The sequence below is a fragment of the Hyalella azteca genome, unplaced genomic scaffold (assembly GCF_000764305.2).
Source record: "Hyalella azteca isolate HAZT.00-mixed unplaced genomic scaffold, Hazt_2.0.2 contig9978, whole genome shotgun sequence".
NCBI lineage: Eukaryota > Metazoa > Arthropoda > Malacostraca > Amphipoda > Hyalellidae > Hyalella > Hyalella azteca.
In genome coordinates this window covers 39,796-111,884 of record NW_025940034.1, presented here as the reverse complement: position 1 = coordinate 111,884, position 72,089 = coordinate 39,796, and the positions used below count along the sequence as shown (strand labels likewise).

Here is a 72,089-nt window from a genome sequence, read left to right as displayed (position 1 = left end):
TAAGCTGGTAACTCAAACAACACGACTGTTTTTAACTTCAAATGTTTGAACAATGCTAGAGGAAAGATGTTGATTGATATCAATACTATGCGAGCTGGAATTTAAAATAAGTTTCAAAGATCCCTTTTGTGTGAGCGAATAATACTCGCGCAGAATTCTGCGAGTGAAGAGAATAAAGAATGAGAAGAGAGTAAAGAATGAGAGTTTCGGAGAAGGTGAGTGATGTATGTAACTCTGGTAATAAGGAAACTGGGGAGACTTAAGGTTGATTTTAACATTTAATATGTCAGTTAATGAAAATTAGTGTTCTCTCTTCAATGAAAATTATTGCGCTGTCAGCCAAATAACAGAATAAGTTTTAGAGCGGTTATGAACAAAACCCAACCATTGGAATTGAACTGTTTTCAATTTTGGCCATAAAGAACCTACTCGAGAGACATTATTCTCCATAGTTTGGACCAAGTAATCATGTAATGTCCGTGGTTCAAAACCGAGCCACTGATTCGTTTTAAATTCTGATGTAGAATAATTTTCCATCTATTTATATGATGGATTCAATTTCTTTAACCAGCTATTTAAGACCGAGAACAACATGTAGTTGGCTCTATCGATTTGTCGAATGTTACGAAAAATTTTTCCTATTTTTTCATTGAATGAATTAAGTCACTTAAAAAAATTTCACGACACGGACAGAGGTCACATGCTAAATAAAGTGGCAGTCGAAAGAAGTGCAGTCGAAAAGGATGATTACGTATTTCCGAATGTTTTTCTAATATGATATACATAAAAACTTGCATATTCATGCTTATATATCAAGGTATAATCTTAAATTTACTTCAATTCATTTCCAATCTACATCAATTCCTTCTTACTGCAATGATGTAACCGCACAGATTATTTTGACACAGGATAAAATAAATCTACTGACCTGATCAAGAAAGATGGCCAAGCGAAATCATGAATTCAGGAGCGGGCATGAAGAGGAACGCGTAAAATGAAAATAAATTAAGACTTTCAGAATGAATCAGCAGGAGAGGGAGGCTCGGTGCGCCGAGCTATAGAGTATCGGCGACTGGAATTTATGTTCCGTAAGATTGCTTTCACCGTCGCCTTTGCCATGTAAACCTGCAACCTCTCGGATAACTTTGTTGCTCGAGAGCAAATAATGTGCAAGGTGAAAAAAATGTACCTGCATCTTGATCGAGAAGGTCTGGCATGGAAATCGTTGATGAATTTTCGTGGATAGAAAGCTCTGCTCAGAAATCTTTAATTTATATAATATTATTTAAAAGAATATTAGAAATTTAAGATATGATGTACAATATCAAAATCCGAAAAAATATGTACTCGATGTAATGAAGGGCTACATAGAATTGAGTTTCACGGGCAAATTACAGTGTATAGTTTGAGTTATTCAATTTCATGTAATTTGATTATAGGCATATAATATTAGCAGGTTTCTAAATTACCTATGGCGACTAGGCGACTGATATAACTCGACAAATCCGAATAAATTATATTATTAATAATTAACTTATAAAGTTTCCTTTTCAGCATTTAATTAGGGAAGTTGATGTCATTAATGTCAGCCGCACGAGGTCGTTACATTAGATTTGTAATTAAGTAGTAAAAGCCAATTTTAATGATCAAAATAATTCTACTTAATGAATCATTCGAAGTAAAGTGCACGCTATCTGATTAACTAGATTTTCAGAAACATGTATTTATTTCGTAAGTGACATTTGTATGTGGAATAATTTGTGTAATATCACGTGTAAAATGGCCCAAAAATGTGAAAATATTTCGTTGAACCACAACACGAAAAATCAGTTTGAAATTTTTTTATTAAGAAGGAGGGTGTTCATATAGTTAGTGTTGAGGTGTTAGTTTTCCTATTCCTTTCCTGTAGTTGCCATAAGCATGGTTCGAGTAAAGGGTTGCTAAAACAACGATATTTGGCCATGAAAAAATGTTACATATTCAAAAAAATATATCTAGAACAAACACATGTTATCCGATTTCGATTTTCCGTGTAGAAAAAAAAACACATTTTTCAGATGAAAACTTCTAGAGCATTATTTTCTAACATTAGCAAAAAAAGGAGAGTATATAGTTGTGGATAACTTTGCTTTATTGTACAATTATTTTTTGAAATTTTTCCTAATTTCAAAATTGTTTTTCTTCTTCATTAACGGCGGTTAAATTTTTAAATGAAATTTTGAAAGACCTGCTACGTTGAAAAGTTACTGTAGGGTACAAAGACGGAGCATAGGTGAAATCATCTTCAGACTTTAAAGTTAAGTAGAAAAGATGAATTTTTTACCATATATTATTATTATTTTTTAATTTGATTGATCCTCTCAATTCTCTTGTGAAAATAAAATAAGGCTGGCATCACTCCGCACAAAAAAGCGTTTTATATTCGCAATTGTAATTTGGACAGCATATTGACTTTTTTTGCTCGCATAGAGTTTTGATTAGATCGTCGAAAATTATTTAATTAGAAGTTATGACTCCTCTGCATTAAAATAGTAACCTCTAAGGCTATGGAATATCATTAACAGATTCAGAAACCTTGGGATTATATTTTAATAAGCAGGAATGTCAGTGACAGTTTGGTCAAGCTTTGAAAATACTCGGGCCTTTTTTCTTCAAGCTATATCAGCTGATTTCCCCCCTAACGCTTGAAGTTTCAAGCATTATTTCCCCCTAAGTTTCTAATATGTTCGTGCAACATATAATAAAACGCTCACATGAGACAATATAACTCAAGGATCTCGTTTTAGTAACAAGGCAACGTTTGAAGTAGCACTCACTGCTGCTGCTTGTTCTAGTAACCGGACAACGCCTGATGCAGCACTTGCTGTTAGAATACCTGTTTGCGAATGCTGCAAGCAGCAGCAGCAGCAGCAGTAACAGCAGCAGCAGCAGCAGCAGCAACAGCAGCAACAACAACAGCAGCAGCAGCAGCAGCAGCAGCAGCAACAACAACAGCAGCAGCAGCAGCAGCAGCAGCAGCAACAGCAGCAGCAGCAGCAACAACAGCAGCAGCAGCAGCAACAGCAGCAACAACAACAGCAGCAGCAGCAGCAGCAGCAGCAGCAACAGCAGCAACAGCAGCAGCAGCAGCAGCAACAGCAGCAACAACAACAGCAGCAGCAGCAGCAGCAACAACAGCAGCATCAGCAGCAGCAGCAGCAGCATCAGAACTTCGACATGAGATGAAAGCCGTTGCAGGTGCACCTTGAATTGCTCCGTTAAGCGATCCAATCACTGGCTGCCATTAAGAGCGCCCTTGCAATTGTTCTGAATCAATTTACTGAAAGGTCTTGTATGATTGGAACATCTTCACGCCCGATTCTTGGATTACGAATGCCTGGATGATCAGCAACACTGATTGAATCACCTTCAATGGACTAACTGGTATGTTCTTGATTATTCTAATCCCGTATAACGGGTAGCAGCTAGTAACGAGCTCCAGAAGTTCTAGCACGAAAAAAATTGACCATCTGGGGCTGAAATAAATGAATGCATGATTAGTAGAGAAGATTATTTTCTGTCATTTTTTGATGCGGTGAAAACGAACGAGAAGGCTTAGGAAATGATTTGCAAACTCTTCTCTCAAAAATGTATGTATTGTGGTGATGATAAGGAAATAATTTTATAGTTAACATAGGAAAATTAGTACTTTAACTTTAGTTGGAGTGGTAAACAAAGTCTTCAATGACAGAAGGAAAATAAGTGTCAGTGTTTTAGTGAACAAGTCGATATTCTTTTTCTTCAAACACTGGAAATTTAAAAATGATTTCCCGAGAGTAAATTGAACATAAGTTAGGCTGGAATGTAGATATCGTTTAAGACCGGGAACTATGAATTTAATTCATGGATGTAGTATTCCAAAGCATTTGATGAGTAAAATTAATACAGAGGACGTTTATACGTAGAGTAAAAGACGATTAATTGCAAATTAATTAAAAGAAAGTTAATAAGTAAATCATATACATACTTACCATGCGCTTCGTTTCATTGTGCAGTTGTAGTAAAAACGTCTTGCAGAGTAAGTATTACGCCTCAGTCAATCACTAATTATCTGATCATCGTTTCATGCATAGCATCACCACCTACCATACCAAAATTTAAAATATAAGCATTTGAATTAAAGTTTTGAGTCGGACGATGAAATTTACTCTCTTAATATCAATATATATTTAATTATTTAATGCAACTTGATTGAATTAAACTAAATTAAATTTTTATGTTATTAGTTTTTCATCTGCATAAACTAAATTTTAATTATAAAGAAAATATTTCAGGTAGTGACCGCATTTGATAAATTCTTCAATGGCGATTTAAACCTCCACTATGCTAAATTTTTTAAAATACATACGAATAAATATTTCGTATAATACTTACTTTCTTAAACTGGTTTCTGAAATTTTAATTTTTGTTTATTTCAATGCTTGCTCACGAAAGGGATAGAGAACGCCAATCTTATATTTTATTTACTAATTAAAAAACTTTATTTCGTCTACATTCCACGCTAATTAATAATAAGTGATAGATGTGATATCGTTTAATGGGTTTACGCTCACAAAGACTATAATACGTTAATAAGTGGAGTCTTTTCTGTTGGTCCACAGCCCAGGAGCACTGGAACTTTTCATTATATGTATAACGTCTCTAAATATTTTTCAATCGTCACTTGAATACAGACTTTTGTGGAGCAATTAAATTTGACAGACGATCTCTATTGTGACATTGGAAATTAAATGTTCCGTATCATGTTACACTCGTAAAATTTGTTATATCCTGCAGATATGTAGAAATAAAAATTATTGTAACCTACGCTGTGGTTGAATAAACTGCTTTGGTTTTTAATACTTGAAAATTTCGTTAAAAAACAGTTCTACGCTCATTAGGAATGCATGAAGAAGTTTGACAATATTGACGGTAGGAGATATAAAAAAATGCGGCAACATCCCATCAATACGATTTCAATCATGCATCATATTTATTATGTCTTTGGCAGTTGAATGTCGGATTTTTTCAAGAAAGGTCAAACATTCACGTAAGTCGTGACCGATCCTCGTCGGGGTCTCCATAAACATGCCATCTGCCGCAAACATCTTGTAGACACTCGAGTCCTTCTAATCCCGCAATATTGCGCTGGGAATTAAACTGGAGATCTTCAAAAGAAATACTAGCTCATTTTCTGGGCATGAATAACATGTTTGAGCTGCCGCATGAGGGTAAGCGGTGTTGACATGGCTTCTGTGACTACGCAGAGACGACTTCAATTGCGGCCAACTGGTGGAGCTTGTGATAAACATACATCATAACTGGTGTTTGTGATGCCCAACATATTTTTTAACCTATCTAAAAAACTAAAATTACAAAGAGCAATGAATTAAAAAAAATTTCTCTTCTATACTTCACTGAAAGAAAATTTAAATTTCAAGTTGAAATTGGAAATACGTGCAGATCGTGTGTTAAAAAATCTTAAAGTTTTTTACAGGTTCCATAAAAGAGCGCTAATAGATTGATGAATCTCTGTATGTTTGCTACAACTGCTTCAGATAATATAAGATACAATTTAAAAATTTTATCTCAAGAAAAAAATTCACGATACAATTTATTAAATGGAACTGCGGCAGCTTGAAATCTACTATGAAAAATTTCCACTCCTCTACTACTATGAAAAAATTTTCAAAGGCTGTGCTGATGAATGATAAAAAGATTATAGCGATTGCATTTTTAGTCGGCCTCAAAAGGAATTTTCCATTGGGCTTTCCTGCCATTTGACAGTTTAATAATTGAGTACTTTTTAATATTTATAGAGCACTGAATCGATGGGAACATTATAGTCGATGATGACTGTTGTGGCGGGTTCCATAATCCCGATATACTGTCTCTGCCATAGAGAGACCCAGAACGCGCATAGAACAGTTTTCTTGAGACGCGTGAACGAATTACTTTGTTGTGTCAGCATAAACTTCGTCGTCTTCCACGCCATCGACCGCAATTAGAACCATGTATGTCATGATATAGGAAGCTAAGATGTCTTCCATTGTAAACCTAAAATAATCTTGACGTGAAATTTATACTTGGACGTGTTAGACGTGTAATTTTGTATTTGTATTTTTGAACAACGTCTTTAATGTTCTTTCAGTTTACAATTTGCAAGTATAGAGATGAATTCCTTGGTTTCCTTTGCCCAAACTTCGTCGCCTGCCCGAAGTCGCCTGTTGGAATATGAAGAAAAATCTCCCTTTCATGATGAAAATTAACTCTTAATTACAAAATAAATTTGATTTAGACACTTCTCTTTCTCAGCTGCAGTCAGGTATAATGAATAATTCATATTAGTTCTTTTAACTTATTGATTTTCGCTCGGCTTAGAATCTGTGTAACCACCTAATCATAAACAATCATGAGAAGCACAGTCATGAAATAGTGATGTCAGTTAAAAATGTTAGTGATGGCCGTTCAGAAGCTGTGGATGACTACGGATAATAATAGACTAAGAGCGTGAAAACTGTAAAATTTAATCGGAGATCTTAATAAAGGCCCGGCTTGTATGCGTTGACAACACTTGATATTGATGGACTGAATGAAATATTAAGCCACAAATTTAAAACCTCTTTTCCTTAGGACTTGTATCGTCAAAAACTCTTCTCAGTCTGTTATACATATGTCAAGGTTAGACATACGTATGATTGCAAATGAACGGAAATATAATCTTAGGCAAGATAAAAAAATTCGCTAAATCAAGATTAAGATAATTATATCACAGCATATATTTCTGGCTAGTCATTCAATACTCATGAAATTCAATTATAATTCTTGAGGATTAAATTACAAATTTAATGCGTACCATGATTCATCGCGATGAAGTATTTTTCTTCTTTTTCGTTAGCTTTTCGCCTGCACTAATTTGCGCTATTTTTAAGATGATATTCTTTCTTCATCCCAGTTATATCTTCAATAAACTCCTTTATTCCCCTTTCACTGGAATGCGATTTTACTGAACGCTGAATGCCCACTCGATAAAATAGATCATAAATGAAACATGATAAACTTTGAAGCCAAATGGTAGAGAAGCCCGCGTAATTTGATTAGTGGGCGAGGTCAGTATTTTTGCATCGTCGTGTACCATTTTAACGTTTGCAAAACGTGTTTTCAAAAGGTAGAATTTCAATAAACTCCATAAATAATAATTAATAGCTCACAAAATATTGTTTTTATCTTCGACAGTCTGTCATGAGAGCCGTTGGAAAGAACGAAAACCAATACCATTGGTATACCGCATTTATATGCAAGTTTAAAGTATCATCCTGTGCGCTAAATTCAAATACTGACTTCGGTCTTTTCGTAAAAATAGATCAATTAAAGTTTTGATGAATTTTGAAAGCTTCATGACAATAATAGGAAAATGTATTGCATGACTACTCGATATTTAACAAATTTTAAACATTTTCACTATTGGGATGAAGCGTTCATTTCATTTTTCCCTTAATTATCCTGTCCAAAAATGCATCAATGTTAAATATTTTATAACAAACCCGCTACACAGCACGCCGGTTTACAGTTAGGAAGAGCTCTGCAGAAACTCGTTTTTTCATCAGCAATTTATAAGATAATTTTCCATCAATAACTGCTGAAACGACAGTCATAACTAGATCTTCGTGCAAACTGCAATTGAATGCCGTATTTATCATGCAACCGGTTGACCACTCATCATGGATTACTGAAATTCATAAATGAAAAATTATTATATTATAAAAATTCTCTTTTTATTATTAAAATAGCATCACCCATTATTAATTGAATAATTCGCATGTTCATCCAAGTAACCATTGCATCTGTTTCTCATCTCTAATTAATTTGATTATAGTACGAGAATCATAGTTCCAATATCCATCATTTAAATTATTATTCTAAGACGTTTCCTTCAGCCCCCAAAAATGGTCTCAACTTTGAAAAATCACTAGAGCTTCAATATTTATCCGTTAAAATTTGTCCAGGTTCACACAAAGTGTTACTTTTTCTACCAAGTAAAAACACAGTGAAACTTTGTTTTGCTGAAGCAGCGTTTCCTTTTTTTCACCTCAAGCGTTGGCCTGCGCCGAGAGTTAGTCCCGGGTCCTGGTGAAGAACCTCTATTGGCTTCGTTGCGGCTCTTGCTGCTTCAGAAGAAATCGCACGTGTAGAAGTTTTCGAAAAAATTCAATAATTTAGAGTTCTACTCACTAACATTTGTTCAATAAGTTTGGCTTACTTTTTTATGATTTACACACTAATTTAAGAAAAGTGAATACTATTTAGGTTTTCAATCAGGATATGAGATTGTCAGTGTTTGTTTGAGCGGTAGGATGCTAACTAGGATACAAAGCATCCGACAATATTTTAAAAAATCATCTCGACATTTTAATAGTAACCTTGCTTATCCAAATAAACGCGCAAAGACTCAGTAAAGTTTTTAAGGCTTAAAGTAAAGTAATACCCATTACTGCTCTCGAAGTTGCATGTTCGGGAAGTAAAATTTAGTGATACTTGTCTTTAAGTATAGTGAAGTTAAAGCCTGTCTACAGAATTCATTTTACGCAAAGTCTATAAAAAGTTATCACTCGAAACTCTGCGCAGTTTCTTCATTCTGTCCTTTAAAATGCTTCATGAGTGTCTGCTTATATGACTAAATAGCGTGTACAGCGGACCCCTACAGCCTGTATTTTGGTTTTTGTTGTCAGTAGTTCGGGTGCACTCCTAAACTTTCTACTGTAAAGAGGCATTCAGAGGAAAAAGTGCAAGAGGAACAACGTGGGAGTTTCTGAAGATGTTGACAAGTTCCCTTCTGAGGTTTTTCTACGTTGATTGCTCTTGGTTGGTTGAAAAGGTTTTGCTGTAATTAAGTTCATGTTTTCAACAAACTTGAAGCAAATGAAGCCTGAAGCATATAAATGCAGTGAAGGCAAACAATTATTCAAAGCTAACTGTACAAGGCTCATTGCAGATAGATCTATGTAAACAGGTTTAGGTGAAAAAAGAAAATGTATGTAACCTATATTCTACATGGTTATCATGAATTTTAAAGTTTACAGCTCCATCTCTAACAGGCATTTGAATAATTTCCAACAATGGCCCTGCACCCATTGATTTGACAAGTAGAATAGAATCGTCAATCGTGTGCTGAAATGCCTTTCAGTTTCTAGTCAACAAGCGCTTTGACTGAGTTCCGGTGAATAATATAAAATTATTGGGGATTATTGATTGATTGATTATATTTTTATTGAGTGATTAAATGATTATTTAACGCGATTTATGAACTTACGGTTTTGCTAATTTTCAAATTTTCCGCAATTATTGAATAAGCAAATTAACTCTTCGCAAGGTACGTAAAAATACTTGATCATGCAATTAACTTGAATCGTCCTAAGCGCAGCCAGGACATCTTTTTCTAAAATTATAAACGATAATTTGAAAGCTCAGTGTTTTGAACCCGCTGCTCTGGTACACGCGCTTGAGCGATGGTCTTGGTATCTATTGGAAATGGCTTTACCGGTCGCGTGATAAACGACCTGCAACATAACTCGCCTGGATCCTACAGACCATATCGCGGCCCAGAAAAAAACGTTAAATTATTTTATAAAAGCTTTAGCTCAGTTTCTATTGCGCTTAAAGAACATAAAAGCATATCTTAATTCCGGATGATATTAGAATGCATGTCTTTCTGCTTGAACAGTTTCAATAGGACACCGTTTTTTAATTTATATTTATTTGTTCGTAGTCGTTCCACTCTGAATCCAATTTTTAGGACTTTGCTTTTTATAACAGACTTGACTCTATCCTAAATATGGGGATTGATATATGCTTCCAGCAGATATGGATGTTGGTAGTTAGGACTCGTAATGGCAGACGGAATCTGGGGCAGGAGAATTGGATACCGGATGTTTAGCTCCTAAAACTGCCGAAAGTCTTGGAAAACTGAAATGAACGAACGCACATCAAAGTCATGTTCTTTTACAGTGCCATAATGACCTCTGTAGCTTTAACCTAGTTTACAGCAATGAACCCACGCTATCGCCTATGAAACTTCTGCTCACTGCTGGACGATGCGTGCGGGACAATTTAGACTTCGTTTATGGCTTTGACGATTCCCGTCTCTAACAGTTTTTGGGATCTTGACCTGAATGAGAAACTGAATAATTTTTGCAACACGTATTATTTTTCCATTTCTAACTGAAGCCAGTCGATATTGAATATCTATTCAAAGAGGAAATGGTTCTCAAACCAGTACATTTTTTTGCTCGCGTTATAGTTCGAGTCCAATTTTTAGTTGAAGCGCAAAAATTTTCAGGAATTTAAGAAAAGCTCTGATGAATATTTGAAGAGCGGAATTTGTTAGCATCCAATTCAAACAAGAAAATGATGACCTAAATTTCAACTACTGAAGAAGCATCTCTTTTTCTAGTATATTTTTCTGTCTTTACCTTTGGCAAACACTACGAGGAATAAAGCGCTAAGTTTCCACAAGGTCGTGTTTATTCAGGAAACACATCTTATAGACAAACGAAAAACTTCTGGCCTGGCTGATAGAGCAGTCAGAGAATACATATAAAGCACTTGACACAGCTGGCTAATTTGGAACATCGAAATGCAACACGAAATATAATGATGGGATGAACGTAATTATGGTTGAATTAATACAGGTATTAATTCAACCATGAACGTGATAGCGGAACTGAATTACTTTACAAAGTAAAAAATTTCCTTTTATTTCATGCATTATTATTTTTAAAAATGTTTTTAACAACTAGGAATAAATGTAATGATATATTAGTTGACGATAAATTTGTAAAGAAGTTATACCTATTTTTATTCCGTTGAAATACAGATGTAATAGATCTCTTCGTCCCGCACTGGGGTATATTTTTTTATCTAAGCTGCTGTTTTTTTTCTAAAAATTGTTTTCAAACTTCCCAAAAAACTACAAATTCTTATAATATGATAATACTATGATTTAGTAGTGTCGGTGCCTAAAATCAGGAGGTATTTACCTACTGTCGATTCTAAAAATCACAGAATATTAACAAATAGCTGAAGGTCTCGAACACGCAAAGCATTGATTGCAACGCCAGCTCGCGAATGGCTTAATAATACAGAAATAAATATTTAATAATAATTCATAGCTTGAACGAACAGATTATGAACGCGTTTACGAGAGCAGATTATACTTCTAGGTAACAAAAAATGTACCTCAGTACTCACTGCAGTGAGTGACAGAGAGCGCATTTTCTCGTCCGTCTGTCTGTGAAGCCACGGACAGACAGACGGACGGATGGGCATGACGAGCACAAAGCGATTTTTTCCATAAATGAGAATATGCGCTAAAAAGGGGGAAAGCAGAAGCCTGATTCCTACTTAATTTTAAGCTTTGCGCTTATATTCAATTTCTGGAAGGTATTTCTTCATAAATTCAGAGTTTGTAATCAAAGTAACAATAATATTCGATGAGTTTATATTTTATATCTGCCGCTCCCAAAAATTGTTCAAGATATGTTATCGATTGTTTAAAACATTGGAAAATATTGCCGGTTTATAGATTTCCAAAAACTAGGAGAAAAAGTTGTTACATCATTCAAATTTTTTCAACTGGAACGGTCAGCGTTCCAGAATTGGAGAAAATTTCATAATCTATAAATTTAAAGATTTAAATGCAACGTAATGTCGTAGACCAGAATCCGTAATCACTTTAGACCATACAATTACAAGGCTTAAATTATTTCCTTCTTGTAAGACCTGAAGCCTTCTTTTACGATCATCACAGGAATTACGATCTCGGCCAGGATTTTAGTGCCCGCCAGTCGCAGACTAAAGACGACTAAGCAGATCATTTCCAGTCATCGTGCACAAGAGCGGCCGCAGTGAGCAGTGAAGTGAGCAGAGGAGCCGAGGCAGTGGGCAGTGAAGTGAGCACAGGAGCTGAGGCAGTGAGCACAGGAGCCGAGGCAGTGAGCAGTGAAGTGAGCACAGGAGCTGAAGCAGTGAGCAGTGAAGTGAGCAGAGGAGCCGAGGCAGTGAACAGAGGAGCCGAGGCAGTGAGCAGTGAAGTGAGCAGAGGAGCCGAGGCAGTGAACATTGAAGTGAGCACAGGAGCCGAGGCAGTGAGCATTGAAGTGAGCACAGGAGCCGAGGCAGTGAGCAGAGGAGCCGTCGTGGTGAGCAGTGTGGTGGCGCAGAGCCAAGCCTCCGCGTCGCGGTAACGAGCGCAGTATTGACATCTGCAGCGCGGCGCATACATGCACACAAATGAATGTGTTAAACTGACCAAACTCAGACACACTTTCTACACGTAGACTTGATTCTATTGTCGAGTCAAAGTGGGTCAGAAAGACCCACACAAAGGCAAAAGTGCATCGCTATCTGAACAAGGTTTTATTTATTACCAAGGTTTGGATTAATTGAATATTTAATGGATATAATTATCTGAATATAAAAAAAATTATTCTGATTTGCCTAAGTACCGTGCACTGATTAAAGAATATTGCTGGTAACCTTTCTCCCCGATGCAATAACAACAACAAAAGTTATTGCATTTTCCTGGATTATAATAACGGATTATTCTTTTCATGAGAACGCAAAATTCTTATTGGTTCTCACATTTTTTAATCCCCTACAATCACAAAGTAGAAATTTTATCTAACAATCTCAATCGTTTGCTAAGACTTGTTGACAGTGAATGACTGGCTGATATTCCAGCCGCAGCATCAGTGCTGAGCGAGCGGGTGTAGTGAGCGGTCGTCGGGTGTCTGCTGTCCGTTTGTCGACCTGCCCGAACTGAAGACTTGACCACAGTATTCCTTAAAAGATAGCATATAAAATTATAACTCACTCATCAATTTATTGAATATAGATATCAACGGAATTAAATGATGGATTATGCGATAACATAAATTATATAAGTTAATAATTTTTTCGAAATCCGAATTGAACTACAGGTGAACCTGCAGTTTGTGTTTGCTGCCGGAAAAATAATAGTTTGATATGAAGAATGCGATGTTTAAATAGAAACGATTATTGCATAAAATGTTATATTATAGAGTGAATTTACTGTACTTCTGTTAAAATTGATGAAAACGAATTTCTGAAAGCCGCATTAGTGTCTTAGCAATGATAATTAGTTCATAGAGGATAATTTGTTGATCGTTTCTTTCATAAAAAATGAAGCAAACTAATAATAAACTTATTCCTAATTGTCAATCTAAAAGAATTACTTTCGCCATTTTAAAGTTGTATGATTCCAGAGACATTTTATTATCTGTCTAACCCTGTTGAGTCCACGTTGTATCCACGAGCTGGAATCTCAATTACCTTATGCAATGAATTAAAATCCTCAGGAAAAGGCCATTATTTTTCTATTATGTACTTGAGTGTTCAGATGATTGAGACTGAAGCTTCATATCTGCCAGCCCATCCATCGCACGGAGACAGCATATTTATCTGAAAATTAACGAGCAGGGCTTAAGCCAGGCAGATTTGTGATGACAATGAATGATACGCAGAATTATAAATAATTTGTACCTATAAATATAGAAACCTAATTAAAGGGTAATTAATGTTAATATTTATGAGAAGGACGCCATGGGCCTACTTGTAAACGGTTAAAATTCGTTTGAACGATCACATTGAAGAGGACTGATCTTTATACCTAATAGGAATTAAATTTATGAGTAACGTTCCATATTTTAAAACTTTAAATTTGTGCCACGATTCGACTTAGCGTAGAAGCTTTATCTTTTCTAATATCATTTTTTTTTCTTCTACAGTTTTTTTTTTAAATTTTGATCACTCGCCATTTGTTATCGTCATTTGCGATCCAGGGTAGTGTTGTATGTAGCGGTTGTGGGTGACTTTTTAACACGTTTTTCTTAGCTTAGCTTCGCGTTTGTTTGTTTGTTTGTTTGTTTGTTTGTTTGTTTGTTTGTTTGTTGTTAACATTGACAACGAAAATTAGCCCACTTCTGATTGCTTTAGAGATCTGAAATTCGGCATGCAGGCTATTTTCGCCTAACAATTTCAGATACAATCATAAAAACTAGCAATTAGAGACCTAAATTAGCTTAATTGAGTAAAGTATATATAAATAGTATATATATAGTATGACGTGCTGGCGCTGCCGTTATAGACGAGCAGGCGCTGACGCTGCGTATCATCGATACGTACGTCAAGGCAAGTAAATTGGCTCGCAACAACGTTTTTCATGTGTAGCAACGGACTAAAAAGGAGAAAATAAAATACTTAAAAAAAACTTTTTAAAAAACCACGTTTTTCTTGTGGACTAAAAAGTAGAAAATAAATTATGGCTCGCCCCAAAAAACGTGGGTCGGGCTGTACGTTCACCATCAAATTTCCAAAATTCGTGTGTTGTGTGCTTTTCGCTTTAATCATAAATCTGCCCGACACACGTTTTTTTGGGCGAGCCATAATTTATTTTCTACTTTTTAGTTCACAAGAAAAACGTGGTTTGTTAAAAAGTTTTTTTTAAGTATTTTATTTTCTAATGTCCTTTTTCCTTTTCATTATTTTTTTTACAAATTTTGATCACTCGCATTTTGTTATCGTCATTTGCGATCATTTTCATCAGACCGAAAATTTGCAGCCGATGTCATGGTCACGCCATCCCAGTTGCCGCGATCGGCAATTCTCTGGCTTATAGCGCCATCCGTCGCTGGCTTCCCGACTCAGATTTTTCTCGGTTTTAAAATGTCGCAAGGATCGACTAAATTTACTGGCCTCGTTATTCATATTTTCGGACGATTGCAATTGAATACATGATCAGAGATTGCTGCTCGGGCTTCGCTCCGTGAAACATTGAGACAATTTTAACGAAGAATTTTTAAAGCCGATACTGATGTATGGTGGCTTATATAGTTAATTTAATGAAGATAATTGAAAGCGAATGTGAGTATAAACAATTAAATTGTTATGGAATCTTTTCGAAAAAAAACAGCTCGCTTTTTGCCAAAATATAATAAATACTAGTTCTGCAAAAATTCGCCATTTTAAATACTATCTGTACTCTATGAATTTACTATTATACGGGGAAATTGGAATTTATTGGAATTCTTTGTTTTTGCACCCATAAAGGTTGATGTTATCGAAGATTTCACTGTTAATGTTTTTTTTAATGTGTCCTAATTTTGAAGGAAGCATAGGCTTCAAGGGAAATATTGACATTGTACTGTCATTCTAGCGTTTCTTTCATTAAATTAGTGAGTTTACGATGCTATATTTATTATGGTATCATTTAATATTCTCGTTAAGCAAATGATTCATTGCTCCGATCTGGATTGTTTATACCTGCAGTTGGTCATGTTCAAGCAACAGTGTTTCACGTTCACACAAGGTCACATTCACTATTCGTAAATGCAATGTCATTCTTTTTAAATATTATGTCATTTCACAAAATTAAATTAATCTATGCCTCCTTCAAGTAGCTCACTTGGGAATTGGTTTCTCAATTTGATCTCTGACGGAAACCTCATGAAAGACATTGAGTACTTGAGCCTCATGACAGAAATGACACTTTTTTCCAAGGAGAGTTAATAAAGACTAACTCAAGTAATCTCCCGACCATTGCGAGCTACTGACAGGAAAAATTAAAAAAAAGTGATAACACTTATAAAGTAATTTTATGGACTTGAAGAAAATCCATGCGCAGTTAATTTGAGACACTCAAGTTACGTTCGCGCCAAGAAATACAAGAAAGATATTATATTAAAGGTCAAATTGCAGTTGGTGGCTAGGAAGAAGATAGATACGTTCTTATTGTAAAGTATTAATATGTATATGACATCATCATCAACATAAAATGTCTACATTTTTTCCATGAACAAATTAGTATCGGAAAAGACTTGGACAATAATTTGGACGATACAAAAATATATATTGGAAAGTTCATTCTGAAGTTCTGGCAAACCAATTATGGGATAGAATTTCGAAAATAAGTTTTAATATGAGTTTTATTACGATGCAGGAGCGATACGAAAATAATTTATTTTGGCCTTGAGACATCGGATTATATCTTAAATTATTAAAAAAAACTAACTTTTTTCTTGCTGTCAAATACATGAAGACGTTGTCAAATGCCTCACTGTGGATTTCATTGTCGATAAATTGAAGGAGCATTTGTCATCGTGGCTTTGTCGTTGTGCACTGAAAACTTCAACTTCAATCTAATAAGTTTGACAGACTTGAGATGAGCAACTTGTCTTAAGTTAACTGGTAAATCTTAGTTTTCTTCCCAAGAACATTGAAGACTTGCGATCAGTATGGAAAAATGGACTATGATAGAAGTCATATATGCATTTGATAGAATATTGAGTGATCACACGGAATGTTTTCCTACATATTGCATCATGCGGCCGAGCGTAACTTCACATTTAAAGTGAAACTGTTAATATATTTTTTAAAAAAATTATCTGTTTCAATTGTAACTACAATTGAGGGCCTATTCTTGACCAAATATCTAGTGAAACTAGTTAGTTGGTCAAAAATGTCGTGCACATGTTTCCAAATAACTAGTTTCATGTTATTAACATGTTATTTAACATGTTACTTGCCGTGCACATGTTTCGATATTATTGTGAACTCGAATAATAATTTATCATCAGTGATACAAGGGAGGTTTTGGGGCAATTCAAAAGATTGACTTAAACAGAAGAAATATAACAAAACAAAAATTTTCTTGAACGACAGAAGAAAAATGTATGACCTACTGACAGCAACCTATTGGCAGCACTCGGGCACGTGTAAAAATGCTGAAAATCTTATTAGAAATAAATTTTATTACAAATTTAAGAATATTTGCCGCCAAGACTCACTCTAAAGTCTTGATCGAAATTTTCTTTTAAAATATTTATTAATTTGGGAATGAAAGGAATAAATATTTGTGATATGATTTCAATTACACATGTGAAGATGAAACGAATTAATTTGAAATTAATTTCTTTCGAATTGTATTTCTCTTGAGTCAGCCTCAGGCAGTAGATTGAGAACAATTAAACAAATTTAAGTCTTTAATAATATCAATGAGTCGATGCAGCTTCTACTCTGCCCACCATCAACGTTATTGCTGCAAACGATACGCTACACTGTAAAGAGATACTTTGAATGCAGGGAAATAAATTAAACGAATTAAAAAAATTAAATGTCAAATGAATTAAAAAATTTTCGAGTATATAATGGACGATAACATTGAATAAAAACTATATATTAGCACTTTTTTCGGTAAATCCCCTCATCTGTGTAAGGATTCATGAATCGTTGTCATTGCCTTTCGTCTGTAAACATCTCAAACGGAGAGTTTTCTTCAGTAGTTAAAGGCTTGATATTGGCAATTGAACAGTTTATCTCATTGAGATAAATGCTCAGCATTTTGCTAAAAGGAGTAAAATGTTTTTTATTTAATTTTATGAATATTGAATCATGCTTGGTAGATCACTGAAAAGTTTTTTCGCCCATATATTTAATCAGCTTACCCATGTCATACATTAATAAATAGATCCAGTATAAATTCGATATTTCGAATTCTAAGAAATGCCATGACTTATACGAGAAAAGTTATAATCGTAATTAACATGATATTTTGAAGGTTACTTTGGCATTGATGGCGATAATAATAATGAATAAATTACGGTACAGGCAATCTCAACGCTGCTGCAAAAACCATATAATATCATTTACTTCAATCAAATCGAAAAAAGTTTGGAAGGTTTCAAGGATGTCACTTTCAGCTTACTGCAGGCTTATATTCACATCATTAAATGACATAAATGACATCCTGCGAGTCGTATAGATTTCCTTAAACCCCAAACTTATATTCTTCAATGCGCAGGCTTCGAAATTAAACCCAGAAAACTTGTTTGAAAGCTTCTCAAAACTTTAATTGACTGTATGAATTCCTAACAGACCTTATGAAACATTCGCAACATTACTTATCTTGACTACTTAAATGTCCTATGTTTTTGTAAGAGAAATATCTCTGCTGATTCCGTCATTGTTATTTAAACAGAATAGGATAATTAAAAACAAGATTATCACATGATAGAATTTTGGAGGATAATTGAAGATAAGATTATAGGATAATAGAGTTTTTATAGAATAATTGAAGACGATCATTAGTGCGTAGAATAGTTATTTCTAGCACATTGTAGGTAGCGTCTAAGTTAGGAACAGCTTTGCCGATTCAATTAAGATTTGTTTCGACTGTTAATAAAGTTTTACGTCGAATTCATCAGTCTGAAAAGGAAGACTCGGGAATCCAGTTAAGTGAGTTACGTAGTGGTAATTCGACTCAACAAATAAATTCCATTTAAATGTTTTAGAACGTTCCGTCTCGCCCAGTGCATTAGTTTGCTCGGGACCGAGATAATTTTTGAGACTCGCTTTGCCAGAGACATTCGACGACGGTCTGTTCGTCACGTCCCATGGGGTCGTTATAGCGGGATTATTCGATCATTAAATAGGTTTAATGATATGTTTAGTGCTGTCTCAGTTTATACATTCATTGGTAGCTTATAATGATAGAACTGCAATTTGATGCTGCAATGAAGTTATTATGTCACCGATAGATATTTATTGAGAATGTAGAAATTATATCATGTCTCGCTGAATAGTTTCATCTTGAAAACATAAACATATTTATTGGTGCATATTCTTTTGTTGATGTATGTAAATTTTCTACTTGACAGAAGAATATTAGAACGACTTTACTTATTGTGAATGATAAAAAGTCAACTTTATGAACGATGGCGACCTTGAGCATAGCAAACGACGAGATTTCTTAGCAATTATCAAACAGGAAGTTCGTTAACTCCGAACCAGGATGGGCAAATCAAGTGGAATTCTTGGAGAAAAAACCAAAACTTTTTCTTTGCTGTCTCCCCGTGTTTTTTCTAAAATAACAAACATTGTAAAAAGCAGAAAAATTTGCCCCACACTGGCATCATTCAATTTTTCCTCGAGACTAAAACAAACAAATGAGAAGCAATCGCACATGTCAGCAGCGTCTTTCATTTCTTATAAATTTTCAAAAGCCGATCTACGTAATGGAGTTCCACCAACGCGTGTCCTTGCTACTAAAACAACAATAAATAAAAGAAACAACAGCTTATCAGGATCTACATTCTCATATCACAGGATTTCTTGTACCAGTCTGCACCGACTGCTGCTCGTCGTCTTCTGCGCCACTTTGCTTCTAACAGGTGGGATCTAAACTCCATTAACATTTTTCTCCTCATCAGTCTCTGTAATTACTACTCAAACATTACTTAAATTACTACTCAAACAAAATACTACTAAAAAAATTACTACTCAAATAACTATTCAAGCAGCTTAAGCATTCCATTATTGCACTGTCAGCGCAAGTAGGAAAAATTTTCAGCTTAATGATGCAATCTTAGAAGTTTCCGAGCAAAATTAACTTGTAATTTCATGAAAAGGTTCATGTGATGTGGGCTTATATAAGTAATAAGTGCATTCTGAGGTTCATTGTCATTATTTCTGTGTTTGTATAAAAACGATTGAGCTTCAAACATATGACAGGGTAGTGAGTTGCCCTGTGTTTACTCACGAACAATTTGCTCAAAACATGATTTTTGTTTGCATTAATTGGGTTCAGTTTTTTCTTTGACTGAAATTCAGCACTGACTGTAGCTTTTGAAGGACACAATAAGTCATATTTCAGAGTTTCATTCAGGAAAATGAGGGAAAACTGAATTAATTTTCATTTGCAAATATTGTTAATTGTAATTCCAAATCCTACTTATAATACACGATCATAATCGTAAATCAGTATTTCGCCTATGCAAAATTAATTAAAAGTCTTGATGTCAAACTTTATAAAATCCTTTAATTTTCGCTCGGGAGTGCCTTGGTCTCAGTTATGCATTGAACCTCACTTAAATACTTTTAACTGCTTTTTATAGTTCACTCTCCAAGCGATTGAAGATTTGCCAGATTCAGATTATTGAAGCTTTTTTTTAAGATGAACTACCATATATGAAACAAATAAAAAATTAGAATAAAAAAAACGATAATTCGCCAATTGTCGCTTCAGAGAAATCTTGCCTTATTGCCCACGTTCGTTAATATTGGGCATGCACCATGATTAATATATTATTAATAATGGCACGGAGCCGTTATGGAACTACTTGTCTTGTGGCATTGATGTAGGCTGTTGAAGTATGGATTTTCATCTCTAAATAATAGTTCAAATCTTAACAAAGCCTTACGTTGTTTAATTATGCTTATTATGTACTCGTATATTTATGCATATTTGTGTATCTTAAAGAAGAACGCAATTAACTCTTGAATTATGTTAGCATTCTTCTGAATAGTTGATCGTTGTAACAACAGGAAAGCTCATGAGCTGAAAACTATAAAGTCTAGACCCTGGAGATTGGTTTTAGAGTCGGAAAGTTTGACCGGTAAATTGTAACTTCAGTCGAATTTACTTCCTCCCCGGAATATAATGGTGTTCAGACGACCATGAATACTCATGATAATGCTTGCATCTTCTTGTATCGATGTTAGCCCACAGCAGCGTTCATAAATGCTAATCATCATAAGCAAACCAAAATTATTGAACAAAATTTCAACCCGACATATACATATACCCTGAATAACTCAGTTGATGCAGCAAAAATACGGTGTACTCAGTTTAAGATCCCCAATGACATAGCAATAAGATAAAAATTATCCACTCACTGAGTGGACCATGCAAGTGTTAATGGAAGTACCGAAGCAGCAATCATAACAATACAAGGAAACTCGTATGCGCACTAACATCATCATCAGGACGGCCAAATGTGCGGGTCATTGCTGCGAACTGCGGGACACATTCAGCAAGAATGGCACCTTATCTCCTGATTTGCTGGTTTAAACAATAATGTTGAGCTTCTGTTCTCCATCATAGCTGCTCTCGGAGCGAGTGCTATTCATATACGTTCATTTAAGTAACGGCTGCGCTTCTCTTTAAAACTGCTGTATGCTATCCTAGCGGAAAAGTGATGATTTAATAGGTTTTAGAGTTGAAGTGTGGAATTGTTGCGTTCACTGTTGGTATGAAGATATTCCCGCAAGTTGGTATGAATTTGAACCGATTATTAGCACGTTTTGCTCCCAGAGTGTTTATGCCATAGAAGATCGACCTTCCTCTGTTAAAAACTTACTTTTTAGTTGTATAGTTGCGTTGCATGGCATCAACATTGTTTGCAATATAACTGAAATCAGGTTTGCAGCATCAGAATCGTCAGGTTCAAATGAGAAGAACAGCATGGTATCAAAACCTTAATGTTAAAGTGTGAAGAACCGTCAAGTTTATCAAGGCTCATGAGAAAATCCATTAATATTTTTCTAAATACTACTCTGGGTTAGAAATAACCAACTATATGAACTCCTTCTCTGCCTCTGTTGAAACCGCACGAACAAACGGTTTAAAGTGATCGCTAGTAAACGATTGTAATCTGAAATACAAGTAAGAGCTTTAATGCTTAAGCTTTGTTTCTTCACGGGTAATCATGCCCCACAATTAATTACTGATAATTTTCAATTATTGTTCCAGCTATTTTTATTTTTATCTTGAGTGAAGTTCGAAAACCCTCGGACTGTTTTCAGCAGCGTTCGAGCAAGTTTCTTGACTGAAGAGGACAAGGTTAAAATTTTGAACTTAAGTTCTATTATTTAATTTGCGAACATTCGTGGTTTCAATATTTGTACAAAACATATAGAAATAATTTAGGTTTACTATTCGTTGGCATTACAAATACGACTACTTAATCGTTTCGCTTTTACTGGCGTGAACTCTGACTTTCTTTGATCAAGTACCATTGCATTTGAATGCAGCGCACTCTAAAGTTTTTGTTGGTCGGTAAAAAGGCATCAACCACTGCTAAGAAAGTAAGCCGTTCCATTCATTTTACGCAGAAGCCGAGCAGGATTATTTTTTAGATTTTTCAACTTTCAGTGTTTTCAAGTTAACACGCTGGCCCTACCTGTAAAATCATAATTTATTTAATTTTTAAACAGAGATTTCCAAATCGCTTCCTTCGCATTCAACACTAGTTCGTATACTTCAGATTATTATCATTCAAAATTGAATCCAAAATTTCATTTCGAATAAGAAATCGTAGTCGGGTTAGTTTGGTGTTCCGTTTTAATGGGTAAGAACTCCTCTACTGAGAGGCAGAATTTTACTACTTCTACCTGAGGCCAAATGCTTCTAAATTCCGACTTATTTTAATAGTAAGAATGCCTTATTCTTGTTGGTCTCAGGTAATGAGTGTATTCTATTTTGCTGGAATGGCTACTTTGAAAATGTCCCGTGATATTTTGAGTCTGCGGAATCTTATTTGCCCTCAATTTCGAAAACAATTGAAATAACTCTAGTAAGTTGGTTAGGACAGAGGATTTCATGACTGAAGGCAGAAATCAATACCTACTGCCTTCACAGGAAGCTGCACTGAAGACTGACTGAAGACTTGACTGAAGTTTGTAGCAATGCTTTAAACGCGAGAATAAAGATGTGAGAGAATTTGAAATATCTTCGCATGTTTTGAAAATGTTTCATTCGCAAAGTTTTTAAGTTTATCATTCCTAAGTAGCTACATTTTTTCAGTTGGCCAGTAAAAAGCGAAAGTTAAGTGTATGTAAAGTCTTCAAACAGATAATTTGAAAAATTGAATCCTCATTGAATTCTTCGCCAAACTTATTTCGTGTGAATGGTCGCACCTGGGGGGAGTCAAGTTTCTACAATACATAATAAAACTTACATTTTAATAATGAGCCAATGATGAAACCAACCTAGAAGAAAAATCACGTACTTCACTCTACTGACAGCATATGAACACGGATTGAACTCGGGTTCGCCTGTGTTGCCCATTTTTAGCGCATTTTCTCATTTATGGAAAAAATGGACTATTGTGCTCGCCATGTCCGTCTGTCCATCTGTCTGTCCGTCCGTCCGTGACCTCAAGTTTTCGTCGACGAGAAAATTCGCTCTCTGTCACTCACTGCAGTGAGTACTGAGTTATATTTTTTAAATTCTGTCACTGAACTGACTGTAAAGCACTGGTGAACTGAATGTTAGGAGCGTGGATCCGAGCTGTTAGTGCCGATATCAACGCGCAGAATCCCTCAAAACAGAATCGATCTGAATTGTTGATGCCGAATTCAACGCATAGGAGCCCTCGCAGCAGCGTCGACATGAGCAATTTGTGCTGAATTCAACGAGCTGAAACACTCAAAACAACGTCACTTTTCGTACTGAATTCAGGTCTTTTTAATGCACAAGCAAAGATTGATTTCCTGTGAGCTGTGTTGCTCAAGCCTCAATAGACTGATATAGTGCCAGGCTCTGCAGTAGCGAAGAAGCGTTCGTCGATGTCAATTACGCCGTCCGTAATTCATTTTTGAGCGCGGTAACAAACTGGTTAGCTGAGAAAGGATACTCAAGAAAGTTAAAATGCCAAATGAGCCTCTAAGTAAAAATTGTAAAAAATTATTTTTAGACAGATTAGATTTCATTAGTAACATTTCATTCACTGTCCGATGTTATTCACGAATTAAGACTATGCATTTGTTTTCTATTGTAAATATGCTTATATTCTGAATGGATATTTTCAACGATATATTTTTTGAGACTTTTGTAATTGCGCTTACACTCATATTTTCACTGCAATTATTTCAATGAGATTTGCTGGGAATAGAGAAGGAAACCTCCCTCTCGTCTCTATATTTTATGACTTGCATAAATTTTCGCTGCAACTCTCCGTTCATTTTCAACTTATTTCGGTTTCAAGAACTGAGATCAAATAATTGACTAATTGCCTTCGCAATTGTCAGCTCGAATTTATGGCATAGAAATATTTCTGTGCTCTTTTTTTTTGTATTTAGTTGCGGCGATTAGATTTCAAACTTTTAATTATAACTCTAGCGCATTTTTTTCAAAAACTATCGGTGATACAATCAGTTTTGATGTTATAAAAACATTTTGAGCAAAAGCTGTAATTATAATTTCAACAAATAACGTGTTGTTTCCTTTTCCACTTCAGTAAGTGGGTTAATGTAACTACAGAATAAATTACCTATCAATTGTTCCTCTATATCAAATTTTAATGCCTTATCTTCAAAGTAATCTATTCATTCTCTTCGTTCGTCGTACAACATGGCCTTACACTCCCATGTTGAAAGTGAAGAAGAAAAACCGATGCTGCGAATTTAAAGCTTACCAACATTTATTGATGTCCATGTTAAGCTATGTGATCTTCCTATTATAAGTGGAAAGCAAATGTTTTGCTCTATTTTAATTTACTGATTACTTTTAATAAGAAAATCTTTATATATCAAGCACACCATAAAAATTACGTATTTAGTTTTTATGGATTTTTATTTCTTTTATTTCCTAATAGAGAGAAAGTAAAATTTATGTAAAAATTTTGTAATGTATAAATGTCGTATGAATTTTATTTTTTAGTTTTTACTTGTCCTAAAACTTCCAAAAATATTTTTCAAGAATAATTCCAGCTTGGCCAGCGAGAATATTTCGCAGCATTCTTGCAACCACGGCTACAGCAGTGCACGCAAGCCGAGTCTCTCGCAGAGCTTGCCGGCCTTATCGCCTGCACCAGCGCCGCTACATGGCAGGTGCCGGCGGTACGCATATGTACACATTGAGCTTGCGACATTTTTCTGCACAAGTCTGTCAGAATTACCGATGTTGTAGGCATGACTAACGGAGGCCTAGGTTAACGTCGTTTGGATATTGATTGGGAAGCGTTTTTCAAGAAAAGTAATATAATTTTTTCCAAACGAATCACGCAAATTTTAATAAGGTCTAGAAAAATGTTTTGCGCAGATCGGTTTCAAACGGTGTTGGCACCATCCTCCACAAGAAAGAGATCAATGTGACTCCCCTTTCTTCTCTCAAACATTAGTATAATGGTTTTCCTGCATCAATACGCCAAAAGTTTCCAGAGTTCCGCACCAGAAGTTTCTCGGGAATCAATCTGCGTGGAATGCTGGATGCTGTGGTCGTATTGTTATGCCCTTAGAGTTTTCCATCTCCAGGCTACGAGAAGAACCGCCTCCCTGAGTGCTGGTCAAGCCTTTTGAAAAGACCTGAGGACCGTGGAAGCCATCGATCTAAATGGTTATTCTGTGTCTTTTTAAGGAAAGACCGATCTGATATTGCAATATCAATATAAGAAAGCCTTCAGGAATATTTGGCTGGTGCCATATAAGAACGGTCGGTCTATCGGAAGCAACTTTGTATCCAATACAATAAACAATACAAGCAGCGACTGAGGCACGATCGCCACGACCTCTTCAAACGAATGCTATCATCTGCCATAATGGCCGCGTCACGTTTCCTTGTTTCACATAATACTGATAGATTAATTGCGTACTCTTTTCGCCAACATTATGCCTCGGCTGTGGCAATCGTATATATTGTACACTGCAAAACGAAATCTCTAATATCAGTGTAGGGTTAATTGATAATGTGCACAGAAATGTGCTGGAAATTAAGGAGATATAACTTAAGTGCTTTAAAAAAACTGCATAAAGGTTTCCGGCGGGCTCCATCGATATTTTTGAATAAGATTCTTCGGAGAATTTATATCAATTCTGGATTAGTAAAATTGGGTAACTTGGCGTTGATTACTAAAATTTATTTGTCACTGATAAAACATGCTTAAGTATAAGGTAATATTTATTGGAAAAGAGGTAAAATAGTAAAAGATAATATTTATTTAATATAGCGTTTTGATCCTTGTGCGGTTTTATCTTATTTACTGGATAATAAGAGGACCTATTCGAAAATAGCAGGTTTTCATCAACGGATGCTGTTATGCCTAACGCCTCGTATTTTATTAATACCATCTTTCGTTATTCATCTTTTTGTTGACTAATTTGTTACTGTTGTTTATTTGGGCAGTTTAAGACAGCGAATACTAAATATAATACCCAAACCGATTCACTGACTAAAAGGTCTTGCTCAATAATTTGTTGCTATTGTTTGTAGATAAAATCTTTGAAATAACAAAGCTCAAGAATTTATATTATCATCAGAAAGTATTACAAAATTTTCCACTAATTTGTGATAAAGTCCGAGAACATTTTAATATGGTTACATACACATATATGGTTACGTGTTGCAGCCATATGCACTTAGCTACATCAATTCTGATCAATTACTGGGCCTTGTGACTCGAGTTCCACACGACTCAATTTGTTTTGATTGCCAGTTCCACTTTTCAACTCAATTTGTTTGGGTGACGAAATTGATCGATGTTACACTGTGACTTAGCGAAGTGAAATTGTATCATGTTTTGGCAACTAAAAGTAAGGCCTGGCGTAAAAAGTACCGCACCAGCCTACGATCGAAATCGGTAATCGCTTAAAACATTTTCCATTACGAGATTTTCCTTCATTTGAAGTAAATTATTCCTTTGCGTTTCAACTCTGCTAATATATAGCGAGCTTACATTAGCAGAATGAATTTATTTAAGGTAGGTTCCTAAAAAATTATTTCTAAAACTATTAATGCCAGGTGACGTCATCATTGAAGTCGTAGGAGTCACAAGGCATTCGAACAACCACGTTGTTATCGACCAACTCCACTCAAAACGAATCTACTTTGAGGTGCCGAAAGGGATCCCGTCAATCACTTTATAAGGAAGATCGCGCCAATTTTTTCGCCTCAGCTACAATGCCTGAACATTTCATACTCGGGTGGCTTGATTCCAGTCAATTACCTTGGACAGATTCCTCAAGAGCCACGGATGGTTTAGCCTGGCATATAAAGTTACGACATCAGGCGCTGGTAAGCGGCCTGAAACTCCGTTCTGAGAGTTCCGTTTTCCATTCCACGACTTTCGAATTGCCAATAGGCCAAATTCGCACAAACGCGATTAACAATTCTCTATTTTCCTTAGAATGAAATTGTCTCTAAATTTTGATTTCATTAATGTTAAATTAAAAAATCTACGTCTATTTACTTCAAATCAAATTTTCTACGCACATTTTTGTGGCGTCTTTTTTTTTTGTTTCATTCAAACATGCGATCAAATTCCTCGGCAGCTGCATTTTCTAAATCCAGTTTAATTTGAAATTTGTAGTTTGGTTACGAATGTGTTGTTCATATAAAAATTATGTTTGAATGATTTAAACATTAACCTATTGACAACGTTAGCATGAAAACTGGAAAATTCATATAGAAAGACGGAATCAGATGACTACTTAACGTAATAATTAGTCTGATTAGATTTCCAAACAATTGATCTAAGGCCAAAAGCACGCGTGAACATAGAAGATTCAATTTTATCTCCATGCACGTATATCATGAAGTGTCAAAATATCCGAGCTGAATCAGCACACAACACGGTACACAAGAGTGAGTGAAATAGGATTTGTATCAGAGCACAACACGGTACACAAGAGTGAGTGAAATAGGATTTGTATCAGAGCACAACACGGTACACAAGAGTGAGTGAAGCAGGATTTGTATCAGAGCACAACACGGTACACAAGAGTGAGTGAAGCAGGATTTGTATCAGACCACAACACGGTACACAAGAGTGAGTGATGCAGGATTTGTATAAGAGCACAACACGGTACACAAGAGTGAGTGAAGCAGGATTTGTATCAGACCACAACACGGTACACAAGAGTGAGTGAAGCAGGATTTGTATCAGACCACAACACGGTACACAAGAGTGAGTGATGCAGGATTTGTATCAGACCACAACACGGTACACAAGAGTGAGTGAAGCAGGATTTGTATCAGACCACAACACGGTACACAAGAGTGAGTAAAATTGGATTTGTAATAAAGTCCGTAATAAAGTCAACACGGGTCGCAAGAGTCATATTTTATTTCAAACTATGTAAACATGTACGTAATCTAAACACCGTTAATGGACTGATCACTTAACTGAAGTTAAATTTTGTTAAAAATCCCATACAAGGCGTCAGATTAAATGGTTTTCGTTTTGAATAGTTTCTTTGCCTGAAAGCTTCTTCTAAGCAAAGGTTTAGGTTCCATGTCCAAAAAGTTTTACCTCGTATATTTGCTTCTGCAATTAGGTAGACATTTTCCCAACTGAGAACTACAGAAGTAAAACTAAGTTTTCTCACATGTCTTGTTACTAATACAGGAATATTTCACACTTGCTATTCGACGGAACGGTTACTGATTTAAAATGATCGTAAAAGCTCTTCGTAAAACAATATCAAACTTTATTTTCGACGCTGTTTGTGATTTTTATGCACGGTAGAAATGGTTTCCTGTAAATGGGTAAAGAACTGAAACCTTGAAAAGAGATTTCAGCGCAACATGAATTAATAACATTTTGAGGTTATTAAAGATATTAAGCCTTTGTTTTAAATTTTTCGAAAACAATATAGCTTAGAGTATCACCTTAATTTACGACATTTGATTGGTATTGGTGCTCTTCTAGCAAGGCAATAGGGGAGTTACTCATCAAAGATTTAGCTTCTTAGAACGTATTGATTGCTAGCATGACGAATGTTATAAAAATTAATATAATTGTCAATTGAAACTGTTTATCTCTTTTATTTTAAATCCATCAAATTGAGCCTAAATTTGATAAACATTTTGGGAATTTTCGTAGTTCGGAGCAATGTTTTGACGTTATTTTCCAAGTTGAACGACTACATATTGCGTATTACATACAGGCACCGCACGCGATTCAATTGAATCAAATGCTTGAGGTAATTCGATGATCGGACTTTCATTCAGACCGCGCCTCTCTTAAAGCTCTTTATTTCATCTTCTAGGAAAAGCTTTTCCAATGTGACATTTTAAATTTTTTAACCAACTGATCCCTGCATAATTTTATCCCCTTATGCAGAGGGGATCGCGCAAACAAAATATGCTACTGCAGTCGTAAGCTTAGGCAATTATAGCAAATTCAAGAGGTATGTCTGGGATTGGGGGGAATTGAATTGCGAGCTACTTTTCATCCTCGGGAGTTGCGGGGGCATCGTTTACTTTAAAAAATTCTGCTTGTCTTTGCATAGAATAATTATTTCTGAGGCACGTGATGCTGGAGCGCAGATGTCGAAAAATTGTGTTGCTTCTTAATTGAAAGCTTTAAGATTGTTCGGATGTGAAAAGAATTGTGACAGATTTCAAATATAATATCATGCAAATAATATTTGTTAACATGAAATTTCGTTGATGTAAGCAGTTGTTGTCACTTTATTTAAAATTTATCGTGAAGGAACTGAAATCATACTGCCCTTTTGCCTGTCAGTGTTCTAAATTGCTATTAAATGAATACTGTTGAGTAATTTTTGTTCCTTAGATAAATGAACTTACTGTTTATTCATTTATTAATTTACACATAGTTATGGAAATTGCGAAATTCCTGAGAATGAGAAATTTCCGAAACTATATAATATAAAACTATATAATTTTTTCACCTAATGAGAGAAAAATTGGAGTTGTTTTTCAAATACCAGGCATGCGTTGAATTTGCATTGTTCTACTAAAATATGAACAGATTAATTGCCTAACTCAAGTTATTTCATATTTTGGAAGTACTGAATATTCATTCTTCTTTTGAAATTTAATCCGAGTGTAAGTCAACGCCGAAAAATAGGAAAATATTGTCGACGTGTTATTTTCAGCAGCGTGACACGAGTTGTTTTCATAAATTGCGGTCAACAGCTCCGGGCTTCGTCCTCGTGATTGATGGAAGTTTTTGTCGATCAGGAACTGGAGTTAATGAAGAGCTGTCATTTATTTTCTGTCACTGCGGTTCCGGGAGATAGTGGGATCCCAAAAGATTAATGGCGGCCCAATTTCATAAATTTTAATTGAGTTAAAGATGAATTTTGTGTGGATTTTCTTCCCAGTAAAGTAGCTACAAAATTGACAAGCTTTCATTAAATAACTGAAGTGATTCAACGGACCAAATAATAACATAAATACACGTAAAAAATATAGTAGTTTTCGCTGTTCACAAAGAAAAATATTTTTTCTTAACTTGAAGATGACACTCGTAGCAAATATTATTGATCTGCTCAAACTTTGTTATCAAACATTATTTATATGTATTATCTAATTCTGACGACGGAATTGATAAAGAAACCCCCGCTAATGAAAATATATGATGAAAATTTTCTTTTTTAATTTTCACGATGCAGTTTTGTCATGGAAACGATCCATCGTCTGTAAAATTCCACCTCAAACTTTTTTCTACCACTTAACGTTCTTTCACGTTCTGAAGTGATGAAAATCGTGTAATATTTTCTGCCATTAAATAACGTGTAGTATTGAAGATAAATAAAAATCGAGAAATTTCATTTGATTTTCTCTTGATGCTACCTATAAATTAGCTGATTTACAGATTTCATCATGGCAATCACAAGTGTTTATTTCTATTTTAAGGATCTTAATGGTATTTAACTCAGAATTTCTTGGAAATTTCAATCACCGCGAATCAACCAAAAATTGTAAGAAATAAAACATTTAAGATTATAAAATTGCTAATCAATTTTCCTCTTAAGGGCTGATATAATATGTATTTTTAAGCACACTCTTGAAAAATTTTTCCTCGCCTACAATACGCCATATATCACAATGAAAGTTCCACAGTTGACTTTAATTACGCATCTAAAGGCGTGTCTTGCTAGTAATAATCCGGAAAAATGACTCCTGCTGCGATAAAGCTCAACATTTACAACATTTTAGACCAGAAAGCTTAATTAAGAGTTAATGTAAATCTCTTTGTTTGATGGGACAAAACAAATATTTGATGACAGAGTAGCACCTAAGGCGAGAAATTTTCTCGTAAATGAGAGCACTGAATAATTTGCACCATCACAAACCTAACTTAGAAGTGCTGCTGCTTGTATGTTATCTGTATGAATGATGCAATGGATAAAAGATGATAATAATATACTAGGTTATGGAGAATTTACAACGTATATATTGCAGCATCGTTCGTGGTCTACGTCCTATGAAAATTAAATGCTCACTGACAAGTATTGCTGCTACCGTACACACAAGGTTCTGCATATACATTTAGGTTCTAGAGATGATAGGTCAGGTTAACGCGACACACTGTATAGGCCATTATATGAATTTAATAGAAGATTCGGTAAGAAAATGTTATTTATTCTTTAAATACTTTCCCAAAACTATAATCTTTTGCAGTTCCAAGTTAAACAAATGGTTATTGTTATGTAAATTTTTAATTTCAGATAAATAAAGTATAAGAATGATGTGATGAAAGAAAGTTATCATTTTCTCTGCTACCTGCAAGCAGAAATGTAGTTTCATTAGTTCCGCTTCTGCATTAAATTATTATGCCACATGACAATCGAGCTAACGAGCAGAAACATGACACTCTTTCGGCTACACGCTCATTCATCCAAGAGTTTTGTTTCTAAAATATTCCATTTTTGAACACAATGCTTCTCAAAACTTATTACAGGACAACACTTTTATTAAGCGTTCACTCTAAGCGTGTATTTGCCACCTCAAATTCTTCGTTATACATGACAGGTACGCGAGCAGACGAGCTGGAGTATCGTCTCACCCGCTACCTCATGGCGAACTACGACCCCTCGGTGAGACCTGCGCACAACTCTTCTGAACCTCTGTCGGTTGTCTTCGGGCTCAGCCTGCACAGCATCATTGATGTGGTGAGCGCCTAGGAACACATTTTTTAGATAAAGATTAAGTATAATTAAGTTTTCTTATAGGAGAAAACTTATCTGTAAGCGGAATGAACTTTGCTGTTAAGTTTAATCATTGCATAGTTAGGCAGTAGTACGTAGAAGAAGCAATGCCACTTGAGTTAAGTATTAGATTTATATTTTCTTGCTCTGATCTGCGATTTTAATCGATAATGTGGCACGCATTACAGCAACAGCTTTTGCCCATTCCAATCCCTTCGGAAAGGCATGGTAACCAAGTTAAAGCATTAAACTCGTAACAGAGGCACTTTTCCTCGGCTTCTCAATCTGATCTCTGTTATTCGAGCGCCCCAAGCCATTGCTTTAAAAACATTGGCGTTCCTTCGCAGACAATGGAGCAGAAATTTAAACTCTTCTCAAGAGGAAATTTTCGAAGCATATGTAAATGTTTCACCCTTCACGCGAATGAATGGACCTCTGATAAAATCAGGTGAAAGTTTGTCGAGTCTCGGGAAATTCGCTCCACTCTGGCACGCTTGATCGCATTCTTCGGAGTAGTCGTAAAGAGTAACTTTAGTGACAGCTGAGCTCCGGAACAGAACCAGTAACTGCGAGGCAAACGTTGCAGAATGAGTTTAGGCTGCGTTCGCGTTCTGAATGTACCAGAAGTAACGAATTAAATATTTAATTACAAATATTACAGGTTTGTTTGTTTCATCGTGTGTTTGAAGCCCATGACCAAACTTTTGCTCTGTCATCTACATTTTAATTGTAGATTAATGTAAAATTCATTATGTTTGAAATTTGCGAGTTTGTTCTGGATTACTCGGGAATCAAATTTAGAACACCATTAACCGAAATCTGTTATTCCTGATTTCTCGAAACCCGTTTATAATAATTAAGCTTTCGTATTCGTACTAAATAAAAATGCGTCTTAAGGCCAACTTAGAATTTTAGCTTCATATCATTAGCTGTTGGTCTGATTGCAGAATTTAATGGTTCACTGTTGGACGGTTTATGTGTTCTTATACAAATCATTTACTTGCGACGTTCCATACCATCTTACTTCAAGTTTCATGTCTGATTCATGTGGCATCCAGTTTAAATTTATTTAACGAGACGTGAACATGTTGAATGCGCCTAAAATCGCAACTTTCGAAATTTCCGGACAGCTATTTAAATTGTCTTGAAACACCAATAATTCGAAATTTGAAAATCGTACGATTAGTTTTTTCATTTGGCTAGATAATGCGTCACTGTGCGTCGGTACATCACATGGTGCGGTAGCAGCACAGCCGGGATGTGGTCCCGTTTCGTGCCAGGCTTTGATGGTTCATCTGTCCCTAAGACAGCAGAAAGCAAACAATATGGCTGTTTGAAGTTTTGCTCATTATTTTAATTGCGTACATTTTTCGGGGTCATGACATTTTTTAATCCTGTAAAATTTAGAAAGAACTTTCTTTCTAAAAAAATCTTGTCGAAGTTTTTTTTTGTGAATTTTTTTTTCAGTTTTTTGGGTTTATATTTATGAGCATCTATGACAAGCCAGTAATTTTATTCTCTGTAAATGTATGCATACAATAAGATAAGAATTGGTAATTCGAGTTTGGTGGTAGTTATATGTTACGATTTAGTTACGTACTGGTTAACAGTAAATGAAATTATTATTTTATATATCTAAACCTTGCAAACTTGAAAACATCTTAGACTAATGAACACACAATCTCAATCTGGTATTGTGGAATATAAATTAGTCTCGTTCGCTTTCCTAAGACGAGAGCCGAGTCTTGTTATCTTCATTTGTAGGAAATCATAGAACTAATCAAATATATTCGATCAGCTATTAACATGTTATTTACATCTAACATGTTTATATTTACATTTAACATGTTATTTACCACAAGAAGCGTTATTAGCTCACTGGCAAAATGAACTATTGGATAAAATGATTGGAAATTAATTGAAAGAAGTCCAACAAGTACTCTGCCAGAAAAAATTAAATACATACTTTCAATTTATATTCATACGGATAATTGAAATTTCATTTTCCATCAAATCATCCTAATGCGGTTTTTAAAATTAAAGTTAAATTCAAATTCAGCATCGCTACGTCCGATCAGATACCATTTTCATCATTTATTATTAACCCACGTTGACGAGAAGTCTGCATTTCTCATGAGTGCAACTTGATAATTTTTTATTACATAAACTAAATTATTAAATTTTGTTCCTGTTCTGTTTCTATCTGTCTTACAATTTTGTTTACTCCCAAATATACTAATAAAGAATATCCTTAGAGGATGATAATCAAGTATAGTTAGAACCTTCAGATCATCACATTTTTTTAAGTACATTTTTTAGAAGAATCGACAGCGATTACGCATGTTAAAAAGATCCACTCATATACAACTCGTTCAACTTCGTCGTTCCTAAGAAAATTGGACGTTCTTCAATGCCGCTTCCGTGAAAATAGAGCCTTTCTATTCCTCTTGAAGAAGCTCGGAGACAAACTTCCCGATCGAAGGAATATTTACGACAGAACTGGTCGCTCAGTACCAGCAAATTTTCTTGCCCACGAGTCCGGAGTTTTCCTAAATGCTGGACACTTCACCTGCGCCCAAATTGTGCCACCAACTGCAAGCTCCAGAATAACTGATGAGGCACTCGCGATATAACATCATTAAATGATTTACAGTCTCGACTTGTCGGTTAATGACTGCAATGACTGAAGAAATGAATGCGGCTTCTCCAATTAGCATTTTCAAGTTTTTCCAGTGTCTAGTTGAACTCAAAGGATGTAATCGTCATATGATGATTGTCATATGATGAAAATCTATCAGAAATAATGAACTATAATACAGGTTGAAAAAATCAAATTTCAAGAACATTAGGCTTGCCTGGAAAGGAATAGAAAAAGGATTTTTATGTAAATTGTTAATGATCTTTTTACCAACATAATCTAACTGTACTTAGAAAATATCGCCTTTATTTCCTGTCTTTTTTGCGGAGTAACGCAAAAGTCAACATGTGTAATTTAGAAGCCTTTAGCTCATTATATCGGATCAAAAATAATAGACCATTCGAAACAAAATTAAATATTGATAGCAAAAACCCCGTTCCTGCGAGCTATGTGAGTCTTGTAACTCTTAAAACCGAGCAGACTTCCGCGTCGCTGCCTCCGCAGACCTTCAGCAATTTCTGCTTTACAATAGAGAGTTCGCTTCGAAGACAAGCCCATTTTTGTGATCAAGTAGAAGGCAAGTCTGAGTTGATACTCTTGTTTAAAACTGCTCTCTCTTTGAACACAGAGCCTACGTCCTCGTAATTGCTGGGTGAGATTTGGAACATTCTCGAGTGTCGTTTCAGTCGGCATTGTGAGCCGCCGAGATTCTCTTCGAGATTCGTGAGCAATTTGCGGATGCGCTCCCGAGTCGCGCAATTCAATGGCTGTTAGATTGAAGAGAGATCAGTGGATGACTTAGTTTAATTTGGGCAGTATGTAAACGTAGCTTTTCTAGTTTCATCTAATTTTGTCAGACTTTTAGGATATTTAACGAGGAATTTCCTATATATTCTTTACATGCGTGAATGATTTTGTTATTTGAACTTTTCAGGAATGGGTACCAGTTCTTCCAAAACACATAACTAAACATGGAAGTAATATTTTGTCATTATATGCGAATTTAGCTATTATTTTTGTATATTTTATGTGCAGGTATGCACATGAAATGCTTGCATATCATATGTACCACAAATTGATTCGAAAGCACCACTTTGTGTATAATTTAATTCGAATGACAGGAATCTTCGCCGAAATAAATGGAAACAGCGGTTTAACCTGAATTCGAAATACAAATTATTTCAGATTGTTTTAATCATCGTCAAATACAAATAAAACAGAGCAATTTTTATTTTAATAAATTTCGTAATATTGTTTCAAAAATTATGTTTGAATGTTTCATCTTTGTGGAAACGTTCATTAAAAAACATTTATTGGATTGCCAATCAAAAGAAAGCAGAGCAGTGTGAGTGCACTTATCGTACAATAAAATGGATAGCATCAGTGAAAATATATTTATTTATTTTTTTTTGTAAAATTTATGCCAGTTAGTTCCTAAAAGGGCTTCTTTAACATTTCTTCACTATTTTGTATGAATATGTTTTTTTTCTAGACGAAATATCAGTATCAAGAAATTCCGATTAAAACGCTGATTTTTTCGATTAGGTCTCTAAATCAGCTTTAGGTTAGGTTTAGGATTAGGTCTACTTTAGCTTCATTTCATTCATTTTCAGTGTATAGAAGATTTCCTTCTTGTTCTGTCAGGACGAGAAGAACCAAATTCTCACTACGAACTGCTGGCTCACGCAAGTCTGGATCGACGCTCACCTCATTTGGAACGCGTCGGATTTCGGTGGCATTTCTGTCATCAGAGTCCCATACGACAAAGTCTGGAAGCCTGACATTATTCTCTACAACAAGTCAGTATATAATTTAGAATTTATTATTTTCAATAATATCAATAAAGAATGCCATCAGTCCTCACAAATTAATTAGCTAGTGACTATAGTTGGTGAGGATTTCCTAGTCACATAGTTAGTTCTCACCAACTATTCGATTTGTCTTCATTGCAAAATTGTATACATTGATAATTCTTGTTGCAATATAATTTATATTAATGACATCCACCCCGTTCTCCACTCGAATCCTTAGCAGTATATTAAAATATTTTTTCAATAGGCAACTTTTGTCAACAATCGTCGAGTTTGTCAATACAAAGACATGCTTCCCGATCGGTCAATAGAACGCTTCAATTACCCATGAATATACTAACAAGAACTATATTCATATTGCACGTTGCAGTGCCGACGCCCAATATAGTGCATCGACCATCAATACAAACGTCATAGTGAAATCCAACGGCGAGGTGACGTGGCTGTCGCACGGCATCTACAGGTCATCTTGCGAGATGAATGTCGAGTATTTCCCCTTCGACGTCCAGAGCTGCAAGATGAAATGGTCAAGTTGGACATACGACGGTTACCAGGTATTCCAATCACTGAATTCATAGTATTTATCCTATGATATTCAGAGCTGCAAAATGAAATGGTCAAGTTTGACGTATGACAGTTACCAGGTATTCCAATCACTGAATTCATAGTATTTAACCTTTGATATTCAGAGCTGCAAAATGAAATGGTCAAGTTGGACATATGACAGTTACCAGGTATTAAAACCACTGAATTTATAGTATTTCCCCTTTGATATTCAGAGCTATAAAATGAAATCGGGCAGGTTCGGAATATACGACGGCTACCAAGTATTCAAACCATTGAATGCTGGTACATTGAACTGCGGTAATGAACTGTGGTACTTTCCGATAACGTTTGAAGCAGAAGCAATAAGGTGTTTTACGATGGTTAGCATGAATTCTTTCTTAATATGGAACTTTTTAGCGCATTTTTTCATTTATGGAAAAAAATGCGCTATTGTGCTCGTCATGTCTTTCCATCCGTTCGTTACTTCACGAAAAAATGCGCTCTCTGTCACTCACTGCAGTGAGTACTGATCTATTTTTTTATTAGAATACCGCGACAAAGGCCAAATTTGCTCATATAAACCTTCCTCTTACCATTGTTCCAACGGGCAAAGTCTCCTAAGATTGATCTTAAGACTGGGTATCAATCCTAATGCCGATATCGCATCAATGTATAATATATTGATTAAATTGCGTCAGAGGTGCTGGAAGCATTCATCGGTTGCACACACCGACTCCCTGTTGTGTTTATTTCGCGAGACGCGCTGCGGGCTGAGTTTAGCCCTGGGGTTCCAATGTAACAAGAACGGAAAACTGTGGCCATTTTTGTATTTTCTCGCTAGAATTGCTTCCATTATCATAACGTAAAAGAAAATGCATAGAGGAAAACAGTATGCCTCTCGGAGACCACCACTGCCGTGCTTCGAATGGACCACCATGATCCCTCCCTACATAAACGTAACCTCAAACACTTTCAGACTACACGTTGTCAGGGGAAAAAGTTTTGTCTACTTCTAGGGTGCAATAAAATGGATTTGCAATCAGGATCTATAATTAGTGCGAGGCCTGGCAAATGCAGCAGAAATTATTGTTTATGGAAATACGGAGAAAAAAGTTTCCAGATTTCTCATTGTTTATAATTATTACTTTAGGTTCTAGCTCAACCTAATTTCTTCCGAACAAAAATAACTTTTCTCTTCAATTATGATCGAACATTTTGTGTCCATTACACCTATAATTTTTTTCTGATGGAGTAAGTTTTCACCTAACCTAATGTCAGTAACAAAATAATTATTTTCTTTCGCAATGTATAGTAGCGCGTCATGAATTTATATATCAAATAAACAAGACACTATCTCTCCCCTCACAATTCTTGGTTCTGTCACCCACAGTTGGACCTGGCGCAACAGATGGAGGAAGGGGATATGTCGAATTACAAGCCCAACGGCGAGTTCGACTTGGACGCTTTTACTTCTGTACGGACGGTGGCCATTTATTCCTGCTGTCCAGAACCGTACCCAGATATCACCTATACCATCTTATTAAGAAGAAGACCGATGTTCTACGTCTTCAACCTTATTCTACCTTGCTTACTTATTAATGGAATAGGTAAGATTTTTGGCAGTAATATGGTCCTGGATTTTTCTGGTGTATGAATTTCAATGAAATGAGTCAGAGGTGATGAAATTATACAATACAATAATATATTTCAGCATTGATAGAGGCATTATTATATACGATTAGTATTTTATTTGCGAACGATTGCAATATAAAGCATTCCAGAGATCAAAGTCACGTGTTTAATGTTTACTTTATAACGCGCCACATCTTAATTATCATGAGCGAGCTTATTAATTTTAACGAAGCAAATATACCATCAGTGCAATCGGGCGAAAATTTAATGGCGTACCGTACTTCCTCTACAATGACCAAACGGTTTATTGAATTATTTCAGAGCAAGTCATTCACAAGCTGACAGTATCGAATTGGTGTCAATTGCATTCCGATTCCGTCGCCAAATTTCGTTCCTCGTCATTTCGATTATTTCTGGTGACTGAATTCACGCATATTTTCTTGAGAAAATTGTTTGAATATGTGCTGGAAAGTTAGTGATAAATGCAATAACTGTGACAACAGAATCCATGAAGTTGAGTAGAGAATGTCCGAGCCAACAAGCGCTGTAAATGTTTTTGAGTGTTGGTTTTAGTTTAAACCTCGTTTGTAAAGGACAGGAATAGTTTGATAGAGTGCAGAGTTAACACAAAGTCCTTTATTGCCTCACCTACAGCCTTGTTAGTGTTTTACGTGCCAAGCGAGTCGGGTGAGAAAGTCACGCTCGGCATCTCTGCGCTGCTCAGCATGACTGTCTTCCTCATCACCATCAGGGAGAGTCTGCCACCCACCGAGAAAACTCCGCTAATTAGTGAGTGTTAAGTTAACAGGTAATTAAAATCATCATGGAAACGCTTGATTCTCCCAAAAACTTGCTTATTAGTGAGTGTTAATTAAGTTGAATTGTAATTAAAACCATCATGGAAACGCTTGTTTCTCCCAAAAACTTACTAATTAGTGAGTGTTAAGTTGAATGGTAATTAAAACCATCATGGGAACGATGGTTTCTGCCCAAAAAATTGCTAATTAGTGACTGTTAAGTTGAATGGTAATTAAAACCATCATGGGAACGCTTGTTTCTCCCAAAAACTTACTAATTAGTGAGTGTTAAGTTGAATGGTAATTAAAATAATTATGGAAACGCTTGTTTCTCTCCAAAACTTTGCTAATTAGTGGTAAGTGTTAGGTTGAATGGTAATTAAAACCATCATGGAAACGCTTGTTTCTCACAAAAACTTGCTAATTCTTATTCTTAAATATTAACCATAGCAAGAATCTTATTACGTCCTCAGGGTTGTTTCCGGTTAATATCAAATTCAAAAAATCATGCTTAAATTGCTTTCAGAACAAAGCCATTTAATCTTGGGAGACTCTTTTGAAGGCGATATAATACTCTAATGTTGATATCGCTCATGCCATATTCATAAATTTAAGAAATAAGTTTTATTAACCAGCTTCTACTGAATTTCATTGTAATATCGTAAAAAGTAATAGTTCGTTTCGGCCTGAAATTTTCTTCCTTCCATCCTAAGCATCAGTCTGAAAATAAAATATTTTGAGTTCTTCTCCAGTGATTGCTCTGTAATTCCATTTATGAATGACCAATTTATTGCGGAAGTCAAATTTTGCCTTGCGCAGCTATTAGTTCTAGGTTATCAAAATAATACTGTGATAGTAGTTCGTAGGCATGTGTACTTTTATTCAAAGAGTATTTAGAGTATTATAGGTAGTCTCAACATAAAACGATTGTGGGCATCGTTCCTCTCTCTTTGAAGAATCATTGGATGCAGCCGATTAATTTTTTAATATTTTCAGTATCATATAATAACTGTGACATGTTAACAGCAATCAACCTCGATCCTGGTTATCTATGGTATTCCTGAATCAAGATGTATCTTTAACAAGTCGAAGAAAATTTTTTGAAATGCATATAATAAGAGAAAATTAGATTAAATTACATCATAATTATCACCAAAATACATGTAATAACAAAGCGCGAATAACATTTTAAATGAAACTATTGTCTCATGTCAGCATTAATACGAGCGTTCACAAATAATTTCAGTTTAACAAAGCCAAGTTTCAGGCTCTACTGAGCAATTTAAACTTTAAAGTTGTTTACACTCAAACCTTTGTTACGCACATTAATTGCCGTCAATTAGGGAAGTGCAGTATGGAAGCGTTGGCCTTTGACGCATTATTTTTGCTAACACTTGCTATCATGAGCTATAACTTGTTGATTAACCTGATGGAAGTTCTGCTAATGGTACTTGTATACTGATACTGTTTGATGTACGCTAATGTTTGATGTTTCGTTATGCGAGTTGAATGGGGTTATTTTTTTGTCATTAATTGTAAATCAAAACGAATATGAACAAACTCTGGAGAGAGAGCCTTTCTGCCTTCTGAATATTCATTTCGGGAAAGACGAATACCGTTAGCAACTCGGTTAAACTTTGAGGGCCGGTAAGGTTTAAACTTTAAGGCATCGAAAAAGTTTTTTAGATTGCCTAATAATATACTAATTACGTGCATTAAACTACAAAAAACTTCGAAACTGCAGGAAAATTAACCTTTATAAAATGTTGAAGACCGAAAATTGGGACTACCAAAAATGAAATAATTGTTTCATCTATCTTCAAGAAAGTTTTTACCGACGAAACGAACCGTGAAACGAAAAAAATCGCATCTTAAAACTCCAAAGAAGAAACCTGCTACTATAAAAATAAAAATGTTAATAATAAACAAAGCAATACAAGATGACCACCAAGTACAAAGCGCCACGACCAGGAAACGTACATGGTAATGCAGTTCTTTATAGGCTTGTAATATAATTTTATTCAGGCTTGTACTACGGAGTTACCATTTGCTTGGTGACGCTCGCCTCGGCGCTAAGCGTGCTCACCTTGAACCTGCACCACCGCGGCCTGCGCGGCGTCGAGGTGCCGCCTCTCGCCCGCAAAATCATCTTAGGTTGGGGGGCCAAGTTTGTCTTGCTCAACTTTAAGGACTCCGAAGCGCAGGCTAAAGCGGTGAGCTTGCACTCTGTATGCTGTCTTTTCTTGAATGCTTTGACTGCAATTTACATGCGCTGCTCTACGGGAAATAGGATGAATTCGAGACCCCAGTTTGAGGCTAGATCTTTTTCTGCTGATCCCGGTTATTTGCTTTGTGTTATTAAATTAAATTTATTTGTTATCATTGAGAGTTCTTTCAATTATGTAAATGGGTCAAATGAATTCAACAGCTTAAGAAACTAGTTTATGTGATTCTAAAATTTTCCGCATTGTTAATGAATTTGAAATAGTCTTAACTCTGCATGGCGAACAATGTACTCCATGCCTGATGAAACAATGGCTGTTGATAAAAAGTTTTTTTATTCTAAATTTCTAAAATTTTAATTTGTTCTCATGCCTTTTTTTGCTCAGTGTTGAACTTTATTATATACTTAAACTTTTCGTTTTATAAATTTATACAAACTCGCAACGATGTCTTCTAGTGATTAATTGTTATATTAATAAATAACAATTGTATTTTCAAACGGGTACTAAAGTATCTTCAAGCACTGACTCGAATCTACGATATGGAAGTCATTTTCTTGCTTATTCCCGAGCTCAACAATCTTGAATTACTCATCTGCAAAAAATTTTCCATACCCAGAAACTCCGGAGTGGTGGTTCACGGGACACGGAGAAGTTCCAGATGCACGATCTCGACCCCATGGAGCACATGGAGCGGTTCAGCCACTTTGACCCTTTCAGCGTGTCGCCACATTTCTCGCCGCGCCACAGACTAAACCACTCCAGCAATGACCTCATCCACGCTCACTCCACCGGCCCCACCTCCCCGATCATGGGCACCTCCGCTGAAATGACGGGTAATACGTGGCGATACCTGTGAAAAATATATTACTGAAGTCTTCCATTTATTCATAAATCTAGGATCTATAATTGAGAAATACAAATTGCCACTCGTTGTTAATTTCCACTAGTATATTTTTAGAAATAAATTTAAAGTTTTTATCTGTCTATACCATTTACGTAGTGGGTTCTCGTTCAATTTATTTGCTATAAATTTTACTAATCATTCGTCAAATGGAAGATTCTGTCCTTAGATAACAATCAAAGATTATTTTTTATCGCGGTTCTTGGCTCTTCTGGGTTCATTAGAGTTCGAGCAGCAGTTTTTGCGGGTGCTCAGGAAGGTTCAGCAAACGATCGACAAGAACGAGACGAGGCTCTCCGACCAAGACCGAAGGGAGGCCATCAAAGACGAGTGGCAGAGGGTGAGTTCTATTCCAATAATTAATTTTAATTTTATTTTGGATTAGGAACTTGAAAATGATCTATAAATTTTGTTCTGATCTTAAAATTTAATATGATTTTAATTCTTAGTTTTAATTATGTTATTACTCAACAACACGCCCAACTTTCAACAAAATCGGTAGCCTTTAAGGCGTATTATTACAATCTGAAATTTTTTTCAATCAAAATTATTTGAATCATTGAAATTTAAAAGCTAAAGTTTGCCGAGTTAGCATTAAAGCCAACAGCAACAGCGAACAGATTATCAGAGCTATGAACGGAATTGTATGTGGTGTCTCTCAAGAATTGAAATTGACTTGAATGTTTCCCTAGGAAGAATCAGAAGGGATATTGCTGAATTCCGATCAAATTATAGTTTGGACATAAATTTTTAATCTAAATCCGAACCTCTTGAACTAAAATCATATGACATTGATCTTTGATCTGTAAATAATAATGAAACTAAGAAAATAAAATGTTTGAAGCCCTATGATTCAGGTTTTGCCTAAAAGGTATTATTTTGTCTATTGCCGTGATAAAATTCGAGTATTGTTTCAACAATAGAATTGTTTCTAAATTAAGTGAAATTTTTGCGACTTGGGACAGATGGTGTTTCAGAATCCATGCTACAATATTGTGGCACGATACGGCATTCCCAGGAATCTTCTCTTAGCTACCTACAAATAGTTTAATTGATGAAAATTATTTACATGTTGGCAATGGAAGCCGCGCATTCGATTCTGTTTGAATTAAAATCAATCTTAATTAGTGTTTTCGGGAACATGATTTCGTCGATGCAACAGTTTTTGGTTAATATTCCCATATTTATATGAATTAAATCCTATTTTCAACATTTCAGGCTCATAAATAAAGCTCAGGCTCATCATAAATAAATTATCCGTTGCAGAAGCTTGATGAGAATTTACCACTCTTAGGAAAATTAAATATTTTGAAACAATCACATCATACAATTTTTAGCACATTATCACCTTGAATAAACCTCTTTGTCATGTAAAAAACGCGTTGTTAAGGCTTGAATTTTAAGATAGTTATATTTCAGTAGAATGAAATATTCTGATACAATCTCATCGTATAATTTTTATCACATTATTACCTAGAATGAACCTTTATATCATGTAAAAAACGCGTTGTTAAGGCTTGAACTTTAAGATAGTTATGGCTCAAAGCTCGCAACGTTGCCTCGGGTGCTCAGGTCTCGATGGTGCTGGACCGAGCCTTGCTGCTGTGTTTCGTGCTGGCGACCAGCGTGGCCACCTCCTGCATTCTGCTGTCATCGCCTCATGGACCTTAGTCTCGCTTCTCATTTTTACTTGATTTAATCAGCGAACTTATTTTGTATTTTTGTAATTTTAGTTTTATTCTTTTTTATTACATATAATAATTGCACTAAATTTTTAATTTTGTTTAACATAAACAATGACATGTAGGGTAAGCGTTTTAACTAATACATCGTAGCAAGCCGTGAATTTGATTCAATGGACTACACTCTTGGTCTACTCATGGTAGTAACACCACATAGAAGTATTATTAAGGATCTTTGATATATGAAGTTTGAGTGGAAGAGAAGATGTGTGTTGAATTTATTTGTGATTTGCTCAAAATTAGATTCCCGATTAATGAACAATACATGTTAACTGTTGTGCGCTGTTTAAAAAGCGACGCCTCCATCTGTGTACAATTGTACAATGTACATACAACATTCACCTTCATTGACGCATTTCTTCGTCTCGTCGTGTTTTGATCTGTCTCTCTTGAAATGTTGTTGTTAAAGTCATTGTTGGTGTATTTTTGTTGCCTTTCTCTCTTATTGTCAGTCCTAATATAACTGAAAACTGCATCACGGTAATTTAAATTTATTCTGGAAGGCATGAAAGCGAGTGAGTGTTAATCTTTAAATTACAATAAATATGGATGACGATGATAGTTATCTCGATTCCGACAATCATAGCTGAACGTAGAGTATGCTTAAATTGTACTATAATTACGTACATTCTTCAAAAAGTACTTCCGACTCTCATAAAAAAAACATTTCATCTGTCTAACCATAATATCATTTACTTGTGTGCCCTCCTGGCATTCAATCATGATTGGGATTGCATTGATTTATAAAAAAGTCAATATGATAAAAAGCTTTCACGATAGACTGCACGGTTGTTAACTTACAGCACCTGTTACATCGTCGCCAGCCTCTACAGAAAGAGAGAGAGAGAGAGTGCATGAGAACAAACGATAGAAACTAAAAGTGGACATGGATTTGCAAATAATTTTTTTATCGTTATTAATTCTTGGTTTTTCTCACACCATATGAAGAATCAATCAATGTGATACTCTGCCGTTTTACCGACGCTCTGTTTTATAGAAGTAAATGACACTGTTTGCTTTCTTGGTTATTGCTTGACAACTAATTGCTGAACAAAAAATAAATAATAAAATGATTGCGTGATATTGATTCTAACATAGAATTAATCTCTATTTATTTTAACAGTGATGAATGATGGAGAGTTCCGCTATGCGATCTTCGTGTTAAAAAAAAAGAAATTTATAAAATTAACCCAATCCCAATCAAGTGGAGTTCCGTGAGAACTCTGCTGTCACTACAATGCGAGCTAATTTTCAATATTATTTTCAAAAATTGGTTTACTCCTTTTTGAAAATCAGCCCAAAATATAATAAATAAATAGAATTTGCAAATAAACTTTTATCGATTCTGAGATACATGAAACGGTGCATCACAAAGAAAAAGCTCTGGAAGATATATTTACATTTAATTATTAATGAACGAAATATTACGGCACAAATTTGCTGCAGTTCTTCCTCAAAGTTGTATCTTCGATAGCGAAATAAAATGTATCGAATGCTGAAAAATTGTACATATTTTATCAATGTTTCGAAATGTTTCTAAATCGCCATGCCATATAAAACCATGCTTGATATAATGTTGTTGGTTCATATATTTCGAGAGTTTGACATTGTAAATAATTGTGTCAGTGGCTATGAGATATTTATATTATGTAATATAGTGTTTCGAGTATCGTTTTCTTTTACTTCCCAAACTAACGCTTCGAAATGTCAAATTATATTTTTCCTACAAATAATCACAAGCAGTTAAATTCTTCGTTGGTAATGAGAATTTTATAGCAAAGTGTTAAAAAAATGAAGTAGAAAAACTATCATTTCTTATAATACAGAATGCAGTTTCGGTTTGCGAAGATGATTTCCTCAAAATTTACCTACAGAACAGAAGCGCTAGCGATGCCAGTTAATGGTAAACTCATAGTAAAATCGCAAACGGGTGCTTAGAAATAAATAACATTTCTATTAATTTTAGCACCTTCCTCTAGTCTGCAATGAGTGTCATTTACAAGTGGGAAACAAAGTTTTGGTGGCTGTTTGGAGAGATTTACCTTACTTTGAACTGAAGAGTGAAGAATCATTTGCTTTTTTATGCAGTGGAAAGGTGGCGACCTGAAATTAAGGCAGCGAAGTCTGGAAGACATTAAAAATTGCATTTTAGATGGAATTTTTGGTTTGTTCGAACATAAAAAACATTTCTTACAGGAAATGAATCTTGCTCAATCATTCAGCCAATCGTTTAGCATTTGTTTTGGTTTCAGTTCAATCGCATCAGGATTATTAAAAAATATATCAACTTACTCATAGGCTTTACTGTTTCAAAAAATTTTCCCGACTCAACGAATCTGCTGTCTCGATCGCTCCAAAAAGCATCATATTTATGTGAATGCGAAAAAAATTTCCCTGTTCGGCTCCATGGAGCTGGCAAATGAATGGCAAAGAGGCCATCAATCTTAACGAACTGCACTGCATCGGATCATCACAGTCTAGAATAGCAAGCATCTACACTTTTAGCATGAGCTAATACCGCAATCCCGCAAACCCTGCGAGGTCTGAGTCGTAATTTTTATTATGAGCAGGAAGACTCAATCGTTACAGGATTTGCTCATGAAGTGCACAAGCATCAACGAAAAAACAACCTGGAACTTTGTTTTGCTTGAAGAAAAATTCTTCAGTTGAATCCAATTATTAAAATTGAACGGTGTTGCGCAGTAACGCTGTAATGATTGTGGTGAACATAAAGATTAGATCAAAGTTTGTGATAAAGGATATGATGGCTATAGTGTTTCCGCTCAATTTTTCATTTTAAATGATGCAAATTCAATGCAGGAGATGGTAATATAAAAACATTGGGCTTGAAAACGCGCATTCGTACGACAGCCCAAATTTCCCTCATGTTTGGAAAATGGAAAAATTAAAAAACAAATAAGTACTCCCTACAATTCCATAAAACAAAAGTTGAGTGTTCGTACTATCGAAGGTTAATAATGTTTGAGTGGTAAAAATATTTAGTCAACAAACGACGCTGTTGCTGATCTCAGAACTCTACTCACTGAAAATTTAACTGCAGTTCATCCTGAAAATCTCAATGTTCAGCATAAATAAAATTTACAGTCTGTCAGACTTTCTTACATAAAGCAACAACTCCGATTTCCTGTAAATTTTGGTCACTTTGTTTACGTAGTCGTGGGCTGGTTCTTACTTTTTCAGTATATTTTTTACCTGAATAAAACCGAGTTCTAGAAGCAATGTACAATTATTTGCAATTGCTAAGCATTCACGAAGATATATAAGAAAATAAATTTCTGGATAAAATTAATTTCCCTCTCGGAAATTGTATAAGATTTTTTATTTTTAGTGTTCTTTGCTCTCAATAAATATACGCTAGTCATTAGTGCTCGGTTGAAGTTAAAGTTATCGGATTGTGCACACAACGCGGAAAAGTTGAGAAGGGTGAAACTAGCGTTCCTGTGGAAACCTATACTGATAACTGCAGGGGCGCGGATTAAAGATGGATTTATGACTCGAAATACTTGCGTTGTTGAGTGGAAGCTTTCAACATATATTGGCTATCCGAGAAGATAGTAGAAAAGGCCACTAAATTTTCAGAAAACGTTGGTACAAAATATTTATTTACAAGAAAATACAACAAAATAAGGAATGATCCGTAATGAACAAAAATGATTCTTTTGAGCCATAATTGATTGAAACCCAAATTTAACTGCAATTTGAAATTTGCAGAAAGTTTTAGCATCATTTGAGAAATAATTTTAGCCCATATTACATTTATGATACAGTATAAATGCAATGATTTGAGATCCAACCATTACGGGATCGAGGGACCGGTATTAATTTACAGTGTCAGTATTCATGGATACAAAAATAGAAACAGATCCACTTGCAAACGTTCAATTAATTATATATCCGAATATTTGTTTGAAGGTATGCTACAAATTTAGCATTTTGTATATGTTGTAGTTAATCGAGCTATTTAACTTCTAGCGTTTCTGTGTTGGACACAGAATGCAATTTATTGTTTTGGAATTAGGAAGTATAGCTGATTAATTTGGGGGATCGAAATGAAAGATTTTGTTATAATTTCAAATTTAACACAATTGGTTTAAATTGCGGTAAAAAATAAGAACTCTACATTTTTCAGACATCAAAACGAGGTTAAAATTGATTTTTATAATGTTAGTTTAAGCGCGTCTTTCCGTAATTTACATTACCATTCCCGGGAAATAAACAACGGGATTCTCAAATCTAATATACCAACAATACCAATGAACGCCAGGTTAATACGTATACTGGAATATGCATACTAGATGATGGAATTCCAGCCTGTCTGCCGGTTTGAAGCTTCCTTCGTTAACATGGATACCAGAGGCGTCTGTACCTAGCCTCTATGGTGCTTGCATTCTGGAAACTGATTCAGTAATCATTTGTTGCAATGGCATTTATCACATTATTTTGAATAATAACAAAAAATAATCGCAATCATCTGTAATTTTTTGTGATTAATATGTATTTAATTCGAATTTTGATTACTAACATTTAAGTTCAATTCGCTTATTGTTCTATTAAGTTTCAAAAGAGCACCTCTTTATAGTTCATTTAACTTCCGCTGGAGATTCATTATGATGGCTGAGAAGACGATTCGCTTTGCGAGGATTAATCCTTTATGCTAATTCGACCGATGACTGTTAATATATATTTTCATTAAGATAATCGCGATAAAAACGCAACATTAATAAACATTGAAATTTTGATGTGCACCAATTTTCAATGCGAAAAACCAACATCATGAAATCTTAAGCCCTGTCTGGAATAGTGTTTTCAAATCAACGACAGGTCTGTTTGCTAGTACCCTGTTAGTGTCTGTAATGGGAATGCTTTGCTAAATATTCTGATCAATATATACATTTCTGTCTATATTTATATATTTATAGGTTCTGTGTATATATTCTGCGATCTGCAGAAGTTGGATTCTGTTTTGTGCTCGGCCATGAAGTGATTTCGAACCAGGGTCATTAGCTGCTCAGGAAAATTAGATTGATGAAAACGTTGATCAAAAATTTTGATGAACGTCATAAAATTGCAGCTTGATATCAATAAATATTACGTGTCATTCTCCAAACCGCTAGTGGCAATTCAATTTTATCGTAAATAAGATGAAGCACGGTGGACATTACGATGTCTTTAGGAAGTAAATTCAGACCAAAGGTTCGTGGAGTAACTGGCAGACTTTTGGCAGCCAACCAAGTGCTTTAGTTCAAATAAAGTCATCTATATGTCCCTATAAAGGGGAGGTATTGAAATGTACCTTATTAGAGATATTGAAATTTCATAAAGGTATTGAAATATGTGTGCGAATACGTGGCTATTTTAACTGAAATTTGTATATATAAAATGTAAACATTTGAATTAAAATTTTGTTAAATAACTTTCCGATAAGTTATACCTAAGTATTTGAATAGTAAAATTTCTATATGAAATTGTTAAATGGGAGGTTATACGTTGATAGTTCAAACTTTTAAATTATGACATTTGGCAATATTCATGTGACTTTGTCCGCAAATGTCACCAAGGGAGATTTTGCTCAAACTTATTCAAATTTTACTGACAATAATCCTTTCCATGAAGCTTAACTTCCTAACCAACGTGTCAGAAGTAGGAAATGTAATGTCTGTGTATTAATAAAAAGCAGGAATGAGTTAATTTCATTCCTTTAAAATTATATAAGGGCTGACATAGCAGCACCTTCTTACTTATTCACGGGTCCATGCGGGTTGCCTACCTCGAGTCTTTGAAACATGTCCGTGCCGTGCATAATTTACTATCAGTCAACCCTTGAAATGACCGTATAATATCAACTTAGGGCTTTTCACAATTTGATTTTTAAGAAAAAAAGTTTACCGTTGCCGACTCGGGAAATCTTCTTCCAGTGTTTCACAGTATCTTAAAATAAATTTGGCTTCGGTAAAATCACCGACAGTTGAAGACATTTTTTAATTTACTCCCAGCCTTGTTTATTATGAATTGAGACAATTGCTTTGTTTAGTTTTTCTCGAGCTTCTTGTAACAATTTTATTCTCTCTTATGTTTATGAAGAACTCATTACATTCATTGATTCCTGTTATACCATTAGGGTAAAATGTTTCGCTGTGAACAAAATTAAATTTAACTCAACACTTTCCAAGATTGTAGATACATGGACCTAAATATTTTCGCATATTTTTAGATTGAATACTTATAACTTTTATACATCTTATTATTTTTGGGCGCTGTAAGGAGCTGTGGAGCGATGAATGGAAGTTTGTTCAATTTTTAGATTTTTACATGATTTTAGATCAAATCGGTTTAAGCCAGATAAGCGATTCGCCAAAAAATTCCGTTCTGTATATTTTGTACCCTCAGATTCTGGAAAAAGTTATCGAAAGTTTAATTTGAAAATTTTGAATTTAACAGTATAGATTTAAAAATAAGGATTTTACTCTTCAGAATCGGACACTTATTACTAGCGCTCCTGATTCAGCAAATTGAAATGAATATTTTAAATTTCGTAATTAGAAATATGAAACTAATGGTCGCATAGTTTTATTATGATATGAACAACAATTTACGTATAACTTTCAGAAGGCAAAAAGCCGTTAGAAAATAGTTGACGTTCAGATTTCTTGCCGCTCATAGAAAGGGTGAGTGAGACACCGCTGCTAAAAATTCTTGGTAAATTAGAAAATTTTGGTATTTTTGTTATATTTAGACCAATAAATTGTTCTTCCTTAAAGCTCAAACTTTAGTAAAGTAATATATATATTAGGTACTGAGGATAGTATTGATACATGGTTTAATGTGAAACCCAATAACGAAACTTGATCAGCTGGTATACACATAATCCCAATGACTTAAGTTCATTATGCAGAAGCAACTTTGCACCAATAAGACTGATGGAAATGACGAATAAAAAAAATTATTTTTGTAGCATCATTCATGCAACGAAATTCTACAGAATATTTAACTTCATTAATATTCCGTAAAAAATACCTGGAGAATAGATTTTCTAAAGCGGGAATACGTGCACGTATGACGCATGATACAAGTCACGTGTCAAACGTATGATACAAGTCACGTGTCAAACCCACGTTTGTATCGACCAGTGTAAGCTGACCTCTGGTCACAAGGTCAGCCTGGATCTGAATAACACGAGGAGCTGTCAAGCAATGAATAATTTGAAATACAGCGAATACACGGTTGGAGTTAGGCTAAGTTTCGAGTTAAAAATTATCTAGTTCATGTAAGTATTGTATTTTTAATATATATATTGGACTATTTAGACTGCACAGCTATCGCAAAAGAAAATCACAATCTAAAAAGATGATAGTTTGGAAGAACTTTTTCCCACATGCAACTATGCAAGTTGCTTGGTAAAATTTTATGCAAATGGCGCGATCTGATTAACTGTCATATTGTAATGAAAGACTTTATTTCATGAAACTTATGAAAACTTGTGATATAAGATCTCAAGAAAAATCAGTGGCATGGAAATGAATACTTTATGAGTGCATAAACATCAAATAATTGTGCACTCTTACCAGCAAAGAACAATAAATTAACTTAGGACGCCACTGCAGCACACAAGTCAAGTGGCTATCGTCAAAGCAGGTAGCGGGGCTGCGGATATTCTATCTGAAAAAAATTATATGCTAAATTTCACATCACTGAGAAATTGTTTCCCTCTCAACATAATCCAGGGAAAATCCATTAACAACATCTCAATCCTAATCGATAAATCTTTTCCACGAGTCTCTTATCAGGCTTAGGAAATGATTTCATTAAAAGTTAGATTGGTGGTTTAGTTGGACAAAAGGCGCTAGAGTTCAGCTTGACGACAGCCTCTCTGGCGTCAAAATTGGAGGAGCCTTTCTTACGCTCGAAGATCTGTGAAAAAATTCTGCGTTTGTCGAGGTCTGATGTAATCTCAAAGTTTTGGCTCAGTCGCTTGTTTTTCTCGTCAGGTTTTAGATGCATCACCCGAATGCAAAAGTCAAGGCTGAGGTCAGGCCACGGCAGCTTTTCATCGACTTTATTCTTCGCACGAATAATAGGACTCTTGGCTGCGGCCGTGTGGGAGTTTGTTTATTGATTCGATATTTTAGCCAATAAAAAAAGGCTTCGCGGAAGTGTTTATTGACCCGAAAAGTTCAATGACTCGAGATGTGAGATGGCTATGATAATAAAATATGATTATAGCTAAAATTTAAAATTAAGTTATCAATACTGCTGGATCTGCTAAGCAAACGCGTTGAAAAACGATCAAATAACTATGATATAAATTAATTTAATCGATCTGCAAGAGTTCAAGGACAGGCATTTAAATTTTGATTTACAATAGCCTCCCTGGTTTAGTTTCAATTGAATGTTCATTCAATGACGCAATCGAGCGTCACAGCGTAATTGGGTAAAAACTTGATTGCATTTATTGGACGTTGGGAAATTGGCTCGCTCTCTCATGCAGGAGCGGGGCAGCCGGAACAACATTCCGGGCTTCGGTCCTCATTTGCATTCAATGACAAAACAATCCGGGAGATGAATCTAATAAATATGAAGTGATACGGAAGTATATGGTATTTTCTCAGCATGAGAATAATGAGATGACTTAATCTATGACCCTTGGAATTATGTTACGGGTTTATATTAATTACCTCCTATAGGATTTGTTATTATTTTAGTGAATATTAATATATATTATGACAAATAATTATTCTTAATTGAACATAGTTACAACTTACAATTTTGATGTATTTGACAGGAGCATGTATCAGATATGGATGATACGGCTAAGAAGTGTCAATTGCATAATCTACAACTTAATATAAAGGATTTTTGGAATAAGTTATCATGTGAATTCAATTTAAACTTCGCTTCGCCGATAGCCAACTGTGAATGACACTTGATGGTAGATAGGATACAGTTTTCCTACCGCATGTAGTTTTTCTACCGCATTTGATTGCTTGCAATGGGAGTCATTGTTTACAAATTTTCCTCAAAAAAGCCAGAGATCCTAGAGTTTTCAAAGTAGCCTATGGCAGTTTTTTTGTCACTTTGGGATTTGAGGGCTCGTTTCATTACAAAATGTTTTCTAGCTATAAGTGTGGAATCAGAGTTAGATTTAGCTAATATGCTGGACCGAAATTTACCCGCACGAATGAGAAAGGCGTCGAAACTGCATTTGTATGCTCTCTAAATGGTTTATTTTTAAATTGACATTATTACTTATTAGGAATTTTTTATCGCTATACTAGAATTTCACATTCATTTCACCACAATTTAATTTTGATTTATTTAATTTATTTAATCATTTCACGCTATCTTCAAACATAGGGCAACAGGGCACCAAGGTTGACGAGACCAACCTCATATTACGCACATAATTCGATCATATGCCAATTTTCAAACTGTGATAAACTGCCAACACATTTTTAGTTTTCGCAAAGATTTGCCTGTGTTCGACGGAGTGGATAACTTCTCGGTCGTTTGGAAATTTTGAACGTCCAATTGACTTTTGGGATGAAATTCCATTAGGAGGATCAAATATGGATTTCCAACATTCTGTCGAACGGTTTTCTTTGTCAAATATACATCCAATCTTTCGAAAGCTTCCGTCGTTTCGTATAAAAAGCTGGCAAACGAAGATATTTCGTGCGGAACTTTTTCCTTGCACTTATTTTTTTTTGAGCATCTTATTGTGAACTGAAAACTGATTTCCTGCACAAAACTGAATTTTGAGACCACAAGGAAAAACTATGGAAAGAAATGAAAGTCCACGGGAGTAACATGGAGCTCCTATAGTAGGACACAAGCGTCAGGAAGGGTTTTTACTGGGCTATGAATGAAAATATATAAAATTCTATATTAATATAAAAAAAGTGCATTTAAAGGATCCGAGCATAAAGTTTACGATCCGAATGAATAAAATAATATCTATGTTCCATGATACTCGAAGATTCATTTCTGTTATGCAGGTTTCAACATAAAACTGGGGAAGACAGGAATGTTTTAATAAAATAATAATAATAATATTGATAAAATTAATAATAATATTATTAATATCAATAAATGTTATAATAATATATATATTAAAAACAAATAATATAGATCATCTTGCTTCACTGTCTCTAGTCACACCTAAGACTTTCAATAGGTAACAGTTAAAATTTTTTAATGTGCACTAAATATTGCAAGTTGACAAAATTGGGTCGTCGTTTCTTGATCAGTTCCTCATGCATTGCACAAGAAATGAAGGCTTCAACAAAACTTGAACGGCATCATGTAATGTTCGAGGCGCTCAAACAACTTTGCCGTGAGGAGAGCGCTACTTGACATACCTGACTCGTTAGTTGAAGGACCATCTCATTTGTCTATTCAAGGCTTGTGAATAATTTATAAGGCTATTTCAGGGGGTTGTTCTTTTTGACAAATTTTGCAAAGATTATGTGAACATTATCAAAGTTTCACTGAAAATTTATATTAGCAAATATTTTGAAGATATTTGTTGATAGAAAATTTTTGTAAGCTGCGAAAGCTTCTTAACCCTCTACCGCGTGACATGAGTAGCCGGAGCAATATTGTCACAAGCGTACTTCCCAAAAAGGATACCTTCTAGTGAGCGCAAAATGACTTGCACTGATGGTTGCAGCCACGTACGACAACTTTAAAATGTTCTCTGTTGCGTACAAACGTCCTCAGGTTGCTACACTCAATAGTTTACGTATAATTTACCGCCACGTACGACAACTTTAAAATGTTCTCTGTTGCGTACAAACGTCCTCAGGTTGCTACACTCAATAGTTTACGTATAGTTTAAGCTGAAAGTTATGTTCCCGGAGAGTGACATACTGCGGTAGAAGGTTAAGAAAATATCGCTCTTAATTTCTTTAAAATATTTTTTCCATATAATTGTCAAACATTTTTACAGAAAAGATGTAGTGACCTTTTACTAAAAGTTTTTTATCCTCAAGTTTCATATGAGTTGTCACTAAAGTTCATTTGTATATTAATTTCGTTTTTTCGATCCATGGTAGAGGCATAGTAACATGTTGAAAAATCTCAGCTCCCGATTAAAAAGATAAAACGTCAAGTTTGTGCATGTTATTATTAGTAACATTTTCCCCATGAATTATAATACTTACCCGATATAATACACATGATTTCAATGATAGAAAATGATTTAGGTTTTGCGACGACATGCAAGATGGAAGCGAAATTTCTTGCAGTATCGCATCAGCCAAGATGCCTGGGGAGCAGAAACCGTAATCCAATTTACGACTTTTTGTGGATGACCGAAAGATCTTCTACAGGTCTCCAATTTTCCTGCCACCCGCTGCTCGCGCCTTCAACAAAACTGATTCGTGGTCATCGGAGTCCCAAAAGGAAATTTCACGATACGTAGAGCTCAAAGGATTTTCGTCAAGACTTTCGTTTTTCTCCAGGGTGATCTCTTACAAAAAATGAATACTGAAAAAGTTGAATGTGATTTTTTCACCGATATTATACAAAAATTTCGAAATTTTTCCCTTTCAAAATCTTACTGAATAATTTTCAAAAAACTTGTCAAGATAAAGAATAATAATTTCATATTCAACTTCAAGTGAAAGTTTATGAGAAATAATTAATCTATAAGGTTCCCTAACAGGCGCGTAAATTCAAATCTCATATCAGGTTTACATCCCCATTAAATTGACGCTCTGAGCGATTTCCAATGAATATACATGAAAAATTAGTAAAATATTAGGTGGCTTCTAAGGTGTAAATCTTTCTCCTACTAAGTCCACATTGCCCCTAATATTGAGGTCTTGTTGATAGATGCGTTCAGAGCGCTTTCTCGCGATCGCAATACTCTGGCATTAATTACAAGTTGGTTTTCGCTCAGGACAACTGCGTTAACAAATGTTGGAGTACGAACTTCTGGTGGCCTCGTACCAGATGTGTTGTTTGAACGCAAGGCAAGTTTGGCCAAACGTGAACAGAGACTTAACACGAACGCTTTGCTGCTCGTCAATGATTTGCGCAAGCGTATTTCAACTTACGCTGATTGGAATTGCTTAGCAGAGCAAATTTTACTATTAGGAAAATTTCCTCTTCATACTTCAATCAGAGTATTGAATTGATAAAATATTTTATAATTGTTGTATTTTATTGCGAGTCCAGACTCAATTTACTTCATCACTGATCTTCATCTATCGAATCGGTAATCGCAAGTTTCAATCTCGCTAATAATGAGACGCAAAAGGGAGCACCATAAGCTACAATGATTTTAATATGAAGGCTTATTTTACGGATCACAGTTTTGTGATCAAGCAATTTATAGCAATTTATAATGATTTACTTTTATTAATTTCTTTAATGAAGCATTTGTTTCACTAGCAAACTATGAATCTCATGTTATCTGAATAGTATGATCATCTCATCATGTGATCACAATAGTGAGTGTGTCTCATAATAATATATATGTAATAACATATAATAGAACAAAAAAAAAAATTCACTGATTTTCTGAGAGATAATATCTTGAAATATTCAGAGAACATATTATGGACTTATAAAATTTTCCCTCATAAATGTTTAATTTCTGATTTTAATATCATTCCTACAACCAAATAATTGTTACGATTATATGGTAGTTAGTTTCTGACAAGGAACATTTGACAATAAATATTCGGATAAAATTTTTAAGGGCGACAATTTTTGGGGCGGATTAAAATCAAACTTCGCGTATTCCGAAGCTCACTGCGTCTCAGGAGACACGACTTCTCGTGTCTGGTATTGAACAGGCCCGCTGGAACCGAAGTCTGATGAATAAATAATGTAAATTTCTGCAATATTTGTAGCCACAGTCATTGCCTCCGCATTCATGTTAATTTAATTAAATCTTTTCACGTTGTTTTATTTTCCCGGCTCCGATGCGGCCCGCATTCATTAGCGCAGCACCGACAGATCGTAGTCTCGAGATTGCGCCTCAGCCTCATATTAATGCATGAGATGCACGTGACTTGCCAGCGCTCACTCCCGCGCTCACACCCCAGATTTATGAGGCAAATCAAAATCGTTCTTCAAATTCATCACTTTAATGAACAGGGATTTTTAAATGAATAAGTAGCGCAAAATAAATATAATAATATTAAGTGGACAGTTCCAGCGTTTTGAAAACTTTTTCTTTTACGAACGGATCGTTTTAAATCTTGGTACACATATGTAAAACATAAATCTAAGAACTTTTTGTTCGTGTACATTTTTCGAAAAAATGAAAGAAAACATGATATTGATAGAAAACGGCGAAAAAGGGGGTACTTTAAAAATCTATCTCCTCAGACATATATCTTGCTACAACATCGAGACACGTATCATTCGATTTGTAACGACCATATCTAAAATCCATCCAGTCATTTTTTTTAATTTCGAATTTGTTCTGGAGGAGGTGGGGGGGGGAGATTTTCCGCAAAATTTCAAATTTCCCCCCCCTCCGCCCCCCCCTTTTTGCAAAATATAATCCAAACTATGACGAAATTGAAAAAAATGACCGGATAGTTTCCAGAGATTTTATTTGCGAATCGAAAGGTATATGTCTCATCGCTGTAGTTTCAAAACTCTAGGAGGAGATAGGTTTTCCGTGACAATAACTGTGAATGTTCAGGAGAGCGCGACAAAGTCCCGCCCGCATCGCAATAGGCACTCAATGTAGCAAGGATACGAAACTAAACGTTTCTGGAGCTTGATCCCACTCAAGGATGGTGGGAGCGACAACATGCGCACCTCCTCATACAACGCCAGGCGGGTTACTGAGCTGCACCTCAAGCAAACACTGTATTTATAGTGCTGGGCAGCGAATTAGCTCTTATCTAATTTGCTAAAGAACTCCCCCCCCCACCCCCCTTTCATGATCTGTCGTGAACGCAAAAATCAACGTACAGAGATGGTAATGGTACCGCTGGATAGGGCAGAATGTCAGCTTTAAGATGAGACTAAACGGATAACTGAAGCGCAACTCAAGTATACACTATATATAAAGTGCTCAGCAGTTAATTAACTCCCATCTAATTTGTTAAAGAACTCCTCCACCCGCCCCCTTTTCATGATCTGTCGTGAAAGCATAAATCAACAGAACTCCCCCACCCGCCCCCCTTTCATGCTCTGTCATGAAAGCATAAATCAACGTACAGAGATGGCAATGGTACCGTTGGATAGGGTAGAATGTCAGCTTTAAGATGAGACTAAAAAACAGAAAAGCCAAAATTTTCGATTTCTGACCGAAACGGTCCCCTTAACGAAATGATCAATTTATGTTACAGAAACAACAAACCTAACACCCTAAAACCTTTAGTTATCGAACAAGCCTGCCCGTGCGTTTCGACACTTAATTCACTTCCCGATCTGTTCGCAGGTTTCAATTCCAAGTTATCTAGAAATCAAGAATTTCAGAACTCCTTGAGGCTTTCCTTAAAATAAAGCAATATTCATGAAATAACTTCCTTAAATAATGAAGATAATAATAATAAACTAAATTTAATTGGCATGCGAAAATAATCAATATAATACGACAGGATTCACCTCCTGGCATTTAACTATCACAAATAATCACAAAGCTTCCGGTACAATGACAAAGAAAATACATTGCTGCTGGAGGTCACGGCTAATGTGATTGAAAACTAAAAATTATAAACCAAAATCCCAAACGTATTACATTGCAACTTAAAAAATATGTAAAACAATACATTAAATCTATTACCTCTATAAAATGACCTTTTTTCACTCTCAGTTAACTATTAACAATGGAATACCGAAAAGTTTCACAAATAACATTTATTACTCTAATTGTACAGCAATAAAATATCCCTCTGTTGCTGAAAAAGTATATAGAGCTAAAAATTTATCTTGCATTGTGGTTTGACTAGTAATTTTTTACCAATGTAGCCCGTTCATGCATGCTAAAAACTTCATTATGGTGGTTTATATCCGTTTTGTAGCGGCTGCTGAAGATACAGGATAATATTTACAGCCTTTGTGAAGACTAAACTTAATTCAGGCTCTAATAAATTATGCCGCTGAGGCAAATCAACTCTGAGCGTCGTAGGGGGAAAATACTTCTTTAATTCAGAAGTCAGCAGACATCAGTTTAGAGTGATGACATCAATAATTGTATTGCGTTTACATTCAAGCGGTTTTTGTGTTCATGGATGAATATAATACTTCTGATATTCTAAAGTATTAATCAACTGCGGTTTGGATAATCCTGTTTGCTTCTAAACCAAGTCATATTAATTATTTTTATATGTGTGGTGATAGCCATGGCTTCTTGCAGCTCGGTTTTTGAGAAAAAATCAATTATTGCTGAGAGGAATTGATTCGAGAATTCAACCAAAAAATTGCAAATTCAACTTGAAAAAATGTAATCACCGTTAAAACTTAGCGAAAAAACTAGGTTTATTTTATGATCAGTCTTTAATGGTAAGACTAGGGTTAGTGTCATGGTATTTAATTTATTGATTAATTGATCTCAGTTTTGGGTTTACTTCTGACGCTATGAACAAAGACAGTTCGTTTATTGACGGTATGAACAAAGACAGTTCGTTTATTGACGGTATGAACAAAGACAGTTCGTTTATTGACGGTATGAACAAAGACACTTTGTTAATATTGACGGTATGAACAAAGACAGTTCGTTCATTTTGACGGTATGAACAACGACAGATTGTTTATTAACGGTAGGGACAAAGACAATTCATTAATTTTGACGGTATAAACGAAGACAGTTTATTAATTTTGACGATGTGAACAAAGACAATCGTTCATTGACGTTTCGAACAAAGACAGTTCGTTTATTGACGTTTCGAACAAAGACAGTTCGTTTATTGACGCTATGAACAAAGACAGTTCGTTTATTGCCGTTATGAACAAAGACAGTACGTTTATTGACGCTATGAACAAAGACAGTTCGTTTATTGACGTTTCGAACAAAGACAGTTCGTTTTATTGACGTTTCGAACAAAGACAGTTCGTTTTATTGACGTTTCGAACAAAGACAGTTCGTTTATTGCCGTTATGAACAAAGACAGTACGTTTATTGACGCTATGAACAAAGACAATTCGTTTATTGACGTTTCGAACAAAGACAGTTCGTTTTATTGACGTTTCGAACAAAGACAGTTCGTTTTATTGACGTTTCGAACAAAGACAGTTCGTTTATTGACGGTATGAACAAATTATTGACGCTATGAACAAAGACAGTTCGTTTATTGACGTTATGAACAAAGACAGTTCGTTTATTGACGCTATGAACAAAGACAGTACGTTTATTCAAATTCTGATGTAATCCAAGAGGTTTTCGGCAACCTACATTTATATAGAAACATTAAAACACGCTTTTAAAGCATGCTCTATTTTACAGACGTGATTAAACGAATATTAAATGCAAACGTTTAATATTTGAACAATGAAATGCAGAGGAGTACAAAAATGACAGAAGTAAAATAAAGGAACCCTCATGGTTGAAACATTATTATGACAAAGAACAAAATAGTGCCAATCGCCGGATATTGAGGTGTTGAATTTCTGACGGCGACAGTACAATCGGCGAAATGGATTCTCAAAATAAAGAAATTGCGAAAGAAAATAAGTAGCCCCAGAGGACTGCAGTTCGGAGTCGCGTTAAAATATTGCTTGTGTATGTGCGAAAAAAGCCTTTTTAAGGCCTGAAGAAACAAAATTAACAGAAATTAGGAGAAAAGACAAAATTTTCGGTTTATTGAGTGATATCAAATATTTTTTTCTCTTTAAATGAATGTAAAAAACGCATTCTATTTTTACTGAGGATATGTGTAAATTTATCTTTAGCGATTGATAATTCTGCAAGTTAACATATAGGAATATCTACTGAGCGAAGGTGAATTTATTTTCATTGCTCTGATCTATTTCATTTAAATTAATCCTATCTAGTCTTAAATGACATGGAAGCAACAAGCACAAATGTTGATTATAAAAAATATCTGGGGATGATATCCGTTGCTACGGCATTTGTATGTTACCCTGAAGAATATTGTTCAAGATATAGGTTTTGTAACATATTACTCGTGCCAAACTCATCAGAAATTTCATCACAATATTTGGCAGAGTTGCACATTTGGTCTTAAGGAGGGTTATTGCGGCCGAGTTGATCGAGTCACGTTTAATAAAAGTGAAACCACGCAGAAGTTAGGCACCGGAAACTTTCCTCTCTCGGGAATTCTCTGCGATTCTATTTTTCTCATCTAAAGTTGGCTCGTAATTGACTGTTGGAAGGCAGAAGAAGTTTCTACTCATACGATAAAATTATTAGCCTAATGAGCCTACAACAGTACGGAGGGTTGTGAATGGCGGTGGGTGTGCGTATGGCTTACGTTCATACACTCGTGCTACAACAGTTACGAATAAGAACACATTTTCGATAAATAGGACTACGCTTGCTATCTGTCGGTGCCGAGGCTTTTGAACAATAGAAACTGCAGCAAATTTTTCATGTTTTGTACTCACTATAAAATCTAACTGTGATTCTGCATGTCGAATTTGAATGAATTAACACTAAACACTTTGAGAAGCTCGTACCTCCTCGGGTTTGTTTCTTACTCGTGTAAGGTACCTTTCTTCAAACACTCCCATCAATTATCAACAGTTTATATAAACAAGACTGGGTGGAATAGTTAACACATTAATACAATAGAACATAATAAATGGAACCAAAATATACACACTTGGCCTTATGAATGCCCAATATCAGTAACTGAAAGATCGTCCCAATAAGAGATCAGGACACCTCCTTGATCCAAGAGCACCCCAGACGAGTTCCTTAAACTCGACCTTCAGTCTGGTCTACGCGCGGCCCGCTCTCCAGAAGCACACTGACTCCAGCTACGCAACACACGAAAACAAAAACAGTATTTCAAGACTGACCAGTTGATTCGGCAAATACGCAATGACAATCACAGCTGATGCGTTGATTCCTAATACATGCCAGTCATAATCAATCATTTGATTCAATACTGTGCTCGAAGACTAAACTAATGGCGTAACTCACCAAGGAGGGCATTGCTTGTCAGTCATGCATAAGGTACGCCACAGCAAGTTGACAGTGCCGTGATATATTGGTTGCTAACTGTATGACTCCTGGCTTACAACTGACTAGTACCGGTCTGTCTCCACCGCTTCCACCTTTTATTCAGTGACTTCTAAAACTTAATTTACAACTTACATATACAATCAAATGGGTTAAGCGAGAGGGATATTTTACGCCAAAGTTTATCACCCATATTACATTAATATTATAACAGTTAGAAAAACAGAATTAATGGGAAGTTACTATTTCATCAATTCAAATTCATTGCATTTCAATGAGTTTAGTCTAAGTCAAGCTAACCATTAGCGTTAAAATTCAAAGTCAAGCTAAACATTAGCGTTAAAATGAAAACTATGTAAGAAGCAGAGGCCAAAGCCGCTCTTGTGTCACATTTGGCCATCAATAACGCGACCGAAATTCTAAATTAAGAAGCACATCTGAACAGAGAGAAGTTACGGCGAAGTTTGGACTCAAAACTGTGTACTTTACCCAGAAGTTGAATGATCAGTCATCAGAAAATGAAAGCTTGACGACTGATGACTCTCACAAGTTAATAAAAATATCGAGGCAATCAGCACGGCGCAGCTTGAGAATAAAATTGTTACCCCTGAGAAGGAAATGAGGTTTTGCTCTTTCATTCGCCTCATAAAGAAACATCGTGGAAATCTGATCATCGTGAATCTGCTCATACTGTAGGGGAAATCTGTTCTCTGAGAGCAGACTTTTTTGTTCGACAGAAAAGTAAATCAGCGACATTAGAATTTCTTTTCAGTTTTTCATTAGGAAAAATTTCCACAAAAAACTTTTCTGAATCGTTTTAATGAAATCTCACGGGATTGAAATTTTGGAAGGGAGTCGAAGAATGATGGATGTTTCTGTGCTCATATTTAAGAACTGCTCAAAGTACTATAGTAATTGTTTACCAAAAAATCAATTGGAGAACAAACACTGTGCTTACAATTGGATCAACTGAGATATTAGAAAACTTAAACAACACATCGAATTATTTATAGTATTATCATCATTAACGTAGAAACTTCTCGTATAAATATATAACTCAAGGCAAAAATATCACAAACAATCTGTTCACATACAGTACATTGAAGGATAAATAAACTCTATATCTGAAAAATAACATTCACATTGAATTGTTTGCTTAACTCCACGGGCTTTTAAATTCATGTTTCGTTTACTGAGTTACTTGTATAATTTATATTTTTTCACTGATAACGAGAACTGATGATTACAAGAATGTAATATAAATCGGCATGGATTTTATGGAATCTGCTTCAAGCTTGAAATTGTAAGATTGAAATCGATTTTTTCATCATTTTTAGACTAGCTGGATAAATAGGCCTAATTTTTATGCATTGGATTGACGCAAAAATAAATCATGCTCAATTGCCATATGAATGTCAATAAACAACGGAAAATAAAAGATAGTATGGAAATCATTTCAACTTAGAAGCTGTCTGAATTAATATTCTGGTCCCTTTTTTAAATGTTGCGATAGTCAAAATTACGTGTTCGTGAATCTTCCTTGATTTATCCCCTCATCGACTAAGATAAAACATTTTGAGATATTGAATATTATTTCAGACAAAGAAAAAGTAACAACCTCATTTTGCATGCAGCTTAATTCGCGATGCAAGATCATAAACCGAGACGCCGCTCGTCGAAAAGACATTTCCATTGCAATGCTCTTGCAAGAGGCCTTGCAGTGGCGAAGATCCTGAAGCAGAATCACCGCTGAAGCGTCTGATACCAAACCAAAGGTCCTGTTGAGTCTCAAAGGAGCTATGAAACAAGATACAGGATATAAAGCGTCCTCTTGCAGTTACCATTTGGCCAGGGGCACTGCATTCGAAGCTTCCCTTTGCGTCCCCGAGCTCGTACTATGTTCCGGAGTTTGCGCTCCACCGGCCGCTGTTAAGCCGCCAGGAATCTAGCAAACGCAGCGGCCGCGGGCGTCGAGGGCTGTAACAATAAGAACCATTGTTGCGCAGCGCTGAGATCCGCTCCGTAGCTGCAGGTCTTCCGTCTTTTAGAATTCTCAGTACTCCATTTCTGCTTTCAGTTATGTAGCAAGGAACAGAAGCAGATTAATTTCTGCATCGATAATTTTTTTTGTGCGATAGCATCGAAAGACATATTTTTTTGAAAAATTCAGGCCGCTGATTGATGAAACCTATAACAATTGCATTGCATCGGCCATGTTTTTGCTTAAATAATCAAAATTTGGCCCAAAAACAAATAAGTGAAGAAATCTTTCGTAACCTTAATATGGTCGAAATTAGGTGCGAAAAATTTGACGATAATAAATTCATAACTTTCGTAGAATCGAAGATTCGTTCTGCTGAAGCTCCGAGATTTTACTTAAAGGGGACAATTTTCAGCGAAATTAACTCCCGCCTCAACCATTGAACCGTTATTATGAGTTATTGTCATCACTGCGAGCCACTCAAGATTGTATAGTTCGTATGGCCATTGACCGCTGACAAGGAACTGCACGCACGCTGGCGCTGACAGCTAACGTCAATAACATATTAACCATGCAAGAACTAGTGTAATTTGTCAGTAGGATTAATATACTTCGTTAAGTTGAAGTGAACTCAGAACCTGGAATCAGACAAACTACGCCTCGATTGCGTTCATTTAAAATACAAGAGAAAGCATGATTCATTCATATCGTTCAAAATAATTTTAATTACAGATTGAACTTCCTTCACAAGCTCCTTAAATTTACGCTTATTTTAGAATCAATCATTAGTAATAAAACTTTACATAATGAACTACGAAGTGCCGCTGAAGTTGAATTACTATATCATGTTGTGAAAAAAATCAGCAATAGAAAATGCCTCCTAGAAAACGCAGATTTAATCGGAATGTTCACATATCTTTTAATATCTAACAACGTAGACAACAACATCGAATGTAGGACTCCGGATTTATCGGTGATTTACGAAAATATCGACCAAAAGTAAAGATAAAAAATTTTATTGCAAATATTTTACCGAAATATTTTCCAAGAACGTAACAAATTTTTTCTCGGAAGATTATCTGGAAATATTTTGGATGAATTAATATTGCACATTTTTGTCAATAATTCTGAGAAATACTGAAAAAGAATTAAGGTTTTGAATCGGATTAATTAATTCAGTTAGATTTGCGTAAATTTTGCTCATACTTTTGTATGATTATTTTTAGCAGTATTTTTTACAATGCATCGGAGTTAGCTGGGTAAGTTCTGTGCAAGCTCAGGCATTTAAACAATATCTGGTAAAGCTTCATATCAAGAATTAAACATGCATTGTGCTCTCAGAGATGGGTTTTGATCAATGCTATTTGGGCCTCCTTCTTAAAGTCCGTTATAAGTTACGTATTTCTTGAAATAATAAAGTCATATTGCCATTCCATTATTATAAAATGGTTTTCTAAATTTAAAATTAGTGGAACTGGAGGGTTGGGAGGTTTCCTCGTTTGCGATAGATACGTCGTCACGCTCCTCTAAAAATAGCATTAACAATATCAAGCAGGGTTCTCTCAAATAATAACCATAACAATTCCATCAGGAAACACTACTATATTCCATAATTCTTCCATAATGTAATTTTTAATGCGCCAGTTTTTTAGATTACATCCTGAATGAAAATTAAAATGTTGAACGCATATTTACAAACAAATGCAACAAAGTTTCTTCTAAATAATCCATTATTACATAGTAACGAAATAAATGGCAAGCACTGCTACAGTTACACTTTATCCTGCATTAGTCAAGTAATTTACCTGTTGGTGGGGGTGAAATTTATTACTCAATAAAGGACGGATTACACAATCCAATTGAATAAACTCAGCTGGAATTATTCCCTTGAGAAATCACAAGTCCTCTTCTATTTACATCACGTCAGTTTTACAAGATATTTACCAACATTATAGTGTAATGTCTCGATATTTTCTTGATCTTCTAGTATTTCTTCATCAATCGCAAAAATAGAGCAGTACAATGCCTGCCCCTTAAATTGACGGAATTCCTGTTATTTTTATGCCCGTAATGACGTTCTGTAACTGAAATTTTCTCATTTTTGTTGATATGCAAGCTACGTTCTTCGCATTTGAAACTCTGATATTGCTTTTTTGACAAATATGAATTCTTATTTAGTGAAAAAAGGTAGGGATGAAAAGAACCTCAGAGCTGTTCTCAAGAGCCTCGATCAGACCTAGCTTGCGATTGAATGCAAGAGAAAATTTAAAAAGAGCGATTATTCATGTGTTTGGAAGCATTCATGAATTTTTACATACATTTTTCATTTTCATTTCTTACCCAATCATATGCTGATCATTTACCAGGGATCCGCGTCAACCATTGCTGTGAATATAAGATTCCAAATCAACGATAATGTTTTTTAATTATAATTATCCTGGTAGAAGTGTGGCGAAATTTTGTATACATTTGGATCGTATTTCATGAGTGTAAAGGCATTAGGCTGTTTCTTCCCTGCAATGTTCAACAACAAGATAATACCGCAGTGATAATCTCTAGTAATGTTTTGAACATTTTCAACAAATTCAAAATGCGCATTGTAACTGCAAACCAGAAAGAAATATATTTTATACGAATTAATTTCCTTCTCGGCACTGTTGATAAATTTGTTATCGTTGCATCAATCTTCGATAACGGATTGAATATTGTAGCTGTCACTCTCCGCGTTCTTCTTTTCAAGTATTAAAAGCATAAGTTCCCTCCTTCCCCAATGTTATTTAAAACTTCATAATAACTCATAGACAATATTTAATAGGATTAAATATTGTCTATGAATATATAGGTCCAAGATAGGGAAATTTGTGGAAAATCGGCACGGTCCTGAGCGACACGTTATTATTGCGCTACATGTTTGCTCTTAATTAAAACCAGGCTCCGCTTTATAAACCACTACATTAGGCAAATTATCAAGTCAACAAAATAAAGTTGAATAATCTAAATGCGTATGTTGAGATCATTCAGAGAACTCGCATTTGCATGCTTAATTTCTGCTGAATAGACTTTTGAAGTTCGTGACATGTATATTGTGTTTTAGGTTGTTTGCGGCTAGCTTGCTGCATTCCTGTTGTGAAGGTTACCATGGTTTGCAGTTATGGTGCAGCATGTCTTTAATGAAAGTTAGCATGGTATGCTGCTGCCATACTGTTTGTCTGTGATGTTTGGTTTGCAATTCGCATGCTGCCGGTCTGTGATGAAAGTTTAAAATGTTTGTGACTGGCACGCTGCGTGTCTGTAATGGCAGTACATGTCTATCCTGAATGTTCATAAGGTAAACATCTGACGTGCTGCATGTCTGGAATGACATTACATGTCTGTCCTGATTGTTCACAAGGTAAACATCTGGCGTGCTGCATGTCTGTAATAATATTACATGTCTATCCTGAATGTTCACAAGGTAAACATCTGGCGTGCTGCATGTCTGGAATGGCACTACATGTCTGTCCTGATTGTTCACAAGGTAAACATCTGGCGTGCTGCATGTCTGGAATGAAGCTTCAGTAAGTTTGCAGCTAGCGTGCTGCATGTCTATAATGAAGGTTTGTAGCGCGCCAGATTCAATGAAGGCGTCAGATAATCTCGCACCCGGAGAGCTCAGTTCCACTGAGCTTTGACGAATGGTGGCCTGAGGCAGCTTGGATGGCGTCCTGAATGCATGAATAATGGGGCCAATATTGTAAATGGCAATAATAAACAAGCGCAAATTAAGTTAAAAGGAACGTGGCCCGATATACAGTGGGTGCATCATAATGTAATCTTGCATGGGAAATACAAATATCATATAAAACAACAATATCATTGAATGTTGACTTGTTAATTGTTGCAATTTTGTATAAGTTAAGATTTCTTTTCTGCAAAGTTTTTCCTTTGTGCAGGATATTTTTTGCACCCACAGTAAATGCCAGGATGAATCAATGGAATATATTTACCCCATAATGTGAATGTATGGAGTGCAAATTGAATTAGCGTGCATGATTAGTAGATGTATTAATGGAGGCGGTCTGCGTGTTTAAACTGAATTAGAGTTTATGACGATATTATTCGCTTCCAGTCATTGAAAAAGGCCAAAGAACGAGAACTTAACGCAACGAGGCCGTTTACAACATTCAGCCTGAAATAAATTGATTTAGGCCCAATGTTGTTTTCCGCGTGAGTAAATCCAGTCTCTGCACATTGAGTTGTTTTTCGGCACAGATGAAACAGTTGCTAGACGCGCTTCTTTCTTCGTTGTGTCGTAATTAATTGGTGTAAAGTTTATTGGTGAGCGTATATGTTACATGGTGCATTAAAGTTTGTTGGTTATGTCCGTCAAGTTCTTTGATCCTATATATAGTTGCTAATAGCGTACACGCCTACTTTAGATGATGTCTCACGGTTAATATTTTGGGTAAAGTGCAGATTATGTTCATAACGAAAGATTTGCTCGATAAAAGTATGCCATATATATTCGTGTTTGAAATTAACGAAATGGCCACCTTTTTCCTGAATTAAGTGTAGCTATGAGATTAAAAAAATCTACGGTCATCGTTTTCCTTGGAATCTTCTATAGTCACAAGAGTGTCTTCTTTCATAAGTCACTTAATTCGTGAGGTCTCTGAACGACGGATCACCAAATAAAATCGGATTCAGTGCCTACATTTTTGCTGCCTGATTGATCTCCTCACGTAAAATGAGAGTCACTTTACCAATTACGAACACCCGGGTAGATTCCTTGCGCATGGATGAAGTCCACAGTAATTTTTCTGGAATGCATTGAGTTTCGACATGCACGACCACTGATGGAATCGGGTTTTGATAAGCAATTTAACCAAGAGTCGTGGACAAGCTAAAAATTTGATCAAATTGAGGGCATCTCTACGACAAATAACGAATGGAATCATTGCTAACTTGACCATTATAAGAAAATTAGAGGTCACAATTATTGTACTTGGATCAACGAACTAGACGGTCGAGCATCGACAACATGACAAAAATATTTACAGTCTTTGGCTCATGAGGAGACGTTGACAACACCCAAAACAAGTTCTGTGATGGTAGTGAGATCTGAGAGAACGACATGTACTGTGGTCAGAAAATGCGTTAAATTAACCCATTCCTCTTAGAAAAAAAGTTATTGAACTGGCTTAAAATTGATATTAATTTTTCTTTATGATGTATTAAAATTATTTATGCATTTAAAAAATGTTTACATCTATTATTAGAGATAACAGCTGGCACCAAATGGTACCACTATATGATGCAACGAGACAAAATCTGAATTATTCGGTTTAAACTATTCATTATTATATTAATTATCAATGACGAAACTTGTCAGGCATTTGTTCCCGATGAGGCCTAATTTCGCTTCATTCAAATAAAATATAATATCACCGAAAGTAATCTTTACAAATTATAAGGAAGAAAGTAATGCATTCGTAGTTAACATTGCATATACAGCACTTTATTCACGTAGGCATAGCATGGGGCTCTACTAAAAAACTTTCTCATGGGAATTTTTTGGCGCTACACCGTGGTCCCAAATCGTAGAGGCTCGTGTTTTGTCGCCTTTTACATCCACGTTTCCAAAATTTTTTGATAATGGCCCGTTGGATGATTTTTTGGTTGGAACAAAGTGTAACATAAGTTTGCTTCTCAAATTATGTATAAGAGACTACAATTTCCTATATTTGCCCAATTTGTCTAAATTAACTGCAGTAAAATGCGATAATTTCATGATGTTATCAAGTCTGTCTTGCCCCATCGCATTGGAAACTGCTTCGTTGAAAACAATTGCAGACTTCGACCAATACATTGGCTCACTTTGAAGAAGATTATACACACTCAACAACAATATTAAAATGATTACTTCTATATTTAATAATTTGTCATTGACATCAAGCCGATTTCTTTGTACGAGTATCACTCATTTCATATACCTTATGTGCAGCAATATGATAACCTCTTTCACTAACAATTCAACAAGCTCTCCTGCATGGGGAATGCTCCAAATATACAGTATAATTTGTTTCAGGATAATTTTACTGGTTCCACACGAGGCTATTCACGACGTATTCTTATTTCTCTCTCTAATGTTGTCTTTTATTTTTCATCTCGGGAATGAAGAAGGAATTTATTTCAGGACGATTTTCAACGTATAATCAGAATGATTATCTGTTGGATTTGTTGATATAAGTTCCCCACGCGAATTTCAATTCTCCGGTTGCCCAGATCGAGCTTTCCAAGCCAAAGTGTTGATCGACGTTTTTGCTTCAGTCAAGATTTTACATCATCATATATAGTAACCTTCAAAGAGGTTCTAACCGATATAATTTTCTGTCTGGCAGCCGTGCAGACGATAAATTTATTAAAAAAAGAGCTTGTCACGGTGGAATAGTGCAAAAGTTCACCTCAAATTTTAATGTGCTACGCGAAAAAGGGAGGATGGTTTAATTTACGACCCTTCACTGATTCATGCCTCTTGTTTGAATATCATTATTTTTGGACGGTTAACACCTGATTGATGCGGGTTGTGTCAAAGCTGGTTTTATTTGCAACACGGATTTGGGACGTTTGGTTGATTGACTAGAGAATTTTTGGGCCAATTAATGTAAATCTTACATTGAGAGATTAAATGCTCTTTATTCTGCGCCAGGTTTCACTAACGTTACTCATGTACAGATGCGTTATTAAACCATTAAGCGAACAATTGTTGTTACCAATAGCTATAAGATATACGCTGTGCATTCACAGTGACGCGGAAAATTATGATTAAACCAAAAGAAATTGACCTTATAGCTGCATATTCAAGAGTGGAAATCGGTTATTACGCTGTTAACAATAATGCTTTCAAGCACGCTAAAGTATTGAAAAAATGAAATCTTATGGTACACATATGATGCACGTTAGAATTCATTAAATACTGTTTTATTTAATTCCGCGGGGAATGATTGAAATTGCCGTTGATGGAAAATTTAATTTGGAACCCAGAAGATGTATTTATCGCTACAATTATTAAGGAAGTCATGAGCCATAGAAACGTATCTAACCGGCAAATAACTATCATTAATCATGATGGGACAATATTTTCCAAATTAATTTTTATGATATCTCTTGTTCTTGTCAGAAAATACCCAATTTTTATGACGATTTATTGCTCGTCCTGTTATCACGAGGACTGGACGTGATCACACAGCTTGCCTGCACGTGGCAAGTTTCCACGTGATTGCAGAAATTTACGGCAGAGATAAACACTCAATTAGTTGAATTCATCGACGCGATGATTCCTTTAGGAAAAATTTCACGCTAATACCTTCAGGCACGTTGTAGATTCATTAGAAAATCAGATAAGATTGAAGAGATGAGTTTCAATATGGAAATGCGAGAGACATGATATATTTTGTAGCATCAAGGTATCATCAAATGATATGATAGTTTCAATAAATTTCAATTCATTGAAATAAAGTAAAGTATCAAAAGTAAAGAAAATTACTAATCTTTCACGCAAAAAAAATGTGCGTGCACTGGACATAACGAAAAACAATTGTACAGGCTGCTTCTCTCTAAAACCTTTGAGACATCAAGAAGTTTCATAAGTAGAATGTATTGTGAAATGAAGCGCGTCATTTTAGAAAATATCGTAAGAAGTCGGAAAAATCCTTGAAGCTCAAACGCCTCTGTAAGCTCCAGCAAGATAACGACCTGAAGCATACGGCAGCGACAACTCAAGATTGGTTTGAATAAAATAATATTTTTGTTTAAATTTATGCAGCCAGCTTAATACGACTGAAAGTCTTATGGAAGATTGAAACAAAAGGTTCGCCGAAAAGAACTCTGAGCAAGCCAAGAACTTAAGACATCTGAGATGCAGAATGGGCCTG

General features: G+C 35.3%; 2 protein-coding genes across 2 annotated transcripts; one reads left to right on the top strand and one right to left on the bottom strand.

The window, feature by feature from the left end:
- Positions 1-11,887: 11,887 nt before the first annotated feature.
- On the bottom strand, positions 11,888-12,298 carry LOC108680082 (pupal cuticle protein G1A-like). Its single transcript, XM_018168841.1, has one exon. The coding sequence runs from the start codon at positions 12,296-12,298 to the stop codon at positions 11,888-11,890; it is 411 nt and encodes a 136-aa protein (XP_018024330.1).
- A 6,720-nt stretch (positions 12,299-19,018) lies between these two features.
- Positions 19,019-44,015, top strand: LOC108680081 (neuronal acetylcholine receptor subunit alpha-10). The gene is made up of 10 exons (XM_018168839.2): positions 19,019-19,262; positions 31,595-31,734; positions 36,053-36,207; positions 36,590-36,773; positions 38,156-38,372; positions 39,052-39,186; positions 41,220-41,407; positions 42,036-42,252; positions 42,545-42,660; positions 43,893-44,015. Exons 1-10 carry the CDS (start codon positions 19,055-19,057, stop codon positions 43,989-43,991), a joined length of 1,659 nt encoding a protein of 552 aa, XP_018024328.1. The 5' UTR covers positions 19,019-19,054; the 3' UTR covers positions 43,992-44,015.
- The last annotated feature ends 28,074 nt before the right edge of the window (positions 44,016-72,089 follow it).

Excerpts from the sequence above, each read along its gene's own strand:
- LOC108680082 (XM_018168841.1), bottom strand. The coding sequence starts at position 12,298 with ATGTATGCGCCGCGCTGCAGATGTCAATACTGCGCTCGTTACCGCGAC.
- LOC108680081 (XM_018168839.2), top strand. The coding sequence starts at position 19,055 with ATGTCAGCAGCGTCTTTCATTTCTTATAAATTTTCAAAAGCCGATCTA. Across the intron at positions 39,187-41,219 it reads CGAGAAAACTCCGCTAATTA|GCTTGTACTACGGAGTTACC; the intron begins GTGAGTGTTAAG and ends AATTTTATTCAG. Across the intron at positions 42,661-43,892 it reads TCAAAGACGAGTGGCAGAGG|GTCTCGATGGTGCTGGACCG; the intron begins GTGAGTTCTATT and ends TCGGGTGCTCAG.